The sequence below is a fragment of the Pongo pygmaeus genome, chromosome 20 (genome assembly GCF_028885625.2).
Source record: "Pongo pygmaeus isolate AG05252 chromosome 20, NHGRI_mPonPyg2-v2.0_pri, whole genome shotgun sequence".
In the NCBI taxonomy this organism is placed as follows: domain Eukaryota; kingdom Metazoa; phylum Chordata; class Mammalia; order Primates; family Hominidae; genus Pongo; species Pongo pygmaeus.
Window position 1 is genome coordinate 40,742,072 of NC_072393.2, and position 67,449 is coordinate 40,809,520.

Consider the following 67,449-nt stretch of genomic DNA (forward strand, 5'->3'; position numbering starts at 1 on the left):
GCCAATAGGTGGCAGTTTGAATCCAGGTCTTTCTGAGCCTAAAGTGCATGCTGTTTTCACTGACACATGAGAAGGAAGTAAGAGAACACTGGCTGGGACAAGATAAGATTTTTTTTTTTTTTTTTGAGGCAGAGTCTCGCTCTGTTGCCCAGGCTGGAGTGCAGTGGTGCAATCTTGCCTCACTGCAACCTCCACTTCCCAGGTTCAAGCAATTCTCATGCCTCAGCCTCCCGAGTAGCTGGGATTACAGGCATCCACCACCATGCCTGGCTAGAAAATACATTCTATGAGCCACACAGGACAGAACAAAGACCACAGGTGGAAGAGACACAGAGATACCTTTCAAATAGTTATGGCCATTTCAATGGAACTGACTATCCCAGCAAAGAAGTCACTCCCCAATTTCCAGGAATATTCAAGAAGGTAGCAAACATCTATCCTAGGACACTGAGGAAACTCACACATATGAGGGCTGAACCAGTTTAATGACAACTTCCAACTCTACGATCCTCAGGTTCTTTTTTCTTTTCTTTTCTTTTCTTTTTTTTTTTTTTTTTTTTTCTGAGATGGAGTCTTGCTCTATCACTCAGGCTGGAGTGCAATGGCGGGAGTGCAATGGCGTGATCTCGGCTCACTGCAACCTCCACCTCCGAGGTTCAAGTGATTCTCCTGCCTCGGCCTCCTGAGTAGCTGGGACTACAGGTGTGCACCACCAAGCCCAGCTAATTTTTGTATTTTCAGTAGAGATGTGGCTCATGCCTGTAATCCCAGCACTTTGGGAGGCCGAGGCGGGCAGATTGTCTGAGGTCAGGAGTTTGAGACAAGCCTGGCCAACATGGTGATTCTCAGGTTCTTTAGGGGCACGATTTCTCTTACTAACCAGGAAAGTACAAAATGAAGTCATTTTCCTGGGCACAGTGGCTCATACCTGTAATCCCAGCACTTTGGGAGTCCAAGGCAGGCAGATCATGAGGTCAGGAGTTCAAGACCAGCCTGACCAACATAGTGAAACCCCATCTCTACTAAAAATACAAAAATTAGCCAGTTGTGGTGGCATGTGCCTGTAATCCCAGCTACTCAGGAGGCTGAGGCAGGAGAATCACTTGAACCCGGGAGTCAGAGGTTGCAGTGAGCCGAGATTGCACCACTGCACTCCAGCCTGAGTGACAGAGCGAGACTCCGTCTAAAAAAAAAAAAAAAAAAAAAGTCAAAAAAAGTCATTTTGTTGTCATGGGGTTATAAGATCGATCACTGGACCTGGTCTAAGACTTTCAAAGTGAAGCTGTAGCTGCTCACTTAGAAGCATTTGACCTTCATCAAGTTACCTGACGTAGCAGCCCATTTCTTCATTGGGAAATAGGTCGATCATCTGTTCAACAAATATGTATTGATTACCAACTCCAGGCCAGATACTTTTCTAGGGTCTAGGGATACAGAGCGCACAAAAGACAAGTATCTTCCCTGTTGGGACTTCCATTCTGATAGGGGAAAATAGTTTAAAAACAGGTAAACAAATAGACGAGCAAGGTGATTTCAGAGTAGGGCAAATGGAAAGTAGTTACAAAGGAACTGAAACAAGCTCATGGGAGAAACTATAAGGGGAGGTTGAGGAGGTTTAGAAGATCATTCTACTCTATTGCTTCAAACCTTCACCTGGCTTCCAGAAGCTCTTAGAAGCTCATTCAAACTCCTTTTTGAGACCTAAAATACTTTGCATGGTCTTTTCAGGCAGCTGCTAGCCCGATGAAAACCCTGCGTGTTTGCATAGAAGTCTATGGTTTCTTAATTCTCATGCACATGGTCTCCTTGATCCTAACAAACATTCCCCTTCAGGCCCCTTCAGGTAGGCACAGCTGCCAGAATGCTCTTCTTAAAATGGAAATCAGATCATTCCACTCTCTTGCTTCAAATCCTCGAATGACTTCTAGAGGCTATTAGAATACAAATTCCTTTCTGTGACCTAGAAGCCCCTGCTCAGCTCCTCAACCTCATCTTCTTTCACTCTGTCCCCATTCATAGTATTCCAGCCCAGAGGTTCTCAATGTGTGGCCTCTGAGCCAGCAGCTGCTGCATCACCTGGGAACAAGCCACTTGACACATCGGCCTGTTTCTTCATTCGGAAGCTGAATCTCCTCAGTTAGTGATGTTCAGCTGAGCCCTGAACAATGAAAGGGAGTTGACATACAAAGTCCCGCAGGAACATTCTGGAAACAGAAATTGCTGATGCAAAGGCTCTGAGGAGAGAGAAAACCTTAGCATCCCTCAAGGCCAGAGAGAAGGCCAGTGAAGGGCTCGAACAGGGGTTTTGAATGTAAGCAAATATTGGAACTACCTGAAGCGTTTGCTGAACCACAGATGACTGTCCTCACTCCCCCAGGACTTCAGAATCAGTAGGGATATTGGTCAGGGTCCTCCAGAAAACAGAACCGACAGGACAGACAGATTAGATAGACAGATAAGTAGGTAGGTAGACAGAAAATAGATTAGAGAGATAGAGAGAGAGAGAGAGAGACAGAGAGAGATAAAGATACACAGGTAGGTAGTAGGTAGACAGATAATAGATTAGATAGATAGATAGATAGATAGATAGATAGATAGATAGATAGATATACACAGGTAGGTAGTAGGTAGACAGATAATAGACTAGATAGATAGATAGATAGATAGATAGATACATAGATAGATAGCTATACACAGGTAGGTAGTAGGTAGACAGATAATAGATTAGATAGATAGATAGGTAGATATACACAGGTAGGTAGTAGGTAGACAAATAATAGATTAGATAGATAGATAGATAGATAGATAGATAGATAGATGAAGGATAGGAAGCCCTGATCTATTGCATTTGTAAATTTCTGTGGCACATACACTCCCATCAGGGATCATTGCTACCAATATGAAGATCTTGAACGTGGGTTTGATAAGAGATGCTAATAATGGGCTCTTATTATGCTGTAATGAGCTCAGACATATCCCTGCATGCAACTCACAGTACGTATGCTCAAATGGCAGCCAGATCACATCCTCCTTGAGAAAACTTTCTCTTTCCCCACCAACGCTTCATGCAAGCCTCTTGCACAGTGCTTCCGATACAGTAAACACTAGTTAAATGTGGCTGGCTGGGCCTGCTCCAAAGCATCCGGGTGGCTGTATGATTGCACAGCTCCTCTGAACCCCCTGCCCCAAAGCAGGATGACAGATGGGTAAACAGACATATTAGTGCCTGGTTAATGAATAACACAGACGGCAGCCTAGTGCCGCTACCAGGAAACAGGGGTGGAGGGATCTGGCCTGGCCCAACCTGGGGGCCTGAGCAGCAGGAAAAGGGAACCTGGCATTATTTCACTTCCCCTTTCTGGAAAAGATGCTCCTGGGCCCCTTCCTCAGAACTTCTCATCAGCCCACACAACCAGAGCTCAGGTGCAGTGTGGCTTGGTGGTGAATACTATGGTTGGAAAAGGAGGGGTGGGGGCAGTGGGCATGGAGAGGGTCTGGAGGAAAAACACAGCTATGATTCCAGCCTCACTCCCTTAAATGTCCTGCCTCTCAGCGCTGGGTCTGTGCTAGTTCTTCTTTTCACCTTGCCCTGCCTCCTGTGGGTAAGTGCTTTTGCCCCACTTTTTTTTTTCCTTTTCATTATTTATCTCTAATCACAGGAAACGAGGACATTTCTCATCTACAAATTGCACAACCAATCAGGAAATTGGGCCAAAGATCTCTAAGCCTTCAGAAGCAGTCATCCAGTAACCCACTTGGCAAAATTTCAAAGGTCTGGGAAAGTAGATGCGAGGTCAAGCAGTGCGGGAGGGGAGCCGACTCTGCAAACGCTGGCCACAGCCAGCTGGCCACCAGCAGCTTACCCAAGGAGGGGTTGTCCAAGCTACATACTAACCCTGGTTCCCTCTCCCCAAACATTGTCCTCTGCCATCTGTCAGTCCGAGCTACGACCAGCCTCGAGAAAACAGAGTTAGGTAAGTAAACACACTGCTTCCAAATCTAGCTATTTTAAATAAAAAGCTCACCCATGTGGGCTGCAGTCGAGAATTTGTAAAGTGCCATGGCAAACATTACACCATTTGAGTTTCCACAGCGTAGCCTTCATTCATCCACCAACATTTATGGAGGCCTACCATGTGTCAGGCCCTGTTCTAGGTGCTAAGGATGCAGCAGTGAACAAAAAGGGTAAGATTCCTGCCCTCAAGCAGCTCCCATTCCTGGGCAGACAGGGAGAGCAAGACCCATAAGCAGGATCCTTTGCACTGGTGCTACGTGCTGTGAAGACGATAGAACCGAGTTGGGGTAGAACATGACTCCCAGGAAGGGAGTAGGTGGTTACTTTTGAACACACAGCTTGAGCTTGAGAAGGCCATGCAAAGGTGATATTTGAGCTGGGACTAGAATGGCAAGGAGGAATCTTGTATGCCAAGAACTGGGAGAATAATGTCCCAAGCAAAGGGCTCCAGCCTGTGCAAGGCCTGAACAGGCTGAATTTGTACCAGGAAAAGAAACGCCAGGGTGGCTGCAGCTTAGTGACAGCTGAAGAGCCAGCAAGTGTCAGATCCCAGGGAGTCTCAAAGGCTTTTAAGAAGCACAACAGGCCGAGCGCAGTGGCTCAGGCCTGTAATCCCAGCACTTTGGGAGGCTGAGGCGGGCGGATCACGAGGTCAGGAGTTCGAGACCAGCCTGACCAACAGGGTAAAACCCCGTTTCCACTAAAAATACAAAAAAATTAGCCAGGCATGGTGGCACACACCTATAATCCCAGCTACTCAGGGGCAGGAGAATCACTTGAACCTGGGAGGCGGAGATTGCAGTAAGACGAGATCGCACCACTGCACTCCAGTCTTGCAACAGAGAGAGACTCCATCTCAAAAAAAAAAAAAAAAGAAGCGCAACAGATATCCTCTCCCTACTTAACAAGAAAAGCTGAGGCTCAGCGATGCAAAGTGACACACACAAGTCCTCAGTGAGATGGTGTTCTGGCCCCTCCTCCACGATTCCCAACTCCCTCTCAAAACCACAGGCACACTTTCTCTCAATCTTTACTTCACTGAGGAAGAGAAAAGAGGGCAGGAATCGTGACTCATGCAGTGTGCAGTTGTTTGGTATAGAAAGTTGGGGAGAGCGATGGAGACTGACCTCCATCAAGGTTCTGAAAAAGGAAAGGCACTGCGGGTGGGGTAAGATGCCTGGTGCTGAGAGCAGAGTAGAGACCAGCAAGAAACCTGCCTTCTAGGAGGAGTCATGGCTGGGGAGAAGAAGGGGCCCGGGCTCCAAGAAAGTGAAGGGAGGCCAAGGAGTCACCAAGAGCCGTCCCATGCTGTCCCGGGTCCACTGGCCTGCAACAGAAATGAAGGTGTGAGGACAGAAGCATAGAGCTCAGGGGATGTGAGCAGGCCTCCAGCCTGGGTCCACTTCTCAACCCTGGCTGCACTCCAGAGCCACTGGAGGAGTTTCCAAAACTGCTGGTGCATTTGGGCATTGTATTTTCTAAACCTCTCCAGTTGCTTGTGAAGTAGAGTGAGGGTTGAGAAACAGTGAATTTAGTCTTGGTCCTCTAGGGGACAAGCTGAGGGCTCTCCAGGAAGGGGCAGCAGGGTGTACTGAGTTTGAATCCTGTCCTAGCGCTGTGCAACTCAACTTTGCTGTGCTTTCGTTTTCTCACAAGATTTTTTTTTTTTTTTTTGAGACGGAGTCTCACTCTGTTGCCCAGGCTGGAGTAGAGTGGCATCATCTCTGCTCACTGCAACCTCCGCCTCCCCGGTTCAAGCAATTCTTGTGCCTAGCCCTCCTGAGTAGCTGGGATTACAGGCATGCGCCACCACTCCCAGCTAATTTTTATATTTTTAGTAGAGACGGGCTTTCACTATGTTGGCCAGGTTGGTATTGAACTCCTGACCTCAAGTGATCCACCCGCCTCAGCCTCCCAAAGTGCTGGGATTACAGGCGTGAGCCACTGAGCCTGGCCTCTCACAAGATTAAAAAAAAAAAAAAAAAAAGGCCAGGTGCAGTGGCTCACGCCTGTAATCCTAACACCTTGGGAGGCCAAGATAGGAGGATCACTTGAGACCAGGTGTTTGAGACCAGCCTGGGCAACAGAGTAAGACCCCATCTCTAAATAAATAAATAAATAAATAAATAAATAAATTAGTTGATTTTTAAAAAGAAAAAGAAAAAATGAAATTATTAAATAAAATAAATTAGCTGAGCATGGTGGCACACACCTGTGGTCCCAGCTACTTGGGAGGCTGAGGAGGGAGGACTGCTCGAACCCAGGAGGTGGAGGCTGCGGTGAGCCACTGTACTCCAGCCCGAATGACAGAGTGAGACCCTGACTCAAAAAATATATAAGTAAGAAATAAAAGAAGAAAAAAAATAGGGCTAACAGCACCTACATCATCATGTTATTACGAAGATGAAACGAATTTCATATTGTACCTCCAAAGCACTTATAAAAGTGTCTAGCACTGGAGATGCCAAATACATGTTTAACCATTGAAATGTTTTAAAAATGTAATTCCATTCTTCTGCTCGAAGGCCTCCAGATACTCCTCATGATCCTCAGAGTAAAATCCCATGCCTTCCCCAAGGCCAGCAAGGCCCCTGAAGCATCTGGCACTTGGCTCTCACCCAACCCAGCTCATCTCTACTCCCTTCCTCCAAGCCCTCCTCCAGCTCCCTTCACTCTTCCTTTTTTGTTACCGACAGCTCACTAAGCTCCTTCTCCTTGTAGTTCCCTTTTCATGGAACCCTCGTTCCCCAGGTACTCATCCAGCTGAATTTCCCCTCTTTGAGGCCGCCTGTGACTCAAATTTTATTTCCTCAAAGGACTTCCCCCTCCACCACTCCTAAGTGGCCTCCCTCTTGACACATTCACATAATCCCGAGTTGCTGACTTCGCTGGGTGTATCATTAGCTGATAGCATCTATTTTTGTCTACTTGTTATTTTTATCTGTTAGACTTGCACATCCCTTAATGCATCAAATGGTTGGCTGTGAAAAACAGCTTCCTTCCCCTTTCTCTCCACCACGGTCACTTACTGCTTCCTGGAGGCAGCTGCTGCTACCTCTTGTCAGCAAAATATTTATCCCTCCATGCCTTTAAAGGGCTTGCTTATTTTACTGTATTTCTTCATTTCTCAATATCAGGTTTCATCTGTTAAATTATTCTGTGGCAGATGAAGATTATGCTCTTATTCTTTTCCCAATGTGTACAACACCCTTCCCACCCTGTCTTCCCGATCTGCTCCCATTGTCACTATGTTAGAAAATATTCAGTGTTTGTATGATCGTGACTACATCAATGTTATTGACATTGGAGCTCTGTAGTAAATAACAGCTCCTTTTTTTTTTTTTTTTTTTTCTTGAGACAGAATCTCACTCTGTCGCCCAGGCTGGAGTGCAGTGGCACGATCTCAGCTCACTGCAACTTCCGCCTCTCAGGTTCAAGCAATTCTCCCTGCCTAAGCCTCCCGAGTAGCTGGGATTACAGGTGTCCGCCACCTAGCCTGGCTAATTTTTTTTATTTTTAGTAGAGACGGAGTTTCACCATGTTAGTCTGGATGGTCTCGATCTCCTGACCTGGTGATCCGCCTGCCTCGGCCTCCCAAAGTGCTGGGATTACAGATGTGAGCCACCGCGCCCAGCCAGTTCCTTTTTCTATCCTGCACAACTTTCCTCCCAAATCCCCTGGAATTAATAATCACCTTATTTTTTCATGTGTTTAGTCTACATGTTTACCACGAATTCAACCCCAAACTCTTTGTCAATGTTCTTGTCTCCTCTCAAGAACTTCAGGGGTTTTAGGAGGATACAGATTTCATCTCCCTGAAGAAATGTGTCTTGGAACTTTCTGACCTGTTCCAGTCTGCCTGGGTGGTGGTTTATGCCAGATGTATAGCTCACTCTTGAAGCTCTTTTTGTTTTTTTCTTTTAGATGGAGTCTCGCTCTGTTGCCCAGGCTGGAGTGCAGTGGTGTGATCTTGGCTCACTGCAACCTCTGCCTCCTGGGTTCAAGCGATTCTCCTGCCTCAGCTTCCCGAGTAGCTGGGATTACAGGTGCGTGCGTGCCTTCATGCCCAGCTAATTTTTCTTGTATTTTTAGTAGAGACAGGGTTTCACCATGTTGGTCTTGAACTCCTGGCCCCATGTGATCCACCCACCTCGGGCTCCCAAAGTGCTGGGATTACAGGCATGAGCCACTGTGCCCAGCCAGCTCACACCTGAAGCTCTTAAGTGGCAAGCCTCTTTACTTCTCTGCTCTTGTCTTCCTCTTCCTTGGTTTACATCCTTAAGCAGCTTCTTTATTTACTGTTGGGAATAATGCTCCAAATCCTAAGGAAGTTGAACACTCAAACAAAGGATTCTTAGCCAAGCAATTTTACTTGTGCAGAGGGGTGCTTCTCCTTGGCCAGTTGCCATGAGAGCACACCTGAACAAAGGGGCACAAGAGCCTTTATTCCTAATGCAAGTCCTGCTCCTGTACCCTTTCCCCATTGGCCAGAGTCGGGCTGTACAATCTAAACTAGTCCCAGTTGGCTAAACATTTGAACTTTCTTTAGATAAGGTGGGCACGTAAGAGAGAGAAGGGAAAGGGGAAGGGGTGTCTGCAATGAGCTAGAGAGCTAGTCTTCTTTCCAAATAAGGAAAGGAATATGAGCCGGTACTAATAACGCCTGGTACTGTGGCGTGTCTGGGCATGGAACAAAGACAGAAAGGAAAAAAAAGGAGAAAAAGGAAAAAGGGGTGGGGGGATACTATGAATTAAAGAATAAAGGATTGATCAGGCTATTTGAAGAGAAACCTCATCATATCCCACATTTACTTATTTTATTATTTATTAATTTTTTTAGAGACAGAATCTCGCTCTGTTGCCCAGGCTGGAGTGTGGTGGTACAATCATGGCTCACTGCAGCCTCTATCTCCTGGGCCCAAACAATCCTCCTGCCCAATCCCCTCAAAGCACTGGGATTACAGGCGCCACCACACCTGGCTATTTTGTTTGTTTATAGAAAGGGGAGGGTATCACTATCCTGCCCAGGGCTGGTCTCAAACTCCGGGGCTCAAGTCATCCTTCTGCCTCAGCCTCCCAAACTGCTGGGATTACAGGCGTGAGCCACCATGCCCAACCCTGACGCAGCTTCTTTAGAAAGTAAATGCTTTGAAATCCTGCATGTCAGAAATGTCTTTATCCCACTCTCATGTGTAGTTGGTATTGGGTTATGTATGGAATATTCTGGGTTGGCAATCATTCTTCTTCAGAACTTGAAAGGCATTGCCGCATTGCCTTCTAGCGTCCAGTCTGGCTGAAAATTCTCAAGACATCCTGACTCCTATCCTTTGTCCATGGCCTGTCTTTTTCTCTCTGGAAGCCTGCAGGATCCTTACCTTTCTCACAAGGTATCTAAAATTCCATCCATTGGGCATTCAATGGACTCTTTCAGTCTACAAAATAATTTCCTTCCACTTGGGAAGATTCTCTTGAAATACTTTGTGATGGTTTCTTTGCCTTCATTTTCTCTCTTCTCTCCTTCTGGAATCCCCGTTATCTGGGGGACACTGCGCCTCTTACACAGGCCCTCTAATTTTCCCTTTTTTCCCATTTTTTCTCTCCCCATTGCTTTGCTTTACTTTCTGTGAGATTTTCTTATCTTCCAGCCTTTCTATTTTTCATTTTTGCTATCACTTTTCATTTCCGAGCACTTTTTTATTCCTTCTTAGCATGCTGACCTTGTTTCATGATTGCAATGTCCACTCTCATTTCTCTGAGGAATCTTCATCTCCCTGCTCTAAGTTGCCTTTTTTGGTATCAGTTGCTATATTTTATGTTAGAAGTTGTCATCATATATGTGGTAATTCTTGGTTATCTGCTCACATTGAAGAGAAGGGAAGGGACTACTTTTTTTTAGATACATAAAAAGTATATAAAGGCACTATGACCTGATGTCTAAACCAGAAAAGAATGGTTGAGTGCCATGGCTCACACCTGTAATCTCAGCACTTTGGGAGGCCAAAGCTGGAGGATTGCTTGAGCCCAGGAGAGCCATACTAGTCTAGGCAACATAGTGAGACCCTGTATCTAAAAAAAAAAAAAAAATTTTTTTTTTTTTTTGAGAGGGAGTTTTGCTCTTGTTGCCCAGGCTGGAGTGCAATGGCACGATCTTGGCTCACCGCAACCTCCGCCTCCCGGGTTCAAGCGATCTCCTGCCTTAGCCTCCCAAGTAGCTGGGATTACAGGCATGCACCACCACGCTCAGCTAATTTTGTATTTTTACTAGAGATGGAGTTTCTCCATGTTGGTCAGGCTGGTCTCCAACTCCCAACCTCAGGTGACCTGCCCGCCTCGGCCTCCCAAAGTGCTGGGATTACAGGCGTGAGCCACTGTGCCTGGCCAAAAAAAAATTTTAAATAGCCTGGCATGGTGGCATGGTGGTGCCTGCCTACTCGGCAGTCCCAGCTACTCAGGAGACTGAGGCAAGAGGATCACTTAGTCCAGGAGGTCAAGGCTGCAGTGAGGTATGATCACACCACTGCACTCCAGCTTGGGCAACAAAGCAAGATGCTGTCTCTAAGAATAATAAGACTTTCAGCCTATTTTCCTTATGTTAGCTTGTCCTTTGTCCCATTTCCGGAGGAATCTGTTGCCACCAGTTCATGAGCTTTATGTGGATTCTACAGTAGAAACTTCATTGAATCTTGGTTTTTCCCACTGTTGGCTTATGATCCAACTTTCACAGGTCTGCTAAGTCAGTCACCAGCTACCACTCATTCATCTGCTGTCCAGCTGGCAAAATTTTGGTGGTATTGTATCCTTTTATGTTCTCCCTGTACTTACGGGGACTCCTTTCTAAAAGATCTCTTTACTGTCATTACAGTGTGATTTCAGGAGGCAGCAAAGGGAGATTCATGGATTTCACCCACCGTTATTAGCCCCAAGTATTTCCTCTTTATTGTTATTGTTTGTTTGCCTGCTAATTGTCTGTCTTCCCTCTTGAATATAAGTTCCATGATAACTCATCTACTTTGGTTATTTTGCTTAGGTTTTTGTTTCTTTTTTTTTTTTTTTTTTTTTTTGAGACATAGTTTCACTCTTGTCACCTAGGCTGCAGTGCAATGGCACGATCTCGGCTCACTGCAACCTCCGCCTCCTGGGTTCCAGCAATTCTCCTGCCTCGGCCTCCTGAGTAGCTGGGATTGCAGGGGCCCGCCACCACATCTGGGTAATTTTTGTATTTTTAGTAGAGACGGGGTTCGCCATGTTGGCCAGGCTGCTCTCAAACTCCTGACCTCAGGTGATTCGCTTGCTTTGGCTCCTAAAGTGCTGGGATTGCAGGCGTGAGCCACCACGCCCGGCATGTTTTTGTTTCTCTTTTGGAGATGAGGTCTTACTCTTTTGCCCAGGCAGGAGTGCAATGTCGCAATCACAGCTCACTGCAGCCGTGAACTCCTGGGCTTAAGTGATCCTCCTGCCTGCCTCAACCTCCCAAGTAGCTGGGTCTATCGGTGCATGCCATCGAGCCTGGGTTTTGTTTTGTTTTTTTTTTGGTAGAGACAGGGTCATGCTGTGTTGCTCAGGCTAGTCTCGAATCCCTGCCTGGCCTCAAGTAATCCTTCCATCTCAGCCTCGCAAAGTGCTGGGATTGTAGACCTGAGCCACTACGCCCAGCCCCATTTTGTACACCTATGCATCCCCAGCAGTCAGAACCGTGTTTGACACAGAGTCAGTGTTAAACAAATGAATGAACCAATTTGCTAGCAAAAGAAACGTACTACTCACCATCAGGGAGGTGGAAGCAGACTCAGGTCTCCTAACTTTCCAGGCAGTGTCCTTCCTACCACAGCATGGTGGGGGTATGGGTAATTTTGCTAATTAATCATATCAGACAGGTTTTAAAGTGCTTCACCTGGTACAAAATGGTTTCAGAAATCTTATCTCATTTGATCCTGACAACAGCCCATGGGCCAGATGGTAAAAGAATTATTATTGGCCCTAATACAGCAATGATCCCTAACAGGAACTATCCTGTACCAAAGAAATCACTGTCGCTGCTCCTGACCTCTCACCCATGTCCACTGTCATTTATCTGGGCCCTTCCATCACCTCCTCTGCAGATGGGACTGTTAAGGCTTGTCACCTCTCAAGGACTTGGTCCCCAAGAATCCAGGACTAGCTCCTTCATAAAGAGGGAAACGGGTACAGACAAGGGTAAGTCATATAAGGTCCTTGGAGCAAAGAAGACATCTGAGTTTTGTGATGTTACAGGAGCAGGAAAAAAGAAGAAAAGTGGAACTGTCAAATCAGTAGCATCTTAGAGAGGAGCTGGATGGAGAAGGAAGGAGAAGGGGCTTAGATCCTGGAAGGAGAGAGAATAAGTCCCAGAACTCAGAGCAGTATGTATACGGTGGGGAGAGAGGTGGGATGAAAATAACCATTTACCATAACCATAGACTCCCTTTTTTAAAAATGAAATGAAAAATATCCTAGAATATAATCACAAAGCCAGTTAAAAAATATTCTAGACAGGCTGGGCGGGAGAGCTCATGCCTGTAATCCCAGCACTTTGGGAGGCGGAGCTGGGAGAACCGCCTGAGCTCAGAAGCTTGACATGGCAAAACCCCATCTCTACCAAAAAATACAAAATATTAGCCAGGTGTGGTGGCAAGCCTGTGGTCCCAGCTACTCCGGAGGCTAAGGTGGGAGGATCACTTGAGCCTGGGAGGCAGAGGTTGCAGTGAGCCAAGATTGTGCCACTGCACTCCAACCTGGGTGACAGAGTGACACCCCATCTCACCAAAAATAAAAATAAAAAATTCTGGACAGCAGGTTCTGTAAAGCCATAACATCAGTTCTTGGGATCTGCTAACTTAGTTTCTGGATAGCCAGAACTCTGCCCTAAGACCCCAGGGAAAAGTGAAAGTAGGATGCATGGCCCCTTCCAGGGAAGCAAGATGTGACTCAAAAGTCACACCAGGTCCCAAGGGTATAGGTCACAGAGATAAAGGCTGTAAAGCACCCCACACTTTCTCACTGTGCTACCTGCCATCCTCCTCAGATTCTGCCTGCCACCTCCTGGGCAGATAAGGCTACTACCTGCCTGCAAACCCTAGCAGGTCCAAGCTCCACTCAGGCTGCTGTACCTCTGTGATCCACAACCAGACACTGGGAATCGCCCAGAAGCAGAAACTTGGGGATGAGGAAGTTGGCAAGGGGGGGTCTTTTAACCCTGCACCAAATCAAGATGAGTCTTTGTTTTTTGTTTTTTGTTTTTTTGAGACAGAATCTTGCTCTGTCGCCCAGGCTGGAGTACAGTGGCACAATCTTGGCTCACTGCAACCTCTGCCTCCCAGGTTCAAGAGATTCTCCTGCCTCAGCCTACCAAGTAGCTAGGATTAGAGGTGCATGCCACCACACCCAGCTCATTTTTGTATTTTTAGTAGAGACAGGGTTTCACCAAGTTGGCCAGGCTGGTCTCAAACTCCTGAGCTCAAGTGATCCACCCTCCTCTGCCTCCCAAAGTGCTGGAATTACAGGTGTGAGCCACTGTGCCCGGCCTTCAATATGAGTCTTGGTACGGAAAGAGGTCTGAGACATCTTATGAAGCTACAATAGCAGTTGCAGAAGAGAATAAATAAAACAGTAATGTCTATAATCTTAAAATCAGTATAGTTACGTGTCACTTAACAATGGGGATATGTTCTGAGAAATACAGGCAATTTTGTCGTTATGCAAACATCATAGAGTGTACTTACACGCACCTAGATGGGATGGCCTACTGCACACCTAGGCTATAATGGTATGGCCTATTGCTCCTACGCTACAAACCATGGTACTGTACTGAATATTGCAGGCAACTGGAGCACAACAGTATTTCTGTATCTCAACATAGGAAAGGTAATGCATTGTGCTATGATGTTACAGCAGCTACAATGTCACTAGGTGATAGGAATTTTTCAGCTCCATTCTAATCATATGGGACAACCATTGTACGTACACGCAGTCTGTCAATGACCAGAATGTTGTTATGTGGTGCATGACTATATATATATAATAATAGCAGCTAAGTGTTTTTGAGAACTTCGTACATGTGAGCACACAACTAACCTCTCTGCATGCACCGTTCAATGAATTCTTACCAAAGCACAGTGACATAGGTATTGCCATGACTTTTCTTTTTACAAAAAGGGAAATTGGCCAGGCACATGGCTCATGCCTGTAATCCCAACACTTGGGGAGGATCACTTGAGCCCAGGAGTTCAAGACCAGCTTGGGCAACATGGTGAAACCCCGTCTCTACAAAATATAAAAAAGATTAGCCAGGCATGGTGGCATGTACCTGTGGTCCCAGCTACTCAGAAGACTAAGGTGGGAGGATGGAGGTTACAGTGAGTTGAGATCGAGTCACCGCACTCCAGCCTGGGCAACAGAGTGAGACCTTGTCTCCAAAAAACAAAACAAACAAACAATAAAAGGAACGGAGACTTAGAGTGATTGTGGAATAACTTGTCCTATATCTCACAGCAAATAAGTGGCAGGGCAGGACTAGAACCTGGATCTGTATGACTCCGGAGTCTGAATTCTCAGCCTTTGCTGGGAAAGCATGGATGTGAACACATGCATGTGAGATTCTCAAAGGCTATTTGACAGTCAACAATGGTTACTTAGGAAATTGGGAGGAGGGAAGGTAGGTCAATTTTCTTTTTTTTTTTTCATTAAAAAATTTGTTTTTTAGTGACAGAGTGAGACTGTCACTGAAAAACAGTCTGGAGTGCAGTGGCACAATCATACCTTACTGCAGCCTGGAACTCTTGACCTCAAGCAATTGTTTCGCCTCAGCCTCCCAAAAATGCTGGGATTACAGTCATGAGCCACTGCACCCAGCCTCATTTTCTGCTTTACATAATTCTGTACTGTTTACATTTTTCCCATGAGCATATATTATTTCATAATAAACACATAAAGCCTGGTTTTAAGTTGATTCTGCTGAGGACTAAGCTCTGATTTTTTATCCTGCCCAAATTCCTATCTATGGGTCCCAGAGAATCACGCCCTACTAACCATAAATTCTCATCAGATGGGTTTTATTTAACCCCATATATCGTGACTTACTTTCCAATCTTACTCTGGCATAACATTACTTGATAAAGAAGAAAGTCAAAATATTTTACTCCAAAATCATATTTTGAAATGGCCCTGCAAAGCTGTCCTTTGTGGGGAAAATTTGCATCTGTAAAGAATCTCTATCAACATAGCTAGATCTTTTTCTTCCAGGCCCTCCCAATCCTGAAGAGATTAACTAAGAGTCTAGCACCTTTTAAAGATCTGAATAGGAAAACATTTGTCATCTATTGTCTTTAAGGGCAGCCACTGTAAGACTTCAAAAGAACCTTGGTCTCCACAATCTTTTAACCTGAACATATCCTTTCCATCAATCCCAGGTCTTTAGACAAACTCAACCAATTGTCAACCAGCAAATGTTTAAATTTACCTATAGCCTGGAAGCCTTGCCCCACTTTGAATTGTCCCAGCTTTCTGGACCAAACCAATTAATTTCTTAAACGTATTTGAGGCCAGGCACGGTGGCTCACGCCTGTAATCCCAGCACTTCGGGAGGCCGAGGCGGGCGGATCACGAGGTCAGGAGATTGAGACCATCCTGGCTAACATGGCAAAACCCCGTCTCTACTAAAAATAAAAAAAAATAAAAAAAATTAGCCAGGTATGGTGACGGGCGCCTGTAGTCCCAGCTATTCGGGAGGCTGGGGCAGGAGAATGGCGTGAACCTGGGAGGCGAGGCTTGCAGTGAGCCAAGATCGCGCCACTGCACTCCAGCCCGGGGAACAGAGCGAGACTCCGTCTCAAAAGAAAAAAAAATGTATTTGATTGATGTTTCATGCCTACCTAAAGTTATAAAACCAAGCTGCACCCTGACCACCTTGGGCAAATATTCTCACGACCTCCTGGGGGCTGTGTCACAGGCCATGGTCACTCATAATAAATCTCTTCAAAATACTTTACAGAGTTTGACTCTTTTCATCAACACTGCTCACCAAACATACACAGAGAAGAAAACTCATATTACTCTAGCATTTAGGCCCTGTTAACTGAGCAACTACTGTGAGCTGCACTGAGGGCTAAGCACTTCACATCCAAGACATCACTGAATCCTCACAACTGGGTCTGGAGGGAGGGTATTTTCATTAACTCCCTTCACAGAGGAGGACCCTGAGGCTCAGGAATGTGAGGTGACCTCCCTAAGGTCACATAACAACTTAGGAACTCACCTTAGGCCTGACTGGTTCCCGAGCCCACGCGTGTAGCTACATCAGTATGTTAGCGGCGCAGGAATGATGACAATGATAATAACAGCAGTTTACGTGCTTGCTATGTGGCAGCCCTGTGCATTTCATGTATAATCTCATCACATCTCCATGGCAATCCCCGTCTAACAGATGAGGAAACTGAGCATCAGCAGAGAGAAGTCACTTGTTTGCCCAGGGTCATCCAGCAGAATTGAGACTAGAACCCAAACCACCGGCATCCATCCAGTGGCTCAGACCAAAATCTCAGTAGCCATCCTTGACTCCTCCTTCTTTTTCCTCCATATCTAATCCATTGGTTCTAGTTGGCTTCAGTTTTCAAAATACATGTTCACTTCTCACTATCTGACTACTGCAGGCCCCGTGGAAGCCACCGCCATCTCTCTTCCAGGCCAGTTTGAAGGACTTCCTACGGAACTACCTCCCTCCATTCCTGCCTCTTGCCCCCACCCCATCCACTCTCTACATTGCAGTCAGAGTGATCTTTTTCAACTCTTTTGCTAAATATCTCTCCTGCAACCTTTCTTAGGGTTTTGGGAGACAATTAAGCCCTGCAGAAAATGGTTTGAGTGATTGTTTTCTTGATTTTCCCAAGGATGCTACTAGCTAATACCATTACTTACTACAGTAGGAGATAACTTAATTCATTACATGCAATGGATGCCTTAGAGTCTTAGGGCTTAAGTCTGCCGGGAACTGGGTGGAGACAGCTGCAAAAATTTCCTGTCACACTTCAGATACCAGTGACCATGGCCTACAAGGCCCCTGTGACCTGCCACCCACCACACCTTGACCTCTGCAGGTATATTTGCTACTACCCTTTCCCAATCACAAGACCTCTTCTCCCTACCTCAATCACAGAAGTCTCATTGCTGCCTTAGAGCTTTTGCAGGGGTCGTTCCCACGACCCTGAACCCTACCCAAGCCATCCAGAGCCTGCTCCATTTGTCAATCATTCAGGGCTCAGTTCAAAGGCCACCAGCTCAGAGGGGCCCTCTCGGCCACCTTAATTAAATGCTGCCAATTCCTGCTGTTTTATTTCCTTTATGGCACTTATTTATCATGATCTGAAAGTACCTTTGCTTGTTCACTCAACTGTTGTGTGTCTCCCAAGTTAAGGCTGAGCTCCATGGGGCAGAAACCTTTTCACGGGGAAGCAATCTGTAAAAATATGTTTAGAGAATCCATCAGCTATCTATTATGAGCCAGTCACTGGCTTAGGAGCTTTGCAATGAATCCTTTTATCAACCCCAACATTGTCCAATAGATATACAATGTAAGCCAAGGCCAGGCACAGTGGCTCATGCCTGTAATCCCAGCAATTTGGGAGGCTGAGGCAAGAATGACCCTTGAGGTCACCAATTCGAGATCAGCCTGGACAACATAGCAAGACTCTGTCTCTACAAAAATTAAAAGGGGACGGGGGTGGTGGCTCACGCCTGTAATCCCAGCAATCTGGGAGGCCAAAGCAGGTGGATCACCTGAAGTCATGAGTTCAAGACCAGCCTGACCAACATGGTGAAGCCCCCATCTTTACTAAAAATACAAACATTAGCTGGGCGTGGTGGCTGGCACTTGTAATCCCAGCTACTCAGGAGGCTGAGACAGGAGAATCACTTGAACCCAGGAGGCAGAGGTTGCAGTGAGCAGAGATTGTACCATTGCACTCCAGCCTGGGTGACAAGAGCGAAACTCTGTCTCAAAAAAATAAAAAAAATTAAAATAACTTTAAAAAATTAAAAGAAAGAAATATAATGTAAGCTATTTTTTAAAAAATCCAAGCCTCTTGGATTCAAGCGATTCTCCTGCCTCAGCCTCCCAAGTAGCTCCAGGCGCCATTTAAAAATCTTTAATTGTCTAATAATCAAATTAAAAGAAGTAAAAAGAAACAGATGAAATTAATATATTTTATTTAAACCAACATGTTCAGAGGATTATCATCCCAACATGTAATTTGTTAATAAAGATATGAATAGATGACAGATGGATGGATTGGGGTGTGTATGTGTGCGTGTGAGCTCCTCCTCTATACCTTTTCTGGGTTCTGAGAAGCTCAGTGGCTGCGTCGCTATTCGGGGACTCAAGGGCTTGCACTTCAAGACCCAGCCTCAACGCCCCAGACACTGCATCTCGGCTTTCCTGCCTTTTCTGTACCTGTCTGCATGTGATGCGCCCTTCAGGGCCTGCACACAGAGAAGGGAGGGCCATCCTCCCGCGAGGCCTCAAGGTGCCTATCAGTGCAGTGGCTCAAACAAAACAGGTGTGACAAAAGGCCAGGAATGCCTCCCAGGGGCTGAGGCACCTCAAGGAGCGTGTTAGAAGAAGTGGACGGTAAAAAGAGAGCGTCCGGGCCAGGAGCGGTGGCTCATGCCTGTAATCCCAACACTTTGGGAGGCCGAGGCGAGTGGATCACTTGAGGTCAGGAGTTCAAGACCAGCCTGACCAACATGGAAAAACCCTGTCTCTACTAAAAATACAAAATTAGCCGGGCGTGGTGGCGCATGCCTGTAATCCCAGCTACTCAGGAGGCTGAGGCAGGAGAATCACTTGAACCCGGGAGCTGAAATTGCACCATTGCGCTCCAGCCTGGGCAACAAGAGTGAAACTCCGTCTCAAAAAAAAAAAAAAAAAAAGAGCGTCCAGAATCAGGACGCATGTGCATATTAGTCCCGACTGGAAGTGCATGAGGACAGAAGGGAAGCAGAAGTTGGGGCTGAGGTGTTCCTGCTGAGAAGAGTGATGGACGCAAATTTTGAAGCTCGGGATCCTGCCCACACCGTGGAGCCAAGAGGACCAGAGGAGTCAGCATTGAACTGGAAATCAAGTTGGAACTGAAAATTGGCTTATCCACAAATAGTAAGAACTGTGAATTTGGGCCTCAAGGAGAGGAATTTTTATTCCTAGGCAGGGTCTTCTTGGGAAGGCAGCTGGACAAGGCTTCTCTGAAGTCTAGTAAGGTCTTGGGAGGTTTCATTGAGAAACTGAATACTGAGAATGAAATACTGAGAAATGAACAGATGCCAAAGCAAAATTTGTTCCAAAAATTGTGCTGTGTTGTAAATGTTTACATTGAATGAATAATACAAAAATACACTCAGGGCAGTACAGTTGTGCAGATGATCGGATTTATAAGAAATAACGAGGTGACCTGTTAATAAGAGACAATTTTTTCTTTTTTTGAGATGGCGTCTTGCTCTGTCGCCCACACTGGAGTGTAGTGGCACGATCTCGGCTCACTGCAACCTCCACCTCTTGGATTCAAGCGATTCTCCTATCTCAGCCTCTCGAGTAGCTCCAGGCACGTGCCACCGTGCCGAGCTAATTTTTGTGTTTTTAGTAGAGACAGGGTTTCCTCGTGTTGGCCAGGCTGGTCTCGAACTCCTGACCTCAGGTGATCCGCCCACCTCGGCCTCCCAAAGTGCTGGGATTACAGGTGTGAGCCACTGCACCCGGCCAATGAGACACAGTTTTTAAGTTGTACAGTGAATGACACTTCATGGTCCCAATCCAGTTAGCCTACCTCTGTGACTCTCTGAAAAATCTCGTTTCGAGATAACTTAAGGAGTGAAAATTGAAAGTCTTCCTAGTTTCTGCTCCTATTGGAGAGGGGTCCCGGATGTTCTGTTAGGAAGTAGTAAGCGGGATGACCCTGAGAATAAGCCACAAGAGGAATCTGTGATAATTGAACATCCTGAGAGATGTTCTCATCAGATCACCAGTGCTGGAGGGACATCCAGGCTCCATCCCTGATGCTACATTGGGAATGAGTCATGAGGGGTGCTCTGTATGGGGAGTGAGGTTTTTCATAATGTGGAAGGGTTTCTGGCTAGAACCACAAATAAAGCAAGATTAGGTTGAATAATCAGACTGGCAAGGCCTCTTGGAGGAGGTGTCATTGCCACAGAGACCTGGATGAAGTGTGGGAGCAAGGGAAGAAGGGAATGAGTCATGCAGGCAGAGGGAGCGTGGCCTTTTGAAGAGCCCTTGAGGAGGCTGGAATGGGGTGCGGAGAGCTGGAGCAAAGTGATCAAGATGGGAGGGGGAGGTAGGAGATGAGGCCCATAGTAAAATCTATGGGGTTTTATTATGAAGTAATGGGAAATCATGGGAGGGTAGAGAGTAGAGAGTAGAGAGAGAGCATGAACTGATTTAACATAAAAAGGGCTTTCGGGGAGGGGTGATAGAGGCTCAGTAGGAGGGTAAATACAAAAGCGGTCACTTGTTGTAGGGGGCGCTAAGGAGCATTACCTCAGGTCACCAGCCTGGGAAGGAGACTTAGGTGCAGGTGAGGGAAATGAGGCATCTTTCCATGGGAGAAGCCTGGGGATTTTTGTTTGTTTGGGTTGTCATTGATTTAGGGGAGGAGAACCCAGGAATGTTGTGGTCGGTTGGTCTGTTGGGTGTCAGAAAATGTAGTGGGAGGTCTTAATGGGATGATAGTCATCAAGGGCGGGGTGCTGTGTTCATTTCTCAGGAGCATCTGAGGCCATTTCACCCTGTGGAAGTTCTCGGGCCGCCTCCACAGTGCCACCATTGTTGGGGTTTGTAATGAAGTAAATCAGGCTCTCAAGAGGGACTGTGTTTAGGAGGTAACATGAACAGCACCCCGTCAGCCACCAGAATTCTCAACCTTGTCCTTCACAGCTGAATGGCTTTGGACAGATTGAAGTTAAGGTGTCTTTATTGTGGTTGCCTTAAAATATTATGTTAGGCTGGGCATGGTGGCTCACTAATATAATCCCAACACTTTGGAAGGCTGAGGCAGGAGGATGAGTTGAGCCCAGGAGTTCAGGACCAGCCTGGACAACATAGTGAGACCCCATCTCTACAAAAAATTTTAAAAATTAGCCAGGCGTGGTGGCATGCACTTGAAGTCCCAGCTACACAGAAGGCTGAGGCAGGAGGATTGCTTGAGCCCAGGAGGTCAAAGCTACAGTGAGCTATGTTTGTGTCACTGCACTGTGGCCTGAGTGACAGTGTGAGACTCAGTGTCAAAAATAAATAAAATAAAATAAAATATTATGCTATGAAGTATTTCAAACACACATAAAGGTATGAGAAACCATACTAACAAACTCCTGTGTACGCATCCCTCAGTTGTTGTTTTTTTTTATTATTTGAGACGGAGTCTTGCTCTGTTGCCCAGGCTGGAGTGCAGTGGTGTAATCTCAGCTCACTGAAACCTCCGCCTCCCAGGTTCACGCCATTCTCCTGCATTAGCCTCCTGAGTAGCTGAGATTACAGGCACGTGCCACCACGCCCGGCTAATTTTTGTATTTTTAGTAGAGATAGGGTTTTACCATGTTGGTCAGGCTGGTCTTGAACTCCTGACCTCTTGATCTGCCCACCTCAGCCTCCCAAAGTGCTGGGATTTCAGGCGTGAGCCACCATGCTCGGCCTGCACTCTTATTTTATTGCTGGACAGCTACCATTCCACCATGTGGTCCACCCTATTTTACACATCCATTGTTTTTTGTCTGAGACAGTCTCGCTCTATCGCCCAGGCTGGAGTTCAGTAGCATGATCTCGGCTCTCAGCTCACTGCAACCTCCACCGGGTTCAAGCAATTCTCCTGCCTCAGCCTCCCAAGTAGCTGAGATTACAGGCAACTGCTACCATGCCCAGCTAATCTTTGTATTTTTAGTAGAGATAGTGTTTCACCATGTTGCCCAGGCTGGTCTTGAACTCCTGGCCTCAAGTGATCCACCCACCTTGGCCTCCCAAAGTGCTGGGATTACAGACGTGAGCTACCGCACCCAGCCTAGACATCCACTCTTTTATTCGTGGTTTCCAGCTTGGAGCTATTCCAAGCATTGCTTCTGTGAAAATCCTTACACCTGCCTCTTTGCATATATATGCAAGAATTTCTCTCTAGTGTATCCCTAGGATGGTCGTTGCTGGGGTGCACCATCCACAACTCTACTGCTATCTTGATTTTGGCATTCAGGAATCTGATGAGAAACTTCAGTGACAGAAAGTTAAACCCAACTATGGTTTGCCCCTTTGCATTTTATTTTCCTTTCTGTAAAGTGCACATGATAACAATGGCTCCTTCATGAAGTCGTAAGAGTTAAATGAGACCATGAGTGTAAAGTGCTTAACGTGATATCATACACACTGTAGATGCTCAATACCTGGGAGCTTTTTTTTTTTTTTTTAGATGGAGTCTTGCTCTGTCACCCAGGCAAGAGTGCAGTGGCATGATCTTGGCTCACTGCAAGCTCCACTTCCTGAGTTCAAGCGATTCTCCTGCCTCAGCCTCCTGAGTAGCTGGGATTACAGGCGCCTGCCACCATGCCTGGCTAATTTTTTGTATTTTTAGTAGACACAGGGTTTCACTATGTTGGCCAGGCTGCTCTCGGACACCTGACCTCGTGATCCACCTGCCTCAGCCTCCCAAAGTGCTGGGATTACAGGCGTGAGCCACCAGGCCCACCCCCGCCCCTCTCCCCTGGCATTTTTTTTTTTTTTTTTTTTTTTTTTGTACCGGGGTCTGGTTCATGCTGGAGTGTAGTGTTGCCATCATAGCTCACTGTAGCCTTGAACTCCTTGGGCTAAGTGATCCTCTCACCTCAGCCTCCCAAGTAGCTGGGGCTACAAGCATGCACCACCAAGCCTGGCTAATTTTTTAATGATATTTTGGAGAAACAGGGGTCTCACTATCTTGCAGAGGCTGGTCTTGAACTCTTGGCCTCAAATGATCCACCTGCCTTGGCCTCCCAAAGCACTAGGATTATAGATGTGAACCACTGCACCCAGCCGACACAAGAAACTAAAATAGTTAAAAATTCTAGGGCTCTGAAGTCTAAGAGAACCTGAGTTGAAAGCCTGGCTCTGCTATTTCTTCTCTGGGTGCTCTTGGGAAAGTCACTTCATCTTTATGGGCCTCAGTTTCCTCATCTGTCAGAAGAGAGCAAGTGAATACAGTTGCAAATATTATTTCTCTAAGTATGACTCTGAGTCATTATCTAAGTGGAGTTTTATAGCATAATAATAACAGCTACCTTTTATTAACATGAAAAAAACTAGGCTAACATTTACTGAGGTTTTCTTAACCCTTGTGAAGTATTGCTATTATTCCCACTTTACAAATGATGAAACTTTGGCCCTGACAGAGTAGCCACCCAGAGGTCACGTAGCTAGTAAAGTGGTAGGGACAGAATTTGAAATCAGGTCTGACTGATTTTATAACTCATATTCTAACCGCTAAGTTGTACCACCTTAAATGCCTCCAGCGGATGCTTAGCAGTGGTTTCCAAACATTTTTTAAGGAATGGAAGCCTTTTTTTTTTTTCAAGCAGTCTTAAATGAAACAGTAAGTTATAAAGCAAGTGAAGGCCAAATTACACCAGTTAAAGCAGGGATAATGTAGGTACGGATTCAGTCCTGGCTGTATGAGCTTGAACAGATTACAATCTCCATCATCACTTAATGATGGAGATACGTTTTGAGAAATGAAGAACAGTAGAGAGCACTTACACAAACCTTTATAGTATCGCCTACTCCGCACCTAGGCTGTGTGGTATAGCTTATGGCTCCTAGGCTACAAACCTGCCCAGCATGTCACTGGACTGAATGCTGCAGGCAACTGTAACACAATAAGCATTTGTGTTTCTAAACATAGAAAAGGTACAGTACAAATATGATATAATCTTTTGGGACCACTGTTGTTTATGCCGTCTGTTGTTGACTGAAACGTCATTATACAGAGCATGACTGTACTTATCTCTCTGAGATTCAATTTCTTTGTTTGTAAGATGGGGATAATGATGCCAACCTAATAGGTTTGTTTTGCGGATCAACTGAGATAATATATGCAAAGCACTTGGCATAAAGCCTGGCGCATGATAAGAACCAAATTAAGAATGGCTGCTATTGAATTGTGGCTGTGGTTGTTACCACCTTCGGGACTGTCTTTACTGACGATGGGATTGAGTGGAAATTTTTCAGCCCCCCATCATCTGACCTAACCTGCATTTCCAGGCCTTCACGCCTACAGGATAGCCAGGCTGAATGACAGCGTTCCCAGTCCAGAATCCCGCACGACCAGTTCTTCATGCTCTGCCCACTGGAGGGCCCTCTTCCCCCCTCCCTCCTCTAAAAGCACACTCTTGAAAATTTTTGAATATTTTAAGAAATTGTTATTGTAGAATATTTCAAAATATGCAAAAATAAAAAGCTAGTATAATGAACTTCGTTTTTTATTAGGTAATTACCGACCTTATTTCCTGTGTACCCCAAACTGTTCCCCCCACTGGATTATTTTGAAGCAAATCCTAAAGAGGTTATTACTTCAAACATAGATTCATCATTATGTATCTGCAAGGTAAAGACTCTTTTTTAACATAAACACAATACTATTTTCACATCTAAAAATATAATTTCTTTTTATTTATTTTTTGATTGTTTCTTTTTTTTAATTTTTTTTTAGAGACGGAGTCTCACTGTGTTGCCCAGGCTGGTCTTGAACTCTTGGACTCAAGCAATCCGCCCACCTCGGCCTCCCAAATCAAAGAGCTGAGATTACAGGCGTGAGCCGCCATGCCCAGACCAAAGATGATAATTTCTTATTATCAATATGTCCGTGTTCAGGTTTCCTTCATCGTCTCCTAAATCTTTTTCTCTCCCAGTTGGTTTGTTCAAATTAGGATATAGACAAGATTCATATGTTGCATTTAAGTGATGTGTCCCTTCAATCAACTTTTTTTTTTTTTTTTTTTTGAGTCTGAGTCTCATTCTGTCACCCAGGCTGGCATGCAGTGGCACAATCTTGGCTCACTGCAACCTCTGCCTCCCAGGTTCAAGACATTCTCCTGCCTCATCCTCCCGAATAGCTGGGAATAACAGGCGAGCACCCCCACGCCCGACTAATTTTTGTATTTTTAGTAGAGACAGGGCTTCACCATGTAGGCCAAGCTGGTCTTGAACTCTTGACCTCAGGAGATCCACCCTCCCCTCGGCCTCCCGAAGTGGTGGGAATACAGGCATGAGCCACCATGCACGGCCCCATCAATTTTTATCTTTTGTCCCCCTTTCTCTTTTTTTCTACAGTGGTTTTTTGTTTTTTGTTTTTTTTTTTTTGGACGGAGTTTCGCTCTTGTTGCCCAGGCTGGAGTGCAATGGCGCAATCTCGGCTCACTGCAACCTCCGCCTCCTCCTGGGTTCAAGCAATTCTCCTGCCTCAGCCTCCAAAGTAGCTGGGATTACAAGCATGTGCCACCACACCTGGCTAATTTTGTATTTTTAGTAGAGACAGGGTTTCTCCATGTTGGTCAGGCTGGTCTCAAACTCCCTACCTCAGGTGATCTGCCTACCTCAGCCTCCCAAAGTGCTGGGATTACAGGCATGAGCCACGGTGCCCGACTTCTCTACAGTGTTTTTGTTGAAGAAACTGGATTATCAGTTTTCTAGAATTTCTCACGGGAAATGCCAAGGTTGCGGGGAGTTATTAACATTTTTCCTGTAGAATCCTTTACTGTGTTCCTCTGTGCCTTTTCATCCCCCTGCAAACTGGTAGTTAGATCTAGAGTCTAGAGTTTTAATCAGGTTTGGAGTTGATTTTTGGCAAGAATGCTTCCTATGTGGGGCCCTGTGCTTTCTGTTGCATCAGGTCTGCAGAAGCTTGTCTCTTCTCTCTCTGGGTGTTGGATAGATCCATGGGTTCATGGGTTCATGAGTTGTGAGCCTGCTCCACCACCATAAAGTTCCCCATCAGCATTTCACCTGCCGGGTTTGGCAGTCATTATTGTGAAGGGATTAGCATGTGCCACTCCAAAGTATGCTGCTTTAGCATAAGGATTATTTTGAGTGGAAGGCAATTAAGAAGCAGCAGATGGAAGAGGAACTCTCTGTCCTCTCCCTTTCTGCCTAAAGCAGGGTGTACATTTCCCACCAGGTAGAGGAGATAACTCAACGCTGGAGACTTGAATCTGCATAAGCAAATCTTGCTAAATAACCTTTATCTTCCATTAATTTCCCCTGTATATTTTACTTACCTTCCCACAATTTAGCTCACCTGGATGTCCAAATCCCATTTTCCTCGTTTTGTCACTTTTCCACAATTTTTTTTTTTTTTATTTTAGACAGAGTCTCACTCTGTCGCCCATGCTGGAGTACAGTGGTGCAATCTGGGCTCACTGCAACCTCTACCTCCCGGGTTCAAGGGATTTTCATGCCTCAGCTCCTGGGTAGTTGGGATTACAGGTGTGAACCACCATGCCTGGCTAATGTTTCTGTATTTTTAGTAGAGATGGGGTTTCACCATGTTGGCCAGGCTGGTCTCGAACTCCTGACCTCAAGTGATCCACTTTCCTCAGCCTCCCAAAGTGCTGGGATTACAGACATGAGCCACCATGCCCAGTTTACTTTTCCACGATTTATCACCCTTTGTTAAAACGGTATATGAGCCTCAAGCCTGGCCACTTCTTTAGGTTTTCACTTCTTTTCTGTGAAGCTCCTGGATGCATACATAATAAGCCTTTTCTCCTGCTAATCTATCTTTTGTTAACTTTTTTTTTTAAAGATGGAGTCTCACTCTGTCGCCTAGGCTGGAGTACAGTTGTGTGATCTCAGCTTACTGCTACCTCTGCCTCCCAGGTTCAAGCAATTCTCCTGTCTCAGCCTCCTGAGTAGCTGGGACTACAGGCATGCACCACCATGCCCAGCTAATTTTTGTATTTTCAGTAGAGATGGGGTTTCACCATGTTGGTCTGGCTGGTCTCGAACTCTTGACCTCAGGTGATCCACCTGCCTCGGCCTCCCAAAGTGCTAGGATTACAGGTGTGATTAGCATGCCACAGCCACTGAACCTGAGACAGTAGAAAAAAATGTTTTTTTCCTTCCCTACAGATGCGAGCCTATATTCATTATTTTATTAAATTTTGAAAAACGAAAATATTCTATTATTTCTTTTGCACTTATTAGCTTCAAATTCTTGTATAAAGAAAAATTGTGCCAGCTGGGCATGGTGGTGCATGCCTGTAATTTCAACACTTTGGGAGGCCAAGGCCAGAGGATCACTTGAGGTCAGGAGTTGAAGACCACCCTGGGCAACATAGCAAGACACCCATCCTACAAAAAATTTTAAAATGTACCAGGTGTGGTGACTTGTGCCTGTAGTTCCAACTACTCAGGAGGCTGAGGCAGGAGGATTGCCTGAGCCAGGGAGGTGAAGGCTGCCTCCAGCCAAGATCATGCCACTGCACTCCAGCCTGGGTGAAAGATCAAGACGCTGTCTCAAAAAAAAAAAAAAAAAAGAGAGAGAGAGAGAAACTCTTTACCCTGAAGTATATAGAAAGTAAGGATGAATCCTTGATTCATTTCCTTTATTTACCAGTTTTTTAAATGAGTTGATTCCCAGAAGCCTCCCAAAGTAATCACTTAGTTTGGCTTTGGTTTTTAGTCCCTTTATGTCCTGGCTGAGTATGACAGGGACTTTTTTTTTTTAAGTTCATTTATGAATGCCAAACTCAAAGTTACTTTCCCTAGTTTTCTTACCCTGGTGCAAAACTATCTCCTCCCTTCCGTCAGATTTAAACATATCGTTCTAAGGTATCTAGTGCCTTCTCCCTGTGTGCTTCCTTTATCGTATCAACTGGATCATAACTCCTCGAAGGCCTTCTGCATAGCACTCAACATCATGCCTAAGGCCGTGCTTCTCAAACGTTATTCCACATGTGAATCATCCAGGGGCAGGGGTCTTGTTAAAATTCTGATGCATTAGCTCTGGGTGAGCAGAGCTTCTGCATTTCTAGCAAGCAAGCACCAAGTGATGCTGATGCCGCTGGCTCAAGGACCACACTCTGAGTAGCAAAAGGGTGTGGTAAATGTGAGAAATCAGTTTCATTCACTCAGTTAAGAGGCACCTACTCTGGGTCAGTGCATGGACTAGGCCCTACCCCTTTACAATGCAAAGCATTTTTTTGGTGTTTGTTTGCTTTACTAGAAAGTTTTTATTTTAATTTATTCTTTTGAATATGTAATTTGCACATGGTAAAACATTTTTGTTCATAAAATCCAAAAGGGTACACAGTGAAAGTATCTTACTTTCCAAAAGTGATCACTGTTACTTCTCAAGTTTTATTCCAGATAATAGCAGATAATATGCAGATAATAGCATATATATTTGTACCATATCTTTATTTTAACCACATGGCAGCATAATGATCTGCCACTTTCTTTTTTTCATTTTACTCTATCTTGGAGATTGTTTCATAGCTCAGTGTATATCTCTACATCCTGTTGAACAGATGGTATGGTATCCATACAAGATGCGTTTGTCGGCCAGGCATGGTGGTTCACACCTGTAATCCCTGCGCTTTGGGAGGCCAATGTAGGCGGATCACCTGAGGTCAAGAGTTCAAGACCAGCCTGGCCGACGTGGCAAAACCCCATCTCTACTAAAAATACAGAAATTAGCCGGACATGGTGGAGGGTGCCCATGTAGAAGATGTAATCCCATCTTCTCAGGAGGCTGAGGCAGGAGAATCGTTTGAACCTGGGAGGCAGAGGTTCCAGTGAGCCGAGATTGCACCACTGCACTCCAGCCTGAGCAACAGAGTGAAACTCCATCTAAAAAAAAAAAAATGCATCTGTTGATGTTTTTATAAAGTATAAAATGAAGAATGACTACTTCTTGCCTTTTATTAAATAAAGGTTATTTAATAAGATTTGCTTATGCAGATTCAAGTCTCCAGTGCTATTTCCTCTGCCTAATGGGAAATGTACAGGTCATCCCCAGGGAGAACAGGTGCTGTGTCTTCCATTCTTTGAATCCTCTGAATGGCCTGACCCATGTTTGTGCATTTTGTCAATTTCACATGATCTAGCATACATCTATCACTCTTGTGCACAGCTTGTCTACACTTCACTTTGTCTTTTTCTTTTTGGTTCAGATTGCAGTCTCTCTAGACTCCAGTTGTTTCTTGACTGTGTATTCTGTCAGCACTTGCAAATTGATCTGGTGTTCTCTGGCTTTAATAATATATTATTGTGAAATACAACATGCACAGGTGTGTATAAAATGTATGTATTTAAAGAAGAAATGAAACATGATATAGAAGTGGCTTCTGTCACCCCCCCCCCCCCACCTTTATCTCTTATGTGCCACTCTCCTATCACATGGGATCTCTCCATCTAAGGGGCAACTACTATCCTGATTCTGGGTTAATCTTAAGTTCTCTGACGTTCCTTTTTGAAGTGGTTCTCAGGCTTTAGTGAATCAGACTTGCTTAGAGGGCTTGTTAAAACACAGATTGCTGGGCCCCACCCCTGGTTTCACATTTAGTAGATCTGAAGTGGGGCCCAAGAATTTGCATTTCTTTTCAGTTCCCAGGGGATCCTGGTGCTGCCAGCCTGGGGACCACACTTTGAGAACTACCGCCTTATCTCAGAGATACTCTTAACTTGTGTATTGTGACTCCTAGTCCCCTGGGGATGCTTTACTCCTCCCCTAAAACCTAGTCACTCGATGGGTGTCCCTTAAACACCTCCCCTCTTCTTCCCGTACTCCATTTCGTTTCACCTAGTTTGTGAGTGCATGATCTTCACTAAGTATTTGAACTGATTGTGACATTTCACCAGTGTCCATAGTTTTCTTCTCTGTTGGTCCTCCCATTTATAGCTTTCCTTTCCTTTGTGTGTATTGGAAGGAAGAGCATAAGCAACATTTTTTTTTTTTTTTTTTTTGACAGAGTCTTGCTCTCTCACCGAGGCTGGAGTGTAGTGGTGCAATTTTGGCTCACTGCAACCTCCGCCTCCCGAATTCAAGCGATTCTCGTGCCTCAGCCTCCTGAGTAGCTGGGATTACAGACATGCACCACCACACCCGGCTCATTTTTGTATTTTTAGTAGAGATGGGGTTTCACCATGTTGGCTAGGCTGGTCTCGAACTCCTGACCTCATGTGATCCGCCCACCTAATTTTGTGTTTTTAGTAGAGATGGGGTTTTGCCATGTTGCCCAGGCTGGTCTCGAACTCCTGACCTCAAGTGATACACCCACCTCAGCCTCCCAAAGTGCTGGAATTACAGGTGTGAGCCACCGTGCCCGACCAGGAACATTTACATGTCTTATTCACCTGGTCTGTAAGCACCTTGAAAGTAGGAACCAAGTTTAATTTCCCTTGTAGTCCACTTCCTCAATTAAACTGCAGTTGATGGTGTACAAACGCAGTTGCTTATAAAGGCCAAAGGCAATGTAAACAAGTGAAGCTTGCCAAGTAGAAACTTCCCTGGAAGCCATGTCCTGTGTAAAGAGGGCAGCTGCGACTTGGCTTTAAGCCAGTCGCAGGTCCGCTGTTCTCTAATCTTCCCAGTTTTCAAGAGAAACCAGAAATAATTCCAATTAGTTTAGTATTTTAAGTACACAAATTGGATCAGAGAAAATACATCTACAGGAAGCAAAACTAAATCCATTTCACATTTCAAGATCTTTGCAGTGGATGGATGGAGGGATGGGTGGGTGGATGGATGGATGAGTGGGTGGGTGGATGGGTGGGTGGGTGGGAGGGTGGATGGAGGGATGGGTGGATGGGTGGGTGGGTTGGTGGGTGTATGGGTGGATGGATGGATGGATGCGTGAGTGAATGAGTGAATCTGTATCATTGTGGCAGCTCTCTGGTTGAAACTGGGGGAGTAGAGATACACTATCTACCATATGCCTGGCCGTGTGCAAGGGGCTTTACATACTTATCTCATTTGACCTTCATAACAACACAACAGAGTGGTTATCATTCTTATTTATTTCCATACTCATTTCATGGATTAAAAAACAGAGGCTTAGGAAGACTCAAGGTCACAGTGCTAGTTTTCTTTATTTAGAGCCTACCTAATTCAAAAAAAAAAAAAGGATTTCAGATGGGCTCATGTAATTTAAGCTGGGTCCTGAATTTTGGATTTCAGATAGCTGTTACACAAAATCGCCACTACAAAGGGAATCAGGTTTTCAGAAGGTAGGTAGGGGGAGAATGCCAACAGGTCAGGGAGTAGGTTTGATTTGTGAAAGGAAAATAAAAACTTGGGACCCCAATTCACGCTGTCGAAAAGAAAAAAGATAAGCTGAAAGCTGAGACATGCCAGAAGCTGCCTTTCCTTTTGTTCCTAAACAGATAGCTACAGGTAAAAGGTTAACTATCTCAACAGATAGCTATTCTATGTTCACCATATCTTATGTAAAGTGCTGGATTTACTGAGCATGAGACAAATATATAATGGACTATTCCCCTACCTGCCCCTTTTCTCTTATAACATGTGGATTCAGTAATGTGACCATGGACTCCCTCTTTCCCCGCTTTTCCCCTTTAAATACTGAAGCTCTCAAAATCATCTTTGGAGAAAGGCACAGACCACAGACTGTTCCTCTGATTCTGTATTTTTTCTCCTGGGCATTGTCCTTAACCTTGGCAAAATAAACTTCTAAATTGATTGAGACCTGTCTCAGATACTTTTTGGGTTACAAATTGGCAACCCATGAATGGCCTCTGAGTGGAGGTGGCCCTGACCTCTGACAAATCTATCGGTGCTTGGTACTGGTTTGAGCTGTCTTTATTGCTCAAACCAACAGGACAGTTTTCTGGGTCCAGGAGCTCCCCCTTAAGAGAATGAGACCTGTCTCAGATACTTTTTGGTTTAGAGATTTCTTGAGCATCTTACTAAGCAAGTCATAGCTTCATGCTCCTCAAGGATCCCAGCCAACACTAAGGAGCTAAGACACAAGGGGGTCTCTTGCCATCTTGGTGTGTCCTTTCTATTTCCTCCTGTCTCCCTACTTGATCTCCTCTTGGAAGTCAAGATTTCTACCTATCCGCCTTGGGGCTCATTCCATCTTAATTCCTTTGTAAAGCCCAGTAGGAGGACAGAGACACAGATACAGGAGCTGTTGGATGGAAAATGTTTTATTGGAGTTCCTGAGCCAGGAAAGAGTTATGGTAGGTTGAGAATCAGCGCTCATGCTAGCCCCCTCTTCCAGTGGAGGTCGTGGTCACTGGGCATCAGGAGTTGCGCTCCTCAGTCCTTTCAGCTAGAGGGAGAGGGGTCAGGGTTAGATGGGGAACCCCTGGGTGCCCAGTATAAGATGGCACTGACGGAAAGGAATTTCTGCCTCGGTGTGAGTTCCCATTCTCCTCTATATGTAGTAGCTAAGATCTCCCTTCAGTTTGGTGAGAAGGCTGATCCTCCTTTCCCTGACCCCACTCTCTCTCCCATATCCTCTGCTTCTTCCCTTACCCCCAAGCTCCATATCCTCCTAATGCCCACACCTCTTACCTTAGGAAAGGCATCCCAGTTGAGGAAAGGAAGTTTCCTTTTGATAGACTAAAAGAAAGAAAGAAAGAGAGTGATGTGTTGCAGGTCAGCCGGGCATGGATCGGTGAGCATTCCTTAATGAACTCCCACAGTAACCATAGTAACAATAATGTCATTGTTTTGTCATTACTTTATCAAGAGCTAATACTTCCTGAGGACTTAGTCTGTGTCTGCCTTGCACGGGCTGCTCTACAAGCATGATTTCAGTGGGTTTTTACAGCAACCTTTTGTGGTGGGAATTGTCATCATCCTCACATCACAGAGGACGCAGAGGCCCAGGGAGCTGAAGGCGTTCGCATGAGGCCATGTGAGAAGTCAGTGCAGAGTCAGGAGACACGGACCCCAGCTCTGTCGCTGACTTTGCCATCTAAGTGCGGGTGGGCCTCAGTTTTTCCATAGAGGATGAGGGGATTCAAATAAAATCTTGACCGATTAGGCTCTTCCTCTTCTGCAATCGTTCTTGGGGCCCTGCTCCTCCGCCGCCATCTTAGGAAAACACGGATAGCCGGGCCTGGCGCCGGGGAAAGCTTTCTTCCGTTGACAGCCCATTGGGCAGCATCCAGGCAGGGCAGTCACTCCCTCCCAGACATCAGGAACCAACCCATACATTTAAAGCCAAAATGTGTGGCCACTACCCTGGGATGACTGCAGACAACCGAGGAGGGCAAGGGGCGCCCGAGCACTCACCTCAAAGAGGGCGTGCCAGTTCAGGAACTCATCAGCCTTAAAAGCCTGAGGAGGAAGACAGACAGCAGAAGCAGGTCAGCTCCAGGGGAGGCCAGAGCTTAGCTCCCAGCCCTCTGGAGAAGGTGAAGGAACCGTGGCAGCTTTGCAAGCTCTCTACCAAGGCGTTTATCCCCTCTGTAATGAGGGTATTCGTGGGGGTAGCACCAGAGAAGCGTACTCACAGATCGCAATTTGTCGATGTTCAGGAACGGGGTGTTAAAGGCCTAGGCAGAAACGCAAGGTGTTAGGAAAGTTGCTAAGAAGCAAAAAGAGAGAGAGGACAGACTCATGGCCGGAGGGCCGGGGAAAACAGACGGCTTACCTCGGGTCGTGAGGCATAATTCTCAATGGTGCTTTCTTCCTGGAAAAGGAGAGGGAGAAAAGGAGGCAGGTGGTCACGTGATGCCAGGGCCCTTGCCCACATCCCTGTCTGCCAGCTCTGCCTTCATCCACAGCCCAGTCCCCGAAAGAACGCAACCCGTTCCCCACCATGGTCTCCGTTCCAGTCGCGCACATGGTTGGCGGATGTGCAGGGTGAGGAGGGGGAATTGGAGAATGGTACATGTAAGCAGTGTCACCATGGGCGGCAGGCAGAAAGCCTGGAGCCGAGCATTCCTCTCCGGAAAAGCTAGCTAGTGCTGTCCTGCAGTTGACTTAAGTCTAAGAGGTGGGGTGTTCTGGAGACACCCACGCTCAGTCCATATAGCTGGATGGGAAAGATTTGCGTGCAGGTGGGAGCCCAGCTGCTGAGGTGACCCGCCTGCCTCTCACTGATCGAGGTTGCTTTGCTTTGTGGCTTTATTGCCACCACTGTTGGAGGCTCCATTATCCCCCTCCATGGGGACCCCACCCCAGGCCTCAGTGGGTCCCATCGTGTCCTGCCCATGACAGAGCCCAACACAGAGCCCGCAGGCTGGATCCAGATGCTTAGATCTCATAAAAAATTTGGCTCTTTTGTTTTTTGGTTTGAATTAGACATTTTGAATTAGTAAGAATTCATAAATTCATCCAGATTTCTAGTTTCCCCTGAAAAATTTAAAACTCTAGACACATCTTCCCACTCCATGTTGTCAGGTGAGGTGAAAGCTGCCCTTTCAGACTGGGAAAGTTGACCCCACTTCACCTGAGGCCCCTACAGCCCCCCAGCTCAGTGACACCACTGGCTCGGTCCTCAGTGGCTGAGCCTGTGCCCCTGTCTTAGACTTTTAAATCCGGAGTAGGCATCAGGATTCCTCTCTGGCTGAGGACTGGATGGTAAAGATTCTCACTGTGGCCTGTGCTCCAGAGACAGCAGGGAGCCACCCGTCACCTGGGCACCGCTCCCAGGGGCACAAATGAAGCAAAGAGGAGCTAAGCAGGGGTGTCTCCAGAACACCCCAGCCCCACTCCTCTTCGAGTGAAGTCAGAACTAGCTGCAGGTTGAACTAGCTAGTTTTTTGCTTTGCTCCACCCTCTCCGACTGCTGCCCATGTGGACGCAGGCCTGGGTTTGGAGCTGCTCTGCCTCACATTGCCTCTCTCCAGTTCCCCCTCTTCCCCTGCACGTCCCCAGGCATGTGTGCAGCTGGAACGGAATGGGTGAACACTCTGAGAGCCCATGGTGGAGATCGTCTGAACCCAGACCACCCACTCAGTCCTGTCTCCTCCCAGGGTTCAGTACATGAGCCTCCCCAATACACTTCACCATCTCTTCCAGAAAGAGGAGCATCTCCGTCCCAAATGTCTCCCCAGGCATGCTCTGTTCCCTCCTCCCTTCCTCAGAGCCCCAGTTTCTTCAGCCCCCATCAGAATCCAAAACTAAGAGCCACTTATCCAGGAATGGACAGGAGGCAGAGAGATGGAGGGGTAGGTGGGTAACATGTATAAGAATAAAAATGCAGGTGACGTGCTCACCTCAGGACCACCCAGGGTGGCTCCCTGGGCAGAGTGGAGCACCAGGAGGGAGAGGAGCACCACGGCAGGAAGGACCGGGATCTTCATGGTGTCAAGTTTGGGGTGCTCTGAGGCAGGGCCTCAGTGCTTGCTCTTTATATTGCCAAGGAGGCAGATGAGCACAGAAATGGGGTCCCCACCCCACTGACTCACCCCCAGATCCTGTCGCCCACCCCTGGGGCTCTGGGAGGGGGAAGCATGGACTATTCCTCATTTGCCTCAGATTTCTCAATTCGCATTCTGCCCCAGGCACGTGGAAGGTAAGACTGCAATGGGTCTCTTCATGCAGATGGGGCTGGGACAGAGACAGGTTAGACCTGTCCCTCCGAGGGATTGGCAGTGGTACCCAAGCAACCTCTCCTATTGTCTTTATCTCTTTTCGTTATATCCCTCATTCCTCTCTTAGAATTCAGGCTTTTTTTTTCTTTGTATTTTTTTTGACAGGCTCTCACTCATTGCCCAGACTGGAGTGCAGTGGTGTGATCACGGCTCACTGCAGCCTTGACCTCCCAGGCTCAAGCAATCCTCCCACCTCAGTCTCCCTAGTAGCTGGGACTAGAAGCGCGCATCACCTCACCTAGCTAATTTTTTTATTTTCTTGTAGAGATGTTGGAGCTTTTTTTTTTATTATTTTCTTGTAGCGATGAAGATGTCTCGCCATGTTGCCCAAGCTGGCCTCAAACTCCTGGACTCAAGTGGTCCGCCTGCCTTGACCTCCCAAAGTGCTGGGATTATAGGTGTGAGCCTGCGCTTCACGCTAATTCAGGCCTTTTTTTCCACCCTACCAAAATCTATGTAAACTCTTTAGCTTGGCGTTGAAGGCGGTCCATGCTCTGAACTCAACCCACCTTTATAACTTCTTCCTTTACTAGCTTTGTACATACCTCACATTCTGGTCAAATTGGACTCTTTACCATCTATATCCTTCTTTTTCCCTCTTCAAAGCATCCGGCCGTGCTGTTCCTTATTCCTAACATGGCCTTCTCTCATCGCCAGTTCTCAGAACCCAACACTCATCTTGGATGAAGCTTCCCAGATTTTTCCTGCAATGCCCAGTCCCTCTCTCCACACCTTTCCTTTCACAGAATTCCCATATTCATTCGTTTGTATGTCTCTGGCATTGTATCTAAGTAAGTCATGTTCTCGCCTTGTTTCCCTTTTGGAATATCAAGTTCCTTGAGGTCAGGAGCTGTATCTTGATCAGCTTTACATCCCCCTAGAACCATGGCTCACACAGAACCCAGGTGGAGTCGGCACTGGTCAGATATGATATGTTAGACTTAGTATTCAGGCATCTTTCTGCCACAGTGTACATTTTCCTTCCATCGGGCTGAACCCTTCCATTTTCCAACTGCCCATCTTTTACTCTTGGGTCTTCAGAGAAATGACTGTCTTGAGCTAAGACGACAAGGAACAGGGAAACAAAAAACAGGTCTTAGGGTGCCCAGTTGGAGATGCGATCCAGGTACCCTGAACTTGGAGTGCCCACTCCATGTCATTGCCCTAACCCACCTCACCCCACCCCCAGTTTGGAAGTTGGATCACCTCACTGTGACACAATGTCCTAGTCAAGCAGCCTTCTCCACAGTGAGGTTCAGGTGGCCAAACCGGCTCCTGCAGTAACAGGGAGGGGCTGGGACATGGACCGGAGCTGTCAGGGCAAAGCAAGACCTTATCAACACAACCTGATGCAATGCACGGTGGCGGTGGCCCTGGGTGGGAGGGCTGGACGGCATCCATGGACAACCTTTATGAACCCCAGAAGCTGCGCACCTCGGCTCCATCCTCACGCTGCCCCCACACCCCAATCCCAGACATCCTCTTCAGCCTCCTCTGACTTTATAATGGCAGCTTCCCCTTTGCAGAGCTACCTGAGGAAACACTGCTTAGAGAGCACTCCCTTAGCCCAGATGGCCACACAGTAGTGGATGTCACAGAGTTGGTGCTCCTGGAGGGGACGAGTTAGAGAATGACTGAGGTGGGTGGAGCACCTCCCAAAAGGTTTTCTGGAGGACACAAGTTCTGTGTAATGAATCCTTGCTAATTAACGAACAGTGACTGAAAAAGCTCATTAGCCACCATTCCATCCACATAGGGTCAACTCCAGGGAGTGAAGAATCAGACAAAAGAGAACTGATGTTGTATAATCAGCTACGATTTGACAGGCGGGTGAGGGGACCCAGCACCAGTTTTGGCCTGGGTGATCTAGAGCATCGGTCAATCCAACGCCGTCTTCTGTTTGGCTGTAGAGTCTAATCTGTGATTTTCCTTTGACAATAAATTGCCCTCCCTATGTTTTCCTCTCCACCTAATTGTATTGATAACAATGTTAGCTGAGTTACTGAGGCTTACTATATGGCAGACCTTGTACTAAGTGCTCCAAATACGTGATCTCATTGAAATGTCCCAGTGATTCTGACACAGGTGGGTACTATAATTACTCACATTCTATAGGCGGGGGAACCACAGCATATAGAGGTTAAATAACTCACCCCAGGTCCTGTCACAGTCAGAATGTGACAGGACCAGCATTAGAACGCTGGGCTTCCAGAGCCTGAACCTATATTGCTCCTCTCTGTGCTGGACAGGCTATGTTACAGCACATGTAACACCCTGTGTGAATTAGACCCATGTCCTGAGAGTGGGGGGCAGACTGCATCGAACCCCCACAGGTCCCCTTTACAGTGTCCTTTGTGTTGCATAGCCTGCACCATCAGAGGTGGCAGCCCCAAGCATAGGTGCATTCATTTAAATGAATCAAACTACACACTCTTGACAAAATGAAAACAAAGAACTGTTAGTGGCATCAGCCCCCGAATGAACCTGTGATTGCCTCAGTTTCCAGATGCCTCCAGTAGTATAATCATCTTGCCACACCAACTATGTGTTTACAGATAGGGTTCCAGTTCTGGCTCTAGTGTTCAACATTCTGGTGTTTAAAAATAGGTACTTTTTGTATCATGCCTCTAAACACAGGCCAACTACTTTGTGTGCTCAACCAAAGAAATTCTGTTCCTATGCTGAAAAGAAAGCTGTCTGTGTTGGACTCGTGATTTGTTTCCACTTGGCACCTTCCTGGCCCCTTCTGAGGGTAGTTTTTTGGGGTTTTGTTTGTGTGTTTGTTGTTTTTTGTTTTTGAGACGGAGTCTTGCTCTGTTGCCCAGGCTGGAGTGCAGTGGTATGACCTCGGCTCACTGCAACCTCCACCTCCCAGGAGGAGTGATTCTCCTGTCTCAGTCTCCCGAGTAGCTGGGATTACAGGCGTGCGCCACCACACCCAGCTAATTTTTGTATTTTTAGCAGAGACGGGGTTTCACCATGTTGGCCAGGATGGTCTCAAATTCCTGACCTCAAGTGATCCTCCCACCTCGGCCTCCCAAAGTGCTGGGATCACAGGAGTGAGCCACGGCGCCCAGCTAGTTCCATCTTGACGTGATTTTTGCTGTAAGTGCCAGCTTTAGAAGCCAGTGTCTCTCTCCAAACTCCTCCCTCTTCCTCCATCTACGCTGCCTCAGTAGTTTGTGTTCCCTGAGTTGGGTTGGGCAGATGGGGAAAGAGAGGGACAGGGGGTTCTCCCTGGGAGAGGGTCCCAGCAGTTCAGGTGATGGGCGGCAGGAAAATCTGCCCGATATGCAGCTCAGCTTTGGATGAATCACAGAGGGTTAATGGAGTCAGGCAGCCGCAGAGACTGGCTCTGCAACATCACATCTCCAGGTCGGCTTGACTTCCTAGCTCCCTCACTGAGAATACCAGTAAACCTCTGTTTTCCCACAGGCCTGCCCCCACCCTACCCCAAATCTGCCAGAACTTGAGTGTGGGTAGGAGGTGAGGCCCAGCCTGGATTGCCCCATTGTGAGACACACCTAGGGCCTGGCAGCCAGCCTCCTGGGTCTAGAGAGGGAGTGGGGATTCCAAGAGATAGACACTGGGTTTTCGGGGCCTTGGCGAACACTAGGTGGGAAGCCGGGAATCCTGGGAGAGAGAGGCGACTGGGATGTGGAGTATTAGGGGGCAGAACTCAGGGCATCCCTGTCCCATCCCTTCCTCCCTCCGTCGGTGTTGTCACACCCAAGAAAACAGCCTCATCCACCAGCAGGTCTGGTTTCTTCCTTTGCTGCCCACCCTATGTGCCCTGTGCTTAAACCTCTCCCGAGAAGTCTTCCTGGATTGGTCCCACTTAATTCCAATCCCTCTCTCCATTGGCTAATTTGTAAATATTTATTTGGCTCTTGGTGCTGGGGGCTGTAGATGGACAAAAGACCTGCCCTATGGATCCCATGTCCTAGCGAAGGAGACATAATAATGTAACAAAAAATAGATACGCAAATAAGATGACTTCAGAGAAGGACAGGTGCTGCGAAGAAAACGGGGCCATATGATGCTGACAGGGTTTCCTTGGTCGATGGCCTGAGGGCTGAGTGCGGTGGCTCGCACCTGTAGTCCCAGCACTTTAGGAGGCTGAGGCAGGAGGATCACTCGAGCCCAGGAGTTCCAGACCAGCCTGGGCAACATGGCAAGACCCCGTCTCTATTAAAATACAAATTTTAAAAGGTGGCCCAGGGAGGGACATTTGAAATTAGTCCTAAAAGCAGATGAAGCTCTGGCTTTCTGAAGACCTTGGTAACAGCCGCCCATGTTCCCTGATGGCCTGTGCCAGTAGGCCCAGAGGCATGTTAGAGAGGGAGGCCAGACCCATCGCATAGAGCCGTGGTGAGGAATGGGGATTTTATTCCAGGGCTAATGAGAAGCTGGTGGTAGGTTCCGAGCAGGGGCTCCTTCTTCGGCGTTGTGGAAGAATGGGATCTAAAGAATAAGATAGAAGTTGGGGCTTCAGGAGGTCACTGGAGGAGCCCTGAAAGGAGAAAGGGGTACCCACCCTTCATTGGAGGGCCCCTTATGCCAGGGGACCTTAGCCTGCCTCGGGTGTCTCTCTAAGCTTTCAAGAGCCGCTTTCAGCTCTTTGGGCCAAGAACATCTCACGAGCCAAGAACCGTGTTGCTCATCTCCGCGTCTCCCCCAGTGCCTCAGTGACTGGGCTGAGGAGACCTCAGCTCCCCGCGGGTTTCCACCCCCACCCACGCTCCGGGAAGCTCCCTGTGCAGCGAGGACGGAGCGTCCTCCCTGGGAGGGCCCCGCACTCTCCCCCCTGTGGCCTCTAGGAGGTACTGCAAGGCCCTCCTATGGCGTTGAACTCCGGAGGACAAGTACAAACCAGCATCAGGATTTCAGGACCCAGGAGAGAAGGGAGGCCGAGCAGAGGAGCGGCCCTCCCGGGCAGGCCGACTGGGTCAGCTCAGTCTCCTCAAGTCAGTTTTGGGCCGGGTTTCTTTCACGTATACGTCCACTGTTTGAGACCCTGTGCCTGTCCTGTGGGTGGAGAGTGACCTAGGCAGATGGGGGCCATTGCCCTCAGGGAACTCAAACCTGAAGGGAGTCACTTAGGCTGGCAGGGCGCCTCCTGTCCACCTTTTACTTCCTGTCCCCTGCAGGGATGCCAGGGGGACAAAGGGGTGGGGGATCCTTAATCCGGGCATGTTGGACCAGCTTGGTGGGACTTAGGGGCTCCTACTGCAGACTCCCAGCCCAGTCCCAAGGGCTCTTCAGCGTGGGATAAGCCTGGCTCAGCCTGCACCGCAGCCTCTCCTGTTTCATTGGTACAGTGGTGAGGTGGAAGTGTTCTGCCTCCCTCCCTCTGTATCCTGGAAACACAGGGCAGTCAGTGCCTGTGATAAGGCCCTGGGTTAGATCCAGTGCCCCCAACTTCCTAAGCACGTCTCCCCAACCACGCCCCCATCCCCACGGCAGCCTGTCTGTGTGGAGAAGCACAGTCTCTACCAGCACCTCGCTCCTGTTTCCTGCCCCTCTCCCTGACCTTCTGGGACTGACCTCCCGTTTTGAACAACCTCTTTCCCCCTGCTCCTGACTTGAATATTTCCACTGCCACTTTTTCAGGCCAACAAAACACCTGTGGCTGCTTCAAGTGCAAAAAGAACAGTATTCAAGCCAGACGTGGTGGCTTACGCCTGTAATCCCAGCAACTTTGGGAGGCCGAGGCGGGTGGATCACCTGAGGTCAGGAGTTCGAGAACACCCTGGCCAACATGGTGAAACCCCATCTGTACTAAAGATACAAAAATTAGCCAGGTGTGGTGGCGCATGCATGTAATCCTAGCTACTCAGGAGGCGGAAGCAGGAGAATTGCATGAACCCAGGAGGCGGAGGTTGCAGTGAGCCAAGATCGTGCCACTGCACTCCAGCCTGGGCCACAGAGTGAGATTCAGTCTCAAAAAAAAAAAGAATGGTATTCAGATATAGGTTGGGCAATGATTATTTTTTTACAGATGAGGAAACTGAGGCACAATGCAGACTTCTTGTCAGAAATAAAACCCAGGTCTCATCTCTCTCAGCCTCTGTGCTTTATACCAGTTTCAGGCAGAAGGCAGATTAGCTGCCCCTGAATCACTCTTCCATCCAGGCCATCAACATAGCATTAAAGAATAAAATTTGAGAAAGTCGTAGGGAAACAAGACTCATGTTTTATTTCCACAGAGAAACTCAAAAGTAGGAAGCTCCTCCTTCCTAGAGAACTGTCACAGTGACTTCAGGTCACAAAAGGGAGGAGGTACAGAAAGATGCTGGTGTATCCGATGAGGCTGGTGGTCACTGAAGCACCCCAGTGCAGTGGGAAGAAACAAGGAGAGACAAGCTGGGTCCCCAGCCTAGGAAACAGAGGTATGGCAGCCGGGCCAGGGCTGGCACAGGCTGGGGGCCAAGGGGAGGAGCTCCCTGATGACCAGTGCTTTTCGGGGCCTTGGTGGTGGTTGGAAGAAATTGCCTAGAAGAAAGAAAATCAAATGGTAGCACATGGCCACTCCTAAGCCTGCAGACACGGGGCATCTTTTCACCCAGCGTCTGGGCGCCCACCATTCTTTTGCTGTCTTACTTGTTCGCTTGTGGTGCCCCTCACTTTTGCTCCGCCTAAAACAGAGTTTGTGGTTCTGCCGAGCTAAGCTCGCTTAGCTTAGCTATCACCTCTCGCCCATGCAGCCTCGCTGCGTCCCACCTCTGAACCCTTTCACCAGGAGGCTCTTTTCTCCACAGTTGCCCTGTAACATCTCTATCCTGGTCCCTGTGCTCCATCTAGAATACCATCTTCTCTTCGCAGAGCTATGCCTATGTGGTCCCACCTTAAGGTGCTTTCCGAGGGTCCTAGGTTATTTTCTTTCTTCTTTCTCTCTTGCTTGCTTTCTCTCTCTCTCTTTCTCTCTTTCTTTCTTTCTTTCGAGACAGGGTCTCCCTCTGTTGCCCAGACTGGAGTGCAGTGGTGTGATCATAGCTCATTGCAGTTTTGAACTCCTGGGCTCAAGCGATCTTCCTGCCTCTGCCTTCCAAGTAGCTAGAACTACAGGCATGTGTCACCATGCCTGGCTAATGTTTTCCATTTGTTTGTTTGTTTCGAGACAAGGTCTCACTGTGATTGCCCAGGCTGGAGTGCAGTGGTGCGATCGCAGTTCACTGCAGCCTCAACCTCCCAAGCTCAGGTGATTCTCCCACCTCAGCCTCCAGAGTAGCTGGGATTACAGTCATGCACCACCTCACCTGGCTAATTTTTTGTATTTTTAGTAGAGACAGGGTTTTGCCATGTTTCCCAGGATGGAATGGTTTGTTTTGTTTTGGTTTGTTTTGGTTTGTTTTTTTAGAGATGGGGTCTTGCTATATTGCCCAGTCTGGTCTCAAACTCCCAACCTCAAGTGATCCTCCCACCCCAGCCTCCCAAAGCACAGAGATTACAGGCATGAGCCGCCATACCCAGCCCTAGATCACTTTATTATGGGTCTTTCTCCACACCCCACCATGAGGTCCCCTCTTCCTTAACACCTTTAGAGCATCCACCCAGAGCATACCTGACTTCGTGCCGCTGCCCACTGAGATCAGAGGATATACCAAGATCCTGGCCCTGCCCCTGGTGACTGTGCCTCCACTCCCAGGATGTGGCCTGGGTCGGCTCACTCTGACACTCACCTACCAAAACTTCACCCACTGCAGCAGGCTAGGTTGCACCCGGGAAGCCTGCCAGAAAAAGAGAAAGCCTGAGTGGCCACCACAGGGTCCCTTCCACACCCTCTGGCCTCAGGCCCCTTCTCTCTCCAGCCAGATGAAGATCAGGCCCCCATACTCACCGAGGAAGAAGGCGAGACTCCCCCCTGCAAAAAGATCAAAGGAAAGTGATGTGGGGCTCATGGCCTCCCTGTACTCTGCCATGGCCTCCGCACTCATGCAGGGCCCAGCAGCAAGGGCAGGCTCACACCAGAGCTATCACCAAGGTTTTCCAGTCTGACTGTGGACATTCAGGCTGTGGAGGTGGTTTCACAGCACATTTATCATCCTGAGTGCACTTGATCCAAGATGATATTGAACATGGTTCCTGGGCACGTACTGACCAAGGGGGTCAAAAGAGGATAGGCCTCGCCCTGACAGGTAGGTAGACATTGGCCACAGATAACCCGGCAGAGTGGAAGCCACAGATAACTCAGCAGAGCTTCCACGAAGCCACAGGCAGTAGAAGCTGCATGTCCCTCCTCTCACCGGCCTGGAGTTTCTCGTCTCTCAGTGGAAGGTCCTCTCCCCAAGGGCGGGGACTTTATTGTCATGAGAGATGGAAATACACAGCCTGCTGTTGCTTTGTCAGCCAAATTTGTACTTAGCATATTCATTTACTGATGTTATGAGATTGCCTTCTTTGCAACGGAATGAAACCAAATTCTTACGTATTTTTTCTTTTCATTTCCTTTGTGGAATAAAGCATTCATTTCACCGCCAACCAGGCATCCCCAGGCCGGCCTCCCCTAAGTGCTAGTCTGCTTTCCTTGTCCTCCATTCCATCTTCCCCCCAAAAAAAAGGTCCACAGAGAGGGAACCTGTGAGGAAGAGCCGCTTGTGTGTTTTGCAGGTGTCATGATTTTTTAAAGCCTATATTCTTCTTGGAGAGGGTGTTGGTTCTCAGTTTTCTCTGTTGCTGCTGCTCCTTTTTAACCTTTTCTGACTGGGTGGGTGTGAGGCGCATTGAACCCTCCTGCCCTCCACTTCCAAACTGTCTCAGGGAACCCGAGTCTCCCTTACAAAGGGGTGGGGAGGCCTGGACTCAAAGAGAGCGGGATCCGGCCTCAGGCAACCAACCGAGAGGACCCGGGCAGTGAAAGCCTCTCTCCCCATCCCTCATGCAGAGCCCCCAGCGGGAAGACAGGGCGGTTGCAGGTCTCACCTTTGCAGGGGTCTTGACTGAATACTGCCCACCATAGGCAGTGGGATACGCATGCTGGTTATAATTGTAGTTCTGTGGAAGAAGTGGGTATGGGGGTTAGAACAGACGGACGAAGGCCATTTTGCTCTGGAATAAACATCCCACCTTCCTGCCTGGACCAGACCTTTCCCAAAACGCCTGCCTTCTCTCCTCCTTGTGTCACGTGTTTTCTTTTATACAATCTCCTCCAGCCAGCCAGGGCCCCCACCCTCACCTGCCTTTACTGTCCTAGCCCAAATGGCCACCGCCTCCTCCTCCTCCTCCTTCTGCCCTCAAGACCTCTCCCAACTCTTCAAGTGTTACTTGGGAGGTGAGGGTAGGAGACCAAGAAAAGAAGTGCCAGGACCTAACCCAGCGGGTCCGTGGTAGATGTCTCACCTTGGAAGTTACAGCTGCCACCTCCTGCCATCCTGCACCCGGCTGAGAGAGCCATTGAATGGAAGGGTGAAAGAGAATTTCAGATTGCCCAGACCCGGGAGCAAGGCCAAGGGGGACCAAGGGCCCTGCAGGGGAACCTGAGGACAGAGACTCACCTGATCGGCTCTGCCTGCACGTTTCTGCAGTGATGATGCGTCTGCACCCTGAAAGGAAGAAGGGGCCACAGTTCCTGCCTCCGCAGTCGTGCGGGCATTGCCGGGCTTCCAGAGCCCCAGTTTCTCCCTCACCCCACCCCTTTCCACGTGCTACCTATAGAGAAGACAGTGAGCCTGGAGGAGCTGATGGCCCAGATAGATAGAAGACAGATATCCACACTCAGCATTGGGAGCCAGGGAGAGAACCAGGTTTGGCAACACCTTCCCCACCCATGCCCTGGGAGAGTTGGCAGCTCCAGCCTAAGACTGAGCTAGAACAAGTGAGCTGCAGCCATGCAGGCTCCTCTGGGGCAGACCCAGGCACCGCAGCCCAGCCCGCCTTCTGCCTGCACCAAGTCCTGCTGCTATGCCTGTAGGCCCTTAGTCCCTGCACACTGACGCCATGCCCCACCAGGTGCTTGAAGGAGGGGTTGTTATCTGCAGAAGCTGTGTGCTTAGGTTAGCGCTGGACTACAGGAAGCAAAAAAAGAGAAATACAAGAAAACAGATAAAGAACTTAAGACACTGCAGATGTGCCAGACACCCCCCAGCCCCAGCGCAGGAGGAGAAACTCTAAGCGTTGAAAAGAAGTTGAGTTCCTGCCATCACGGCTTCTCCACTTGGACCGTCTGCCCTGCCACACACACACACACAGAGTGACAGTGAAGTCCTGACTCCAGCATTAACTCTGCCTTATCCATACCTGACCTTGAGCCTAAACCCCACTGCAAGCGCTAACCCTGAGGTCACAAACTGGTTGACCATAGGCCTCCAGATATTTTTTGCTTGGTCTACTTAAAAATTAAATTAGTTACAATTAGAGATCAGCATCCTGGTTCTTCGTGAAACATCAGATAACACGCCACCCTGTTCACACACGCATGCATGACCGCACTTAGCTGGAGCGCCTCGACCTCCCCCTTCGCAGGGCCCCACCTGTCTGGCCTCATATACTTGACACATGTAGACGTGGGAGCAGGCAGCCCTTGTCTCAGTGCCCACAGGTCTTGTTTCTCAAAGGCTACTGGCCATGCAGAATTGGAGTGTGGTCTTTGGCACTGCCCAGAGGTCCTCCCCATCCTCCCTGACCCAGGTCTTCAGACCCTCAGCAGCTGCCTCCACAAGACAGGGACCTGACCCCTGCATACCACCCTCCCGTTCCGCCTCAGCTGTCCTCCCCATGCCCCAGCCTAGGCCCCTTCTTCCCCACAACGTGGTCTCCCCGCACCTGCGCACCCTGCGGTACCCACCCAGCCGTGGGTCCCCTGGGTCCAGGCCAGGCCCAGCAGGAGCAGGAGCAGAGCAGAGGCAGTGGCCAGCTTCATGTTCATGTGCTTGTGGAGGCCCCAGCCCTCAGCCTTGGCTTTTATCCTAGGGAGGTCCTCCCTGCTCCTCAGTGACTCACGGCTTCTCCCTCTCACCCCGCCCCCACTCGGGATTGCACAAAGCCTGGGAAAGTGGGAAGGGAGGGGAAGAAACTGGGACAGACACCTGGGTCAGCGGCTTGCCCAGGGCCCTGAACCCTGTGTCCCAGAGCTGAGAAGTCCTGCCCCCCTTACCTCAATAATTGCTTTCCAGTTGAGGAAAGGAGTGTTCTGTTTGAAATCCTGCAGGCAGAAGGAGGGCAGAGTGGGCCAGGGAGGCAGAACCCACGGGGTGGTCTATGCAGCAAATTGGGGGGGTTTCCAGATCTCGGGTAGGAAGGAGCTTTTGGGTGTGGTTTGGGGTTGGAGGAAGGTAAGCACGTGGGAGATTGAGGGTGTCAGCACTTGAGATGGTATTGGTGATAAGATTTGGGTGATAAGATTTGGGTGACAGCTCATTTGGATGAGCCGTCTCAAAAATGAAGAGGGGGAGTTGGCCGGGCGTGGTGGCTCATGCCTGTAATCCCAGCATTTTGGGAGGCCGAGGCAGGTGGATCATGAGGTCAGGAGATCGAGACTATCCTGGCTAACACGGTATAAACTCCATCTCTACTAAAAATACAAAAAAAATTTAGCCAGGCGCGGTGGCAGGCGCCTGTAGTCCCAGCTACTCGGGAGCCTGAGCCAGGAGAATGGCGTGAACCTGGGAGGCAGGAGTTTGCAGTGAGCCGAGATAGCACCACTGTACTCCAGCCTGGGTGATAGAGCGAGACTCTGTCTCAAAAAAAAAAAAGAAAAGGGGGAGTTTTGAGACAGGTGTTTGGAGCAGAGGGTGGCTGCCTTGAGGGAGGCTTGGGGAGAGTTGGGAGGGCCAGGCTCCCAGTTCTTCAAACAGCAAGAATTCTCCTACCTCCCAGAGTCGGCTGAAGTAGAGGAGGGCTCGGGTGCTGGGGGGCGGGACCTGGTTCTGTGGATGAAAGGCGGGGAGCAGGTTAGCAGAGAGCCTGGGCCCACTCACCCACCCCTCCTCCTGCTACTGCCCTTTCTCAACCTTCAGAATGTCATTGTGACTAAGGTTGGGGACGGGAGGAGCTGGGAGTCTTTAGGGACACGAGGAAACCATTTTGGGAAACACAGGGAGAGACAGAGGCACTAACCAACTCTCCCTGTCCCAGAGCATACAATGTTTTCTATCCCAAGTTCCCCAGCCTCCAGCAGAACCTAATTCTAGCAAAACCTCAAGACTAGGACCTGCCTCACAGCATCCCCTTTCCACCTGCCGGGCCTCCTCCAGCCCATTTCCTAAAGCTGTGGGGCTGCAGCCACCCCTTCCACACCACCCCGGACAACAGCGGAGACATAAGAAAGGAGCAGACACCGGGAGTGTGGGGCAGCTAAGGTTTATTTCGAGGGCAAGGGCTGAGATTAGTGATGAGAGGGTGGTGTTTTAAGGAGGGGGCGTGGGGGCTCCCATCCAATCTGGTGGCTCCTTGTCTGGAGGTCACGGGATGCGAGAGCTTCTCTGGTCCTGGGCAAAGAAACAGGTTCTTTTTTGTTTTGTTTTGAGATGGAGTCTCGCTCTGTCGCCCAGGCTGGAGTGCAGTGGCACGATATCAGCTCACCACAACCTCCGCCTCCCAGGTTCAAGCGATTCTCCTGCCTCAGCCTCCCAAGTAGCTGGGACTACAGGCGCACACCACCATGCCTGGCTAATTTTTGTATTTTTAGTAGAGATGGGGTTTTGCCACATTGGCCAGACTGGTTTCTTGACTCCTGACCTCAAGTGATCTGCCAGCCTCGGCCTCCCAAAGTGCTAGGATTACAGGCGTGAGCCACCGCGCCCGGCCAGAAATAGGTTCTAAGAGAGAGCTTAAGGAACAGGAATTCTGGGGCATCGTGAGCCAACGCAAGGGTATAAGAGACCCCTGCTCCAGAAATCTACAGGGACCTTTTTGCCCACCACTGCTATCCAAACAAACCCAGATATCCTGGCTTGGGCTTAAGAACCCCCTGCCTCGTCAGGAACATTACACTGCGTTCCCCTCTGCTCCCTCCTCACTCTGGCTGAAGTCCTCAGCTCCCTCACCCCACTGTGAAGAATGGGGCTCCATTCTCTCCCTTGCCCAACTCTGCCCTGCCCTGCTTTCTAGGAGATCTGCCCCTTGAGGAGCTGGCCCAGATGGATCCTGCCTCACTGCGATCACTCCCTCGACTGCTGCCCTAGATGGGCAAAACTGGCAGGCTGTCTGTCCTGGCTCTCTGGGAAGTGTCTGTACATGCCCCGGCTCTCCCATCAGACCCTAAGTTCCCTGTGACCCAGGAAAGAGTCTTGCTCCTACCAGAAACCGTTCTCTATGAAACAGAGAGGCCGGATGCAGTGACTCACGCCTGTAATCCCAACATTTTGGGAGGCCAAGGCGGGCAGATCACTGAAGGTCAGGAGTTCGAGACAAGCCTGGCCAACATAGTGAAACCCCACCTCTACCAAAAATACAAAAATTACCCGGACGTGGTGGCGGGCACCTGTAAACTCAGCTACTGGAGCGGCTGAGGCAGGAGAATCATTTTGAACCCAGGAGGCAGAGGTTGCATTGAGCCGAGATCGAACCACTGCACTCCAACCTGGGTGACAGAGCGAGACTCCGTCTCACAAAAAAAAAAAAAAAGAAAGAAAGAAAGAAAAAGAAAAGAGAAAAGAAAAGAACAGAGAACATGAATCCACTGTAGCTGAGTGGGAACATCTGTACTCTCCTGTCTCCTCAACCTCCTTCCTAAAAGGTCAGACTTAGATTTTCCTGAGCCCAGTCTTCTTTCTTTTACATTAAAGGCCAGAAACTCCACTGCTCACAGGGGCCAGTCGGGTGGCTAAAATGACTGTGACAGGTAGGGACAGTCTGGCCACTAGGGAGTGACCCCCCCACCCATTCCCAACACCCCCTACCTGGGCCAAGCAGCAGCTGTTTCTCAGCTCTAGCCTAACCCCACCCCATGGAAATGGAACTCAGTGTTGCCAGTTTTTGAAAGAAACCAGAAATCCAAATCATTATGTGAAGTCTCTCCATGTTTAAACTTTGACAATTAATTCATATTCTTAAAAAAAAAAAAAATAGAGTGTCTCAAAAACCCATCCTCCAATCACCAATCGCAGCTTCTGCCGGGGGTGTGTCTGCATGGGTTGTCCACCTGTCCTTCCTCCCCTCCCTTCCAGTCCAGCCCCCTCTACTCTAGAGGTGCCTGTGCTACTCAGGTATCAAAGCAGCCTGGCCAGGGGTTCCCCTGCAAGAGGGAAGGGTAGGCAGGGAGGAAGGAGGGGGGGGTTCTGCACCCCAGCTGTGTTTTTGTTTGTGTAGGAGAGACTAATGCCTGTCACCCCTGAGGCTCTCGGCCAGTGCTGGTTCCTTTCTCTGGGTGCCCTTCCTCTCGGGGCCTCTTAGCTTCACCTCACTCCTCATTCCATGTGCCCTCTAGGAGTCAATCTACCCTCCCCTTAACCTTCCCCATCTCAAAGGGGAAAGTGAGGTTCGGGACCTGCTCAGGTCTATATGTTGAAGCAGCAAAGAAGCCCATCCCCTCTGCTCATCCTCAATCTCAGCTGCTCCAGATTCTCCCCCTCTTTTCAGGTCTCCTCTGTCCTCCTTCCTCCACCCCCAGTGTGTTTAGTTTTTGTTTTTAGCACTGGCCTAAATGCTTCCTTAGTGGCCAGCATCACTGTTTCCCCAGCTCACCGAGCGGAGGTTTAGCTTTCTTCCCTATACCCATCTCCGATGAAGAGTTCCAGCCCTTACCTTGTTTATGGCATCCCAGTTAATGAAACCCAGCTTGGATTTAAAATTCTGTGGAGGAAACAAAAAGAAGAATGGCCAAATTGAGTCATAAGGTAATTGGCCGAGAGAGGTCAAGGGCCACTGCTGACTGTTGGCTTAGAAAGAGGACCCCAGCCTGTGGGGCCAAGGGCAGGGGTTGGTTTTCCAAATGCGAGTGAACAGAGCCATCTCGCAGAACTCACCTTCCAGAAAGTGTCAAAGTTAAACATCCCAGGAGACGTCTCAGAGTTCTACGGAACCAAGGAGATATCGGATGAGAGAAGAACCCACTTTGTGAGCCAGAGTCGGGAGATCTGAGTGGCAGGAGGGGAGGCGAGGATTGCGTAACACCATGGTCCCAGCCCAAGGTGGAGTGTTGCCTCCACTCACCACAGTATTGACTCCACCAACAGCGTCACCTCCTCCACTGCCCCAGCTGGACCCTTGCCCCTGGGTGGGGAAAAGGGGGACCGATGTCCAAGGCTTATGCGTCCTATCATGCCTGCCACCTGTCAACCTGCCCCGGATTGCTTCATCCCCACCTCGGTCCAGGCTTCCTGTCCTCGTCTCTGTAAAGCCGCCTTCTCTTCCTTACACAGCACCAAAAAGTTCACCTGGGAAAGCCTTCTTAGAATGGCTTGCTCCCATGGAACCCCACCCAGTCCCCTGAATCTCAGTATTCAGACTCTTGCCTCTGTCCTGGTCTGTCCCCAAAACACCTCAAGTAAATGAGATTAGCTAACGTGTAGTCCCATGGCACACCAAGCACCATGCCTTATGCAGCATCTGTCTCCAGAGTCTGGACTCCACAACACCTTGGTCTGGTGGTGATATGGAAACTGTACAGTAACTGAAGGCTGCGTGAGTCAGGCTTCACTGTCCTCATTTTACTGGAGGAAGCTCAGGCTCGGAGAGGTTAGCTGACTTGCCTGAAGATACACAGATGACATGATAGAGCTGGGTGTTTTTAACATATATCTTAAATTTTTTTGAGGCTGGGCATGGTGGGTCACGCCTGTAATCCCAGCACTTTGAGAGGCCGAGGCGGGTGGATCACCTGAGGTCAGGAGTTCGAAAACAGCCTGGCCAACATAGTGAAACCCCATCTCTACTAAAAATACAAAATTAGTCAGGCATGGCGGCACATGCCTGTAATCCCAGCTACTTGGAAGGCTGAGGCATGTAATCCCAGCTACCTGGGATTACAGGTGTGAGCCACTGCACCTGACCTATTATTTTCTTTTTAAAAAGTAGAGACAGGGTCTTGCTATGTTGCTCAGGCTGGTCTCAAACTTCTGGGCTGAAATGATCCCCACACCTCAGCCTCCCAAAGTGCTGGGATTACAGTTAGGCTGGTGCCTGGCCAGAGCTGGCTTTTGAAACCTCATCTTCTACCTCAAAGCTCAGTGACTTTCTCCTTCTCAACACTGCCTCCCTACGTATGGAAATCCCCTTGACCATTCTTCTGTTATTTTTATCTGTTTTTTCCCCTTACAAAAGTAACATGGCTCTGATCCAAATCAAAAGGAAGGAAGGAATGAATGAACCGAAGATGGAGATGGGGATCCCACACCCCTGTTTTGGTCTCTTGATGGTCACTGGACACAGATTCAGAGCAGCTTGCAAGAAGAAACTGATATTTTTGTTTCTTTTCCCAGGATCTTAGCATGCTTCACCATCCCTTCTCCTAAAGCCAACCCTGCCTGCTCCTAGGCTCACCCGGTAATTGTCTCCAGAGCCTCCAAGGAGGCGATTGCCCTCTTTGCTTATTTCCTAGGGAGACAGAAAATGGAGAGGAGTTGATGGGGAGGCAGGTGGGCGGGGGGACAAGAGGGCAGGGAAGCAGGGTGTCGGCAAGGGATTCCTGAATTGGGGGACTGAGACATGAGCATGACAGAGGACTTCCCAGAGCCCCGAGAAAGAGGTCCTTCTCTCAGGGAAGCTCCATCTGCCCTGCAATCTCGTTTCGAGCTCCTGTGGGTCGGATGGCTGCTCACTTACGATGTCCATAGATAACATCGCCATCTCTGTTTATGTTCATTTCTGCAAGCTGCCCAAAATCCATCAGGGAGGGCTTTGCCAGCAAAGCATCTGAATTCTCCCCTGGCTTTGGAGCTGGAGTGAGCCAGGTTGTTACACTAAATTGATTCTAACTGAAGGACCCTGTCTGGGCTGATTGGCATTAGTAAGAAAAGGGGATGCTAGCTGGAGAGCCAGTGGGGGCTAAGGCGGCATAGAGTAGACTGGCTGGTCCCCTCTTAAGGGAGAAGTGGGCTCCTCTGGAGTCCTGCTTTATCTGCTGTGAAACATGGCAAATTCCCAGACCCATCAGTACTTCCTCATTCCCAGAGCTCTCATGTAGACCTGGCAGGGATGTGGGACCACCTGTCTGCCAGTATTGCTCCTGGAGAACAGACCTCTATCCCACTTACTACCGGCACAGTCTCTGCCCCCACATCTACCATCCTCTTACCCTCATGTTGTTGGAAACTCCCTGTCCTCTGAAGCCCTGCAGGATGAGACAAAGAAACACAGACCCCTGCTGAAGATCCTGAGGCCACCCCCGAAAATTAATGTATCGATTTAATATGATTCCTCTAACAATCCTAATGGCACTCTCTTTTGGAACTGGTCCGAACACTGACTTTTTTTTGGAAGGATAAAAGTCTAAGAATAGGTAAGAAAACACTGGAAAAGATAAATAGTAAGTGAAGATAAGAGGTAGATAGTAACATACTCTAAAGCTACCATAAATAAAGCAGTGTGGTCCCTGTCCGACAGAATTCCCAGAAACTCCCCAAAATACTTTTACAAGAGGCATTTTAAATCAGTAGTTGAAGTGATTGAATACATGGGACTGGGAATATCAGTGAAGTATTTTGGGGGAAAATTTTAGTTCTAGCTCATCAATTTCCTCCTCTCTGTTTTTAACCAGTTTTCCCCTCATAAAGGAGCACACAGCTCGGATACAAAGCGTAGGGTAAGTCTAGTTAGATGGAGGGGTGGGACTAGACAGCATACAGGAAAACAAAGTCCAGATGCATCCCAGTTAAACTGAAAAAGTGAAATTGCAGGAGTATGCATAGTGCTAGAAGAAAATAAAAACCTTAAAGCAGTACACCAAGAGCAAAAACCATAGAAGAAAAGATGGCTGCTTTTTGACTACTTACATACTTCAAACTGTGGTATATTAAAAAACTAGAAAAGTCCGGGTGCAGTCACTTACGCCTGTAATCCCAGCACTTTGAGAGGCCGAGGCGGACAGATCACCTGAGGTCAGGAGTTTGAGACCAGCCTTGCCAACATGGTGAAACCCTGTCTCTACTAAAAATACAACAAAAAAAAAGTAGCCAGAGGTGGTGGCAGGCATCTGTAATCCCAGCTACTCGGGAGGCTGAGGTAAGAGAATCGCTTGAACCCAGGAGGTGGAGGTTCCAGTGAGCCGAGATCGCACCACTGCCCTCCAGCCTGGGCGACAGAGCGGGACTCCATCTCAAAAAGGAAAAAAACAAAAACAAACTAGAAAGAGGGTTACAAACGGGGAGAAATTTTTTTAAAAAAAAAACAGTTTGTTCCCATAAAAGGTTAGTATCCCTCATAGATTACCTAAAAAGAGATGTCTCTACTCAGCCCCAGCACCTCCGGTCTGGCCTTGCTCCTGGCCAAGTGGGTCCCTTCCCACCAACGCCTCACCCAGGAGCTTGTTAGCAACGCAGCCAACTGGCTCAGCCCCACCCAGCCCTGTTAGAGCAACCTGCACTTTCACAAGATCTCAGTGACACTAACTCTCAGCACCACAGGTGCTGACATAAAGCCCACATTTCCAGCATAACTGGGGGGAATGTTTTTCCAAAGCACTCTGAATCCCCCAGAGTTCACCACAGTCTGTTCCCCGGCTGGATAGAGGACATTTAAGACAATTGTGCTTCTAAAAGGACCGGTTTACGTGGAATTTCTCCCAGCCCCATCTGTGGTATAAGGTGAGGTATAACACAGCAAGATTTGCAATTAATTAGTACTTTGGAAATTGTTAGCATTTTTAGGAGTGCATTTGGTTTCTTCTGCCGAAATAGTCAGTTCCCCGCAGACAAGGCAGGAGGGGGTTGAGCAGAGCTGAGTTAGGAGGAGCGGGCACAGTCCTGGGCAGGAACTGCAGTCCCCAGGAGACTGAAGAGACTTTGGCTCTCACCTGAATCCCAGATTCGCCGGTCCCGCGGGCTTCATTCCCTGGCTTTTCACACTGCCGGGGAGAGAAAGGGGAGACTTTCCCTCAGTCCCCTCCCAGACCAGTCCCAGCCCCAAAATGGCAGCATTTTAACCCTGGGGCGAGCCGCTTCCGCTCCACCTCCGCGGCCATCCAGCCCCATCTCCGCGATCCCGCGAGTGAAACCAGCTGCTCTCCTTTTTCTTCCCGCGGTTGGTGGGAGATTCACGCCAGCCACTCACCCCGGGTTTATGTCCATTTCCTCCGCCGCTCCCACCGTGGTTGCCGGAGGAGGAGCCGGTGCTGGATCCCTGCAGGGGAAAGCAAGATTTCAAACGCTGTCCTAAAGGACCTAAAGGGGACCCAGTCGTTCCCAGCGGTGTTACAGATTTGTTGGAACCCCAATCAGATTCCAGTCCTCTTTCCAACCTCCAGAACTTCCCCCTCTTTAGCCTGTTGGTCGCTGCAGGAAGTTATTCTGAGCATGGAGAAGGCCAGGTGTGGCCGAGGGTATTCGGAACTATGCAATGATTTGGAGAACCTGAGCGGCTGCCCACCGCAGACCGGGGGTGGGAACCCCTGGAGCCCGGCCGCGCAGTAGCCGCGATCCTGCCACCAGGGGGCAGCAAGTGGAAGGGACCCTAGAGCCCTCACCTAGGAGCGGCCGTAGCTGCCTTGGTCACTATTCCCAAAACTGCCCTAGGTGGGGGAGAGGAGGATCATACGGGGAGCGGCGTATGAGAGCAGCTCAGGTTATTCGGCTTATTGTGTCCACGCACCTCCTCCTGTCTGACACCTTTCCCAGACCCCTGAGGAAGCCAGATGTGGCTCCCTCTCCAGCTCGACTCCAAGACACGGGATGGGAGAGGCCATCAGCCAAGGGGTTGGACAGGCCATTGACCAGGAGGCTGGAGGGACTGCCGGCTCTGGAGTCAGTGAGGCCCGGGGCCCTGGGGTGGCAGCTGCGGGGTCACAGCGCCCCTTCCTGCCCTCACACCCATCGCGCAGGGGCCCCATGTGTGAATGTCGTCTGCACCGTCGCTCTGTCAGCGTCCGTAGGTCTCCCGGATCACAGTCCTGCCCCCATTCTCCTGGGAGCTTCCCAGACAAGTGTCATATTCTCCCATGTCCCCCTGTCTTCTCCGCCACCCCACGGTCTCCTGAGACTTGCCAAGTGGAGTTGACTGCAAGAGCTTAGACAGGCGGGATAACGTCCCCACCATCACAGAGTGGAAAATAGGGATACAGAGTCAGAAGCAGTGGGGTGGCTCTGGCAGAAACGATAGTGTGCGCATCAGGGGCACAGCATGGGTGGGGAACAGGAGGCTGAGGGAGCCTCAGGGTGACGACTGTCAGGGAGGCCGCCCATCCTGGGGCAGCGGCAGCTTTCAGAGAAACTTGGAGCCCTCTCCCGGCAGGGACCACCAGGGCCTCACCCCATCTCAGCCTTCCACAGAGGTGCCAAACTCACCCAGGAGGACTCACTGCCACTGTCACCTCTGCTGCCACCATTGTTGCTGCTGCTGCTGCCACCACTGTTGCCACTGCTGCTGCCACCGCTGTTGCCACTACTGCCACCACTGCTGCTGCCACTGCTGTTGCCACTGCTGCTGCCACCACTGCTGCTGCCATTGTTGTCACCATTGCTGCCACTGCCACTGCTGCCCGACTGTGAGCCGCTGCCTCCCTGAGGGACAGGAAGGGAGCAGGGATGGGATTAAAGACAGAGCGCCAAGACGGGCCCCTCCTCCCTCCCTCTCCACCCAGGCCATATTCCATGATGCCCAGTCTAAGGGGAGCAGGACTTCTCCATTTCCTCCTGGTGCACAACTCCTGGGTTGCCCCTCTCCACTCACCCCAGAGTTGCTGGAGCCTCCGCCTGAGCCAGATGGTGGGGGGTTAGTGCACTGTGGAGGGAAGGGGACGGTGAGTTTGGGGACGGTGAGTTTGGAGACGTTGGCCTCAGCCGTGGACACAGGCCAGGCCTCTCCCATTCTTTAGGGCTTGGCTTCCTTTCTCCTAATGTGTTTCTCCTGCCTCCCCTTCCCATCTGCCTCCTCCCCAGGCCCAGGCCCGTCTCTTCCTCCTTTTTTTTTTTTTTTTTTTTGAGACAGGGTCTTACTCTGTTGCTCAAGCTGGAGCGCAGTGATGCGATCTCGGCTCACTGCAACCTCCATCTCCCAGGTTCAAGTGATTCTCCTGCCTCTGCCTCCCAAGTGGCTGTGATTACAGGCGCATGCCACCATGACCAGCTGATTTTTATATTTTTAGTGAAGACAGGGTTTCACCATGTTGGCCAGGCTGGTCTTGAACTCCTGACCTCAGGTGATCCACGTGCCTTGGCCTCCCAAAGTGCTGGGATTACAGGCGTGAGCCACCTCGCCCAGCCCCATCTCTTCCTCTCACCCCAATCCCTCCACTCCCCCATCTTGCTTTCCTCTTTGTCTTTCCCCAGCTCTCCGTAGCCTGCACCCAGTGGCTTCTTCATTCATTCCCAGCCCCTTCCTCTTACCCCTTCATTCTGGTTGCTGCCTCTCACTGAACCATAGCCAGGCTGGGCCACAGCTCCCTGCAGAGAGGGTGAGACTGAGAGTAGGATCCAGAGGGACCAGGGAGGCATGCGGAGCATGTGGGCTTGGAGGGAGGGAGGTGGCAGGTAGCAGGTCTGGGGATGACTTTACCTGAGTGTTGGTCCCAAAGTTTGGTGGCCCTCCATTGCCTCCTTGACCCCAGGGAGCTCCCTGAGGGTTGGTTCCAAAGCTGCCTGCCGAGTTTCCGGGGTATCCATGGACCCACGGAGTCACTAGACCTCCAGGATTGCCCTGGCCCTGGCCTCCAAGGCCACCTTGAGAGCCAAAGATGCCATGGCCTCCAGAAGTTTCCTGCAAGAACAACATACCTGCACTTAGTGGGGCCATCTCTGAGCCTGGTAGAGAAGAGCCAGGGCAAATCATACAGAGACCGGGAGAAAGACAGGCAGAGGGACTCCAGGGTGGCATAGGAGGGGGGCGGAGCATAGAAGGAAACTGCCTCAGAAGGCTGCAAGTAAGAGATCCATCCATCCTTTCAACCGTTTCCCAAGAATCTCAGCCCAGCAGCCCACAGCCTCCCATTTCCACACCCGGCCCCACAGTCACTCACCCAAGCACCATTGTGGCCAGGCACCCCCTGCCAGGAGCCTTGGACAGCATCTGCTCTGTGTCGAATGACATCCTCCGCCTGTCTGCGAATCTCATGCCCAGTGTTTCCCAGAGCATGGGTTGCTTCCCCGACCCTGTTGCCCAAAGCATCTGCTGGGCCAAAGCCCGGAACCTGCCTGACTCCAGTGCTGACTGCTTCTCTGGTCCCTTGGCCAAGGGCCTCATTGACTTTAGAGCCGGCTTTCCCTCCGGCCTCTTTGCCAACGGCCTGTCCCACCCCTTGGCTGAGGGCGTCTCCCATGCCATGCCCAATGGCCTCCCCAGTATTTGTCCCAGTGCTTTCCCCTTCGCTCTGCAGGGGGCCAGCCTCCCCACTGCCCAGGCAGACGGCCAGCAGGAGGCAGGCCAGGGACCCCTGGAACTTCATCTCTGCCCAGCCCCCTCTCTCTCCAGAGCGTCTTCCTCCCACCAGGGTCTCCTCCTTGCCGCCCTTGCTCTGTGTCTGTGTGCCCTCCTCTGTCTTCCTCCTTCCGACTCCCTGTCCTCCCTCCCTCTGGGTCTGCAGCCTTCTCTCTCCTGTCCTCAACTGCCCGGCCTTCTCAGAGTCCACCTCCCTGTCACCACTCCTTATACTCTAGGTTGGGAGAAGGCGACAGGGCTGGGCAACCTGAGGTCCCTCCCCACAGTGACTCAGGGCCCAGCCACCGATAGGGTAATCAGCTGTTATTGTGAGTCTGAGAGTCTCTGTCGAAACAGAGAGTGAGCCGCATCAGGGAGGGAGGGAGAAAAGGATGAGGTGATGCAAAAGCGCTCCCATTTCCCAACCCCAGGCATTCGGGGCGCTGGGTGGGGGCAGGGGCATCCAAGGAGACAGGTTGTTGTTGGCTCCTGGAGGTGGTGGGATGGGGGCAGACTTAGAAGAGAGGAGTTACTGGCAGGACCACACCAAGGGAGTAAGGACAGGGAAGCCCCAGGGGACAGGACCCACCCAGGCTCAGCCAGCCTGGCTCAGGGGCTCCAGAGTGACAGTCATTGCCCGTCCTCGGCCTTTCTCGGTTTCAGCACCTCAGCCTCTCCTCTCCCTCTCCCCTCCCGCATTGCCACCTACAGGTGACTGCCCTCTTGTTCCTCCACACCTTCCAGCCTGCAGAGAGAGACTGGCAGCCACAGGGCTGTGTGTCAGCTTCTGAGGTTCTGCGGAGAGCCCCCGGGGGTACCCTTGGTGTCGGGGAAGGAGGTGGCTGTAGCCCTTTGAGTGGTCAGCAGGGTGTCTCAGCGTTCAGGCTGCTCCCGGCTGAGAAAGCTGGGTGCGGAGCAGGGCAGCCAGGCGCGCCAGCCACCCCTGGGAACGAGTGGGAGGGAATTCCAAGGGAGGGAGCCGCTGAGCCAGGTGCCCATCCTGTTTACGCAGCCCTAGAGGGGCACGTGTGAGTATGAGCGCCTATGAGGGGCGGGACTGGGCCAGCTCACCCCACCCATCCCCCAGGCCAGGGGCCAGGGCAGCAATGGCAAGTGAGGAGAGGGTAGCACAAGGTCAGGAGCCATCAGTGAGTGCCATGGCCCTCTCCCCAGTCCCAGCTCGGGATACAGAACCTGGGAGCCTCCCCCCGCCTCACCCCTGCCCAGCAAGTGTGGCTGCTTCTCTATTCCCAGGGGCCACAGGGCCTCCCACTGTTTCGTATCACTGGGGTTCATCGCCCAGTTAGGAGGGGCCAGTTTCCATCAGCCTTTCTCAATGTCTCTCAGTCAGTCTCTCTCTCCACTCTCCACCCCAATATCCACACCCCAGCTTATAACATCCAACACTTCTTACCTTGTAAACACAATCCCCATCTGTCCTCCTCAGCTCCTACTTCCCTGTTATTCCATCTCTGACTCGTTAATGATGATAATAGTAATGGTGGTAATAATAATAATAATAATTACAGCTCCAGCTTATCAGCGGTTCTCTATGTACCCAGCAATGGAGTAAGCACAAGCAGTTTAAGAATTATACAACTCTGGGAGATAGTTCTTTTTTTTTAGAGACAGGGTCTTGCCCAGGCTGGAGTACAGTGGCACAATTGTAGCTCACTGCAGCATCGACCTCCTGGGCTCAAGCGAACCTCCCGTCTCAGCCTCCCAAGTAACTGGGACTATAGATGCACACCACCACACCCAGCTAATTTTTTTTTTCTTTTTGAGACAGAGTCTTACTCTATTGCCCAGGCTGGAGTGCAATGGTGCGATCTTGGCTCACTGCAACCTCCGTCTCCCAGGTTCAAGTGATTATCCTGCCTCAGCCTCCCAAGTAGCTGGGATGACAGGCACATGCTGGGCCTGCAATCCCATGCTGGGCTAATTTTTGTGTTTTTAGCAGAGACAGGGTTTCACCATGTTGGCCAGGCTGGTCTCGAACTCCTGACTTCGTGATCTGCCTGCCTTGGCCTCCCAAAGTGCTGGGATTACAGGCGTGAGCCACCGCACCTAGCCTCCAGCTAATTTTTTAATTTTTATTTTTGTGGAGATGAGATCTTGTTGTGTTGCCCAGGCTGATCTCAAACCCCTGGGCTCGTACGATCCTCCTGCCTTAGACTCCCAAAGTGCTGGGATGACAGGCATGAGCAAACAGTGGTATTACATTATACTTGCTGCAGCTCCTGCACTCTCTTTGTTTTTTGTTTATTTGTTTTGTTTTGAGATGGAGTCTCCCTCTGTCGCCCAGGCTGGAGTGCAATGGTGTGATCTCGGCTCACTGCAACCTCCACCTCCCGGGTTCAAGCAATTCTCCTTCCCCAGCCTCCCAAATAGCTGGGATTGCAGGTGCACACCACCATACCCAGTTAATTTTTGTATTTTTAGTAGAGACGGGGTTTGACCATGTTGGACAAGCTGGTCTCAAACTCCTGACCTCAAGTGATCTGCCCACCTCGGCCTCCCAAAGTGCTGGGATTACAGGAATGAGCCACTGTGCCCAGCCATGTGCCCTTTTTGTTAAGAAGGAAGATTAGCAAGTATGAAAGAGGTGTTCTGGCTCACCAGCACAGCCGGACATGGGGTCTTTCTCAAAGGTAGGTCCAGGCCTCAAGAAAATAACACTAATAATAAATTTTTTCAAAAACTAAAATGAAGTCTTTCTCTTTAACATAGTCAGAGAGCTTAAAAGAAAATTGAGAAGAAAGTAAGTTTCTCCCTGTGTGATTCAGTTATTCAAAGCCGTGTCCATGGATCACCTCAGTTCTCCCATGCCACCAACAGGCCCGTGTTCTACCTGCTAGGAAAAAATTGCCCCTCAGACATCGCTGGGCCTGAGGAGCCACCTCAGGTCTGCCCTAGGGCATCCTTATTAAATACCTAGTGTGAGCCAAATAAAATATTAGGTGCTTTCACATACATGATCTCATTGAATCCTCAATATGACCACAAGAGGTTAATATTATTCCCATTATACAGATGAGGTAACTGAGGCCCAAGTGGCTCAGCATCACACACAAAATCATACGTGAAAAGACTGTGGTAAAATAGAGTTGTCAAAACTTGAGCCAGGCACTTTGGGAGGCTAAGGCAGGTGGATCATCTGAGGTCAGGAGTTCAAGACCAGCCTGGCCAACATGGTGAAAACCCCGTCTCTACTAAAAATACAAAAATTAGCCGAGTGTGGTGAGAGGCACCTATAATCCCAGCTACTCAGGAGGCTGAAGCAAGAAAATTGCTTGAACCTCGGAAGTGGAGGTTGCAGTGACCTGAGATTGCACCATTGCACTCCAGCCTGGACAACAAAGCAAAACTCTGTCTCAAAAAAACAACAACAAAAAAAAACTTGAGCCAGGTCAGTCTGACTCCAAACAACTTTCTCTCCTCCATCACCGTGCCACCCGTGTTCTTATGTGTGATGGCACCCACAAATCTGACATGCCTATGTCATGTCCAAGGCCCTCTGGTCTCAGCTCTTCTCTCTCATTCACCACATCATTCATTCAGCAAATATTTATGACTACCTGCTCCGTGACACGCCTATTCCAGACACTGGGGATACAGCCTAGAAACCATTCTCCAGCTGAGTGATACCTCATAATCCCAGCTCATGCCTGCAAGCCCAGCACTTTGGGAGGCCGAGGCAAGTGGATCATTTGAGGCCAAAACTTCGAGACCAGCCTGGGCAACACAGAGAGACCCCATCTCTAAAAAATGTTTTTGAAAAAGTAGTCAGGTGTGGTGGTGCACACCTGTAGTTCTAGCTACTCCAGAGGCTGAGGTGAGAGGATCGCTTGAGCTCTGGAGGTTGAGGCTGCTATGATCGCACCACTGCACTCCAGCCTGGGTGACAGAGTGAGACCTTGTCTCAGAAAAAGCATTCTCCTTGCAGAACTTACATTCATGGTGGGGGAAGTTGGGCAATAGGTGACAGATAAGTGTTTTAAATAGGGTACTCGGGAAAGGCTCTTTGAGATGTGGCCTGTGAGCTGACCCCTGCAGGGAGTGGAAGAGTGAGCCATGGGGATTAGCTGGGGCTAGTGGATTCCAAGCAGCAGGAACAGCCATGCAAAGGCCTGGAGGCAGGAGCCTGCTTACTGTATTTGAGGACCATTGTGGCTGGAGCAGTGTTGGGATGGGAGAAGCTAAAGTCAAAGAGGGAAATATCCTGGGGTCTTGGGGACTATTATGAAGACTGGCTTTTTTTTCTTTTTTTTTTTTTTTTTTGTTTGAGACTGGGTCTCGCTCTGTCGCTCAGGCTGAAGGTCAATGGCACAATCTCGGCTCACCACAACCTCTGCTTCCAGGGTACAAGTGATTCTCCTGCCTTAGCCTCCCGAGTAGCTGGGATTATAGGCACCTGCCACCACACCCGGCTAATTTTTGTATTTCTAGTATAAACGGGGTTTCGCCATGTTGTCTAGGCTGGTCTCGAACTCCTGACCTCAAGTGATCCACCTGCCTAGACCTCCCAAAGTGCTGGGATTACAGGCGTGAGCCACCACACCTGGCCAACTTTGACTTTTATTTTTATTCTGAATGAGGTGGAACCAGCCAAGGGTTCTGGGCTTCCATGGGTGCTAACAGGGTTCCCCCGGGGAACTGATTGTTGGGGGTTGTGGAGTACAGAGACCAGGGAGGAGGGAGATTGGAGGCTGGACTCAGTCTAGTGGGAAGACGAGGCTTTGGGGGTGGGTGATGTCTCTGCTCCCTTCTGTGGGGTCCCAGATCTCAAACTGGCACCTACAGTCTTACCTGTTCCACGGTGCCTATCCCAGAGCCTACATTCAAACCCTAGCTCCACCGCTTACTAACCATGATCTTAACCCATCTGTGCAACAGTGTTCTCATCTGTAAAGAGGGGTGAATGTGAGGGTTAAGTGAAGTAATACATGTAAATTGCTTAGAGAAGTGTCTGCCACTCAGAAGCACTCAATATATGTTCTGGGCAGTGCTGGTCACATTGCTGTGGCTGGAATGCTTTCTTGGCAGTTGTTTAATCTTGTGACACACACATGCACACATCCTGAAAATGCCAGGTGCATGGCTCACGCCTGTAATCCCAAAACCTTGGGAGGCCAAGGAGGGAAGATTGCTTGAGCCCAAGAGTTCCCGACCAAGCTGGGCAACATGGTGAGACCTTGTTTCTACAAAAAATACAAAAATTGCCAGGGTGTAGTGATGTGTGCCCATAATCCCAGCCACTTGGGAAGCTGAGACACATGGATCACTTGAATCCGGGAGGCTGAGGTTGCAGTGAGCCATGATCATGCCACTGCACTCCAGCCTGGACAACAGGGCGAGACCCTGCCTCAATTAAAAAAAAAAAAAATGCCAGATGCAGAAACTTACTTCTAAAGAACACTCATTTGGAGCCAGGAGAAGGTGGCTCTCACCTGTAATCCCAGCACTTTGGGAGGCCAAGGCGGGCAGATCACCTAAGGTCAGGAGTTCGAGACCAGCCTGGCCAACATGGTGAAACCCCATGGCTACTAAAAATACAAAAATTAGCCAGGTGTGGTGTGCGCCTGTAATCCTAGCTACTTGGGAGGCTGAGGCAGGAGAATCTCCTGAACCCGGGATTCGGAGGTTGCAGTGAGCCAAGATCGCACCACTGCACTCCAGCCTGGGTAACAGAACAAGACTCTGTCAAAACAAAAAAAAACCACTCATTTGGATGTAGCCCCCTCCCCCTTCCTGGGGGTCGCAAGGACAGCATGCCATCTCACTGCTAGAGATGTTCAGCAGGGAAGTGCCCTTGAACTGGAGCCTGGCCATCACCACTTACTAGCAGGGTGGCCTCAGGCAACACGCTCCCTTCCATGCACCTCTTCTTCAACATCTGTGAGGGCGATGATCATGGTACTTGCCTCCTGGGTGGTTGTGGGGATGAAATGAATCATGCCTGTAAGTGCTTAGCACAGACCCTGTAAAAGATGCCCGGTGAGAGCCACACCCAAACTCCTCTCCGTGTTCTTCAACATCCTCAGAAACCGGCCCTTCCTCTCTGTGTTTCTCCCTAGCCTGGCTCCACCCATCTCAGGCAAAGCAGCCTGTGTCTTGCTCACACTCGTTCCATGGCCCTTCCCAACCTGCTCAAGCCACTGGGTTCCCTTCTGCTCCTTGCCAGACATTCATGCCTGGCCTTGACATCACTGCTTGAACCTCTTTGTCTGGGGGGAGATGGATACGATATTTGTAATATGATTACAGATTGTCATAACCAACAGGAAAAACAAGATCAGGGCTATGAGAGAGAGTGACAGGGTGGCCATAGCTCAGGTTGAGTGGTCAAGGTAACTGAGATGCAAAGGGTAGGGAAGAGCCAGTATGAGGGGCCGAGGGGCATGGAGAGTGTTCCTAATAGAGGGAACAGCACACAAGACCTCCAGGCAGGAGAGAGCCAGTCCTCTTTTACCCTCAAAACCGACTCAAAGCTCTCCTTTTTCAGAAGCCTCCCAGGACTGACTCAGTGCCTATCGATTATCTTGTATCTCTTTGGTATTTTCAGGACCCCCATCCAAGCAAACCCAGCAAGAAAATGTGCCTAAAAAATAGTCAATCAGCCGGGTGATGGCCAGGCATGGTGGTTCACGCCTGTAATCCCAATACTTTGGGAGGCCGAGGCGGGCGAATCAACTGAAGTCAGGAGTTCGAGACCAGCCTGGCCAACATGGTGAAACCCCGTCTCTACTGAAAATACAAAAATTAGCTGGGTGTGGTGGTGCACACTTGTAAGGTAGGCTGAGGCAGGAGAATTGCTTGAGCCCGGGAGGCAGAGGTTGCAGTGAGCCGATATCACCCCACTGCAATCCAGCCTGGATGACAAAGCAAGACTCTGTCTCAAAAAATATATATATACATATATATACATATATATGTATATATTTTTTAAATAAAAATAAATAAAGTCAATGAAAGCTTTTACTTCACAAAAGAAAGAGTCCCTTGCATGGTGCCTTTCAAAAGCCGCCACTATAGGATTCTTTTAAGTAGGGCCTCCCCCAATACCTGTGAAATGATGTGCAGCACAGAGCAGACCCTCAATCAGTATCTGACATGAATGGAAGGTTCTATTTATATCAGTGCAGCAAGCAGCTGGGTGCTGTGGCTCACACCTGTATTCCCAGCACTTTGGGAGGCTGAGCCAGGAGGATTGCTTGAGCTCAGGAGTTCAAGACCAGCCTGGGCGACATAATGAGACCCCCATCTCTACAAAAAAAAAAAATTACAAAGTTAGCCAGGCAGGGTGGTGCGTGCTTGTAGTCCCAGCTACTTGGGAGGCTAAGGTGGGAGGATTGCTTGAGCCCAGGAGATTGAGGCTGCAGTTAGCCATTACCCTGCCACTGCACTCCAGCCTGAACGATAGACCAAGACTCTGTCTCAAAAAATAAATAAGACAAAATGCAGCAAATATAATGTTTACAGTTTACTTTGAAATGCATCAAAAAATGTTTGATATGGGGCTAAATGGACAGATGGGTGATCAAGCAAGTATGGTAAAATCTAAATGGTGAGAATGCTGGCGTTCACTATAAAATTCTTTCATCTTTTCATGATGCTTGAAATGTTTTCAAAGTAAAATATTGCAGCAGGAGGGAAGGAGCATATGCAATGAAATGATGGTATTCCACAAAATAAGGGAAAATGCAGTGACTATAAAGTGAGGAACGTTACATTTTTTGCACAAATGCAGGCCCCTCCCCTTGCCGGTCATTGAGCTCTTATTGATGTGTGGCTTTGTGTGTTTGCATTCACATTCTGTTTATAGGCCTTGCCTCCCAGGAAGGCTGTGAATTCCCCAAAGGCAAGAACACTGTCTATTATTTTCAGTCCCCCATTGATGGAATTTTGTAGCTGGAAGCAACAGTTGTCGAATCCCTGCCTCCCTTTATACAGGAGGAAATCGTGGCCCCTAGAGGGGAAGTAGGCGGCCTTTAGGCATCTTGCTTCTGATTGGAACGCAAGTCTCCCAGCACCCAGGCTAGTGCCTGAGAGTGTTACAGAGACTTCACCGGGAACCATGAGAAGTCAGGTGCTGGCGACAGACGGAGCCAGACCCAGGTCTGCTGCTTTCTCCGTGGGCGCCCTTGTCCCACTGACCCACAGCATCTTCATCAATACAATGGTGACGATAAGAGGGCTTCTGCCTTTGGGTTGTGGGAGACTTAAAGAGTTAAAGAACATGAACAGGTCAGATGAAGTGGCTCATGCCTGTAATCCCACCACTTTGGGAGGCCGAGGCGGGAGAATCCCTTGAGCCCAGGAGTTTGAGAACAGCATGGGCAATATAGTGAGGCCCTGTCTCTACTAAAAAAAGAAAAAAAAAATTTTTTTTTGAGACGGAGTCTCACCCTGTCACCCAGGCTGGAGTGCAGAGGTGCAATCTCGGCTCACTGCAACCTCCACTTCCCAGGTTCAAGTGATTCTCGTGCCTCAACCTCCTGAGTAGCTGGGATTACAGGCACGCGCCACCATGCCCGGCTAATTTTTTTTTTTGTATTTTTAGTAGAGACATGGTTTCACCATGTTAGTCAGGCTAGTCTCGAGCTTCTGACCTCATGATCTGCCAGCCTCTGCCTCCCAAAGTACTGGGATTACAGGCGTGAGCCACTGTGCTCGGCCAAAAAAATAATTTTTAATTAGCCAAGTGTGGTGGTGTGTGCCTGTAGTTCCAGCTACTCAAGAGGCTGAGGTGGGAGAATCCCTTGAGCCCAGGAGTTTGAGAACAGCCTGGGCAATATAGTGAGACCCCATCTCTTAAAAAAAAAAGAAAAAGAAAATTTGATTAGCCAAGTGTGGTGGCGTGTACCTGTAGTAATTCCAGCTACTCAAGAGGCTGAGGTGGGAGGATTGCTTCAGCCCAGGAGGTCGAGGCAGCAGTGAGCCATGATCGCATCTCTGCACTCTGGCCTGGGCAAAAGAGCAAGATTCTGTCTCAAAAAAAAAAAAAAATGAACAACTCTGTACACGGTACCTTGAGTCTAGCAAGTGCTCTATACTCAGTAATTGTAATCGTTGTTCCTCTGGGCTTTGAATGGTCCACAGATCTGAAAATGGGGCCTTCTGTGCCCCTACTCAGGTGGCTCCTGTCACCAGCATGTCTTCCACCTGAGCCTTCCATCCTTCCCCCTCCTTCCCCTGAGAGGATCCCCAGCCCCATCCCGTGTCTCACTTTTCTTATTCACCAATTTCCCCTCTCTGCTGACGTCAAAGGGTAAAGACCTCTGTTTTTCCAGAATATCCTTTGTAGCTCTTCACTGTTTCTCTCCTTCCACTTACTGACTGTGTAAACTTGGTCATGTTTCTTAATGTGTGCAAGCCCCCACGTGCTTCT

General features: G+C 49.1%; 2 protein-coding genes across 19 annotated transcripts; both read right to left on the bottom strand.

The window, feature by feature from the left end:
* Nucleotides 1-32,192: 32,192 nt before the first annotated feature.
* Nucleotides 32,193-35,372, bottom strand: KRTDAP (keratinocyte differentiation associated protein). Of its 2 annotated transcripts, XM_054464697.2 has the most exons (6): nt 35,238-35,370; nt 33,668-33,706; nt 33,528-33,569; nt 33,307-33,351; nt 32,581-32,628; nt 32,193-32,335 (listed from the first exon to the last, which is right to left on the bottom strand). In XM_054464697.2, the coding sequence occupies exons 1-6, from the start codon at nt 35,322-35,324 to the stop codon at nt 32,297-32,299; spliced, it is 300 nt and encodes a 99-aa protein (XP_054320672.1). In that variant the 5' UTR covers nt 35,325-35,370; the 3' UTR covers nt 32,193-32,296. The 2 variants fall into 2 exon arrangements, with proteins under 2 accessions (XP_054320672.1, XP_054320673.1); XM_054464698.2 differs by lacking the exon at nt 33,528-33,569 and having other exon boundaries at nt 35,238-35,372.
* Nucleotides 35,373-41,791: 6,419 nt separating this feature from the next.
* DMKN (dermokine) lies at nt 41,792-58,314 on the bottom strand. Of its 17 annotated transcripts, XM_054464708.2 has the most exons (20): nt 57,661-58,290; nt 57,201-57,401; nt 57,032-57,088; nt 56,376-56,426; nt 55,991-56,206; nt 54,762-54,830; nt 54,505-54,555; nt 52,789-52,824; nt 52,035-52,088; nt 50,706-50,765; nt 50,519-50,566; nt 50,298-50,345; nt 47,423-47,479; nt 46,708-46,755; nt 45,110-45,157; nt 44,955-44,996; nt 44,538-44,609; nt 43,456-43,479; nt 43,298-43,345; nt 41,986-42,110 (listed from the first exon to the last, which is right to left on the bottom strand). In XM_054464708.2, the coding sequence occupies exons 1-19, from the start codon at nt 58,084-58,086 to the stop codon at nt 43,298-43,300; spliced, it is 1,656 nt and encodes a 551-aa protein (XP_054320683.2). In that variant the 5' UTR covers nt 58,087-58,290; the 3' UTR covers nt 41,986-42,110. The 17 variants fall into 17 exon arrangements, with proteins under 17 accessions (XP_054320674.2, XP_054320676.2, XP_054320678.2 ...); XM_054464699.2 differs by lacking the exon at nt 43,298-43,345 and having other exon boundaries at nt 41,792-42,110; XM_054464709.2 differs by lacking the exon at nt 44,955-44,996.
* Between the last annotated feature and the right edge of the window lie 9,135 nt (nt 58,315-67,449).

Bases quoted from the DNA above. Each gene is read 5' to 3' on its own strand.
- KRTDAP (XM_054464697.2), bottom strand. From the start codon at position 35,324: ATGAAGATCCCGGTCCTTCCTGCCGTGGTGCTCCTCTCCCTCCTGGTG. The intron at 33,352-33,527 runs GTGAGTACGCTT...CTTCCTCCTCAG, and splicing joins ACATCGACAAATTGCGATCT to GCTTTTAAGGCTGATGAGTT. The intron at 32,336-32,580 runs GTAAGAGGTGTG...CTCTCCCTCTAG, and splicing joins ACTGGGATGCCTTTCCTAAG to CTGAAAGGACTGAGGAGCGC.
- DMKN (XM_054464699.2), bottom strand. From the start codon at position 58,086: ATGAAGTTCCAGGGGTCCCTGGCCTGCCTCCTGCTGGCCGTCTGCCTG. The intron at 50,567-50,705 runs GTGAGTGGAGGC...TTGGTTCCGTAG, and splicing joins TTGGTGGAGTCAATACTGTG to AACTCTGAGACGTCTCCTGG. The intron at 45,158-46,707 runs GTAAGGGGGGCA...TCTTCCTTTCAG, and splicing joins ACTGGAAAGCAATTATTGAG to GGTGCAGACGCATCATCACT.